Source organism: Pyrgilauda ruficollis, unplaced genomic scaffold (genome assembly GCF_017590135.1).
Source record: "Pyrgilauda ruficollis isolate IOZ18807 unplaced genomic scaffold, ASM1759013v1 scaffold185, whole genome shotgun sequence".
In the NCBI taxonomy this organism is placed as follows: Eukaryota; Metazoa; Chordata; class Aves; order Passeriformes; family Passeridae; genus Pyrgilauda; species Pyrgilauda ruficollis.
This window is the reverse complement of record NW_024517540.1, coordinates 228,141-293,916: the sequence shown is the minus strand read 5'-3', so window position 1 is coordinate 293,916 and position 65,776 is coordinate 228,141. Positions and strand designations below refer to the sequence as shown.

The 65,776-nt window shown below is 53.2% G+C and overlaps 6 protein-coding genes across 11 annotated transcripts; 4 read left to right on the top strand and 2 right to left on the bottom strand.

The window, feature by feature from the left end:
- Nucleotides 1-2,308: 2,308 nt before the first annotated feature.
- LOC121352168 (translation initiation factor IF-2-like) lies at nt 2,309-3,204 on the bottom strand. Its single transcript, XM_041464881.1, has 2 exons — nt 3,011-3,204; nt 2,309-2,762 (listed from the first exon to the last, which is right to left on the bottom strand). The coding sequence occupies exons 1-2, from the start codon at nt 3,202-3,204 to the stop codon at nt 2,309-2,311; spliced, it is 648 nt and encodes a 215-aa protein (XP_041320815.1).
- Nucleotides 2,364-12,257, top strand: SLC25A44 (solute carrier family 25 member 44). Of its 3 annotated transcripts, none has more exons than XM_041464819.1 (5): nt 2,364-2,509; nt 6,486-6,596; nt 6,899-7,626; nt 9,530-9,657; nt 10,093-12,257. In XM_041464819.1, exons 3-5 carry the CDS (start codon nt 7,005-7,007, stop codon nt 10,282-10,284), a joined length of 942 nt encoding a protein of 313 aa, XP_041320753.1. In that variant the 5' UTR covers nt 2,364-2,509; nt 6,486-6,596; nt 6,899-7,004; the 3' UTR covers nt 10,285-12,257. The 3 variants fall into 3 exon arrangements, with proteins under 3 accessions (XP_041320753.1, XP_041320754.1, XP_041320755.1); XM_041464820.1 differs by lacking the exon at nt 2,364-2,509 and adding an exon at nt 2,550-2,657; XM_041464821.1 differs by lacking the exon at nt 2,364-2,509 and adding an exon at nt 5,647-5,829.
- A 137-nt stretch (nt 12,258-12,394) lies between these two features.
- Nucleotides 12,395-17,908, top strand: PMF1 (polyamine modulated factor 1). Its single transcript, XM_041464822.1, has 5 exons — nt 12,395-13,134; nt 13,266-13,371; nt 14,072-14,172; nt 15,363-15,558; nt 16,196-17,908. The coding sequence occupies exons 1-5, from the start codon at nt 12,947-12,949 to the stop codon at nt 16,247-16,249; spliced, it is 645 nt and encodes a 214-aa protein (XP_041320756.1). The 5' UTR covers nt 12,395-12,946; the 3' UTR covers nt 16,250-17,908.
- LOC121352139 (bone gamma-carboxyglutamate protein) lies at nt 16,188-19,158 on the top strand. 3 transcript variants are annotated; one of them, XM_041464825.1, is made up of 4 exons: nt 16,188-16,314; nt 18,393-18,437; nt 18,802-18,868; nt 18,952-19,158. In XM_041464825.1, the coding sequence occupies exons 1-4, from the start codon at nt 16,305-16,307 to the stop codon at nt 19,082-19,084; spliced, it is 255 nt and encodes an 84-aa protein (XP_041320759.1). In that variant the 5' UTR covers nt 16,188-16,304; the 3' UTR covers nt 19,085-19,158. The 3 variants fall into 3 exon arrangements, with proteins under 3 accessions (XP_041320759.1, XP_041320758.1, XP_041320757.1); XM_041464824.1 differs by lacking the exon at nt 16,188-16,314 and adding an exon at nt 17,983-18,112 and having other exon boundaries at nt 18,955-19,158; XM_041464823.1 differs by lacking the exon at nt 16,188-16,314 and adding an exon at nt 17,983-18,112.
- Nucleotides 19,159-24,143: 4,985 nt separating this feature from the next.
- SMG5 (SMG5 nonsense mediated mRNA decay factor) lies at nt 24,144-54,712 on the bottom strand. Of its 2 annotated transcripts, XM_041464865.1 has the most exons (22): nt 54,545-54,712; nt 48,575-48,673; nt 47,856-47,979; nt 47,090-47,246; nt 44,148-44,237; nt 42,784-42,873; nt 41,739-41,817; nt 41,057-41,182; nt 40,566-40,634; nt 38,492-38,700; nt 38,236-38,373; nt 36,503-37,204; nt 33,425-33,594; nt 33,108-33,183; nt 32,130-32,305; nt 31,615-31,773; nt 31,333-31,392; nt 30,377-30,536; nt 29,906-29,996; nt 29,258-29,332; nt 28,829-28,967; nt 24,144-28,443 (listed from the first exon to the last, which is right to left on the bottom strand). In XM_041464865.1, the coding sequence occupies exons 1-22, from the start codon at nt 54,619-54,621 to the stop codon at nt 28,360-28,362; spliced, it is 3,150 nt and encodes a 1,049-aa protein (XP_041320799.1). In that variant the 5' UTR covers nt 54,622-54,712; the 3' UTR covers nt 24,144-28,359. The 2 variants fall into 2 exon arrangements, with proteins under 2 accessions (XP_041320799.1, XP_041320800.1); XM_041464866.1 differs by lacking the exons at nt 40,566-40,634; nt 41,057-41,182.
- Nucleotides 54,713-56,591: 1,879 nt separating this feature from the next.
- On the top strand, nt 56,592-58,176 carry TMEM79 (transmembrane protein 79). Its single transcript, XM_041464978.1, has 3 exons — nt 56,592-57,321; nt 57,530-57,743; nt 57,972-58,176. The coding sequence occupies exons 1-3, from the start codon at nt 56,592-56,594 to the stop codon at nt 58,174-58,176; spliced, it is 1,149 nt and encodes a 382-aa protein (XP_041320912.1).
- Nucleotides 58,177-65,776: the final 7,600 nt, after the last annotated feature.

Below are 65,776 nucleotides of genomic sequence, written 5' to 3'. Positions count from 1 at the left end.
CGTGGATGCTGACAGCAGGAAGAAAACCCATGTTCCATAAAAACCTCAACATGGGGCAGGCTGTGCTCGATGGGCTCCATCAGCCAGCCCCGTGGGCACCCGCCCTGCACTGCCACCCTCCTGCACTGCCACCCTCCCTGCACTGCCACCTGCTCACACTGCCACCCGCCCTGCACTGCCACCCGCCCTGCACTGCCACCCGCCCTGCACTGCCACCCGCCCTGCACTGCCACCCGCCCTGCACTGCCACCCGCCCTGCACTGCCACCCGCCCTGCACTGCCACCCGCCCTGCACTGCCACCCGCCCTGCACTGCCACCCGCCCTGCACTGCCACCCGCCCTGCACTGCCACCCGCCCTGCACTGCCACCCGCCCTGCACTGCCACCCGCCCTGCACTGCCACCCGCCCTGCACTGCCACCCGCCCTGCACTGCCACCCGCCCTGCACTGCCACCCGCCCTGCACTGCCACCCGCCCTGCACTGCCACCCGCCCTGCACTGCCACCCGCCCTGCACTGCCACCCGCCCTGCACTGCCACCCGCCCTGCACTGCCACCCGCCCTGCACTGCCACCCGCCCTGCACTGCCACCCGCCCTGCACTGCCACCCGCCCTGCACTGCCACCCGCCCTGCACTGCCACCCGCCCTGCACTGCCACCCGCCCTGCACTGCCACCCGCCCTGCACTGCCACCCGCCCTGCACTGCCACCCGCCCTGCACTGCCACCCGCCCTGCACTGCCACCCGCCCTGCACTGCCACCCGCCCTGCACTGCCACCCGCCCTGCACTGCCACCCGCCCTGCACTGCCACCCGCTCACACTGCCACCCCCCCTGCACTGCCACCCTCCTGCACTGCCCCCCTGCCTGCACTGCCACCTGCTCACACTGTCACCCGCTCACACTGCCACCCTGCCTGCACTGCCACCTGCTCACACTGCCACCCACCCTGCACTGCCACCCTCCTGCAGTGCCACCCGCCCTGCACTGCCACTGCCTGCAGTGCCACCCCCCCTGCACTGCCACCCTCCTGCAGTGCCACCCGCCCTGCACTGCCACTGCCTGCAGTGCCACCCCCCCTGCACTGCCACCCTCCTGCAGTGCCACCCGCCCTGCACTGCCACTGCCTGCAGTGCCACCCCCCCTGCACTGCCACCCTCCTGCAGTGCCACCCGCCCTGCACTGCCACTGCCTGCAGTGCCACCCCCCCTGCACTGCCACCCTCCTGCAGTGCCACCCTCCCTGCACTGCCACTCCCTGCAGTGCCACCCACCCTGCAGTGCCACCCTCCCCGCGCTGCCAGCCGCCCCTCATGCTGCATGATCCCATCCTCGTTTCCCCCCCGGCACTGCCCCCTTCTCCCTGGCCGTGCCCCCAGCCCGTCCCCAGAGTCTTTGATCTGCCTTTTTAAAGCCAAACCAGCCGTACCTTGTCCTGCTCTTTGGTATTTTTATTAAAAAAAGAAAACTCAAGGTCCTGCATTGCTGGGTCCGTGCAGCAGCCCCGGGGGCCTGGGGGCAACGAGCGAGGCCTGGGCCGGGGGAACGCGTGTGCACACGTGTGGGCGTGCAGGGACACACATGTTGGGTGTGCAGGGACATCCCTGGGTGTGCAGGGACACACATGTTGGGTGTGCAGGGACACCCCTGGGTGTGCAGGGACACGTGTGGGTGCAGGGATACACGTGGGTGTGCAGGGACATGTGGGCGTGCAGGGACACACATGTTGGGTGTGCAGGGACATGTGGGTGTGCAGGGACATGTGGGTGTGCAGGGACACACATGTTGGGTGTGCAGGGACATGTGGGTGTGCAGGGACACGTGTGGGTGTGCAGGGATACACGTGGGTGTGCAGGGACACACATGAGTGTGCAGGGACACGTGTGAGTGTGCAGGGACACCCCTGGTGTGCAGGGACACGTGTGGATGTGCAGGGACACTCCTGGGTGTGCAGGGACACACATGTTGGGTGTGCAGGGACACCCCTGGGTGTGCAGGGACACACATGTTGGGTGTGCAGGGACATCCCTGGGTGTGCAGGGACACACATGGGTGTGCAGGGACATGTGAGTGTGCAGGACACCCCTGGGTGTGCAGGGACACGCTCCTGTGCAGCCTGCATGTGCAGCGAGGGGCAGGGAGAGCAGAGAGTGAGGGACAGCTCTCTCACACCGGCCCATCACTCCCTCCTGTGGGTGCCTCCGTGCTGTTTCCCCCTCCTGGCCGCGCCCCGGCCCTTCCAGCAGGCGGGACCAGCCCACGGGGCTGAGGAGTACTGGCCCTTTAAGAGCCGAAATCCGGCGCGGTCCCTTTAAGGCGCGCTCCCCCCGCCGCCCTCTTTACTCCGGGCCGGAAGTGTGTGAGCACTTCCGGTGTGACCTCTGCCCGGTCCCAAGATGGCGGCGGCGCTCGGGTGCTGACGCCGCCGGTGACTTCCGGCCGGGGAGCGGCCATGGGGCGGCGGGGCCGGCCCGGCCGGGGGCTCGCCGGGGCTCCGTCCCGCCGGCCTGAGGTGAGCGGCTGCCGGGGCCGGGCCTGCGGCGGGCCGGGGAGAGGCCTGGCCTGGGCCAGCAGCGGTGCGGCAGGGCCTGACGGTGGTGGCCCGGCCCGGCCCGGCCCGGCCCGGCGCGGGCGGCGGCGGCTGAGCGGGGTCCGGGCAGGTGTGGAGGCTGCGCGGCTGGACGGGAGGGCGGCGGTGGGAGAGAGGGGGCGGCGGGTGCACGTAGAGCGGGGTGGGGCAGGGGGTTGGTGTGAGGCCCCTTGGCCTTGAAGGACCCGGGAGAAAGGGCCGGAGGGTCCCGGGGCCCACGGGGAAGGGCCCGGAGCCCCCTCGGCGAGACCCCCGGGGCAGGCGGGACGGGGCTTGAACGGCCGCGGGAAAAGGAGTTGGAGGGTCTAGGGACCCTCCCCAGGGCAGAGACCGGAGCCCTCCCCGGGGTGGACGGGAAGCGGCCGGAGACCGCGGGGCTGCAGCGGTAACGCTGGCTTGGGGACAGTGGGGACACCCCGCCACCGGAGCCGCGGGGCTGGGGACGCGTCTGGCCCGGCAGTGACCTTGAGCGCATCCCGGAGCGAGCTGTGCCGCTGTTCTCTGCCCCGGAGCGCGGCCGAGCTGCTGTGGCAGCGATCGGAGGTGGGGGTTTCAGCCGGGGGGGAGCGGGGGGCTCCTGCCCGCGGGGGTGGTGCTGGGGAGGGCAGCGCTGTCATCGGAGCGCCGCTGCCACATCGCTTACAGGGCCACAGCTGGCCCGGGGGCTGCGGGCTGTCACTGGGGCTGGGGTTAGAGCAGGACTGCCTCCCTCTAGGGCTTGGATCGCCTCCCACCGCGGGGTGAGTGTGAGGAGCGGATTTAGCTCGGCGAGCTGGACGGGGTGCCTCAGCTCAGTGTGGTGAGCTGGATGTGATGAGCTGCATGTGGTGAGCTGGATGTGGTGAGCTGGACTTGGTGCCTCAGCTCAGTGTGGTGAGCTGGATGAGGTGAGCTGGATGTGGTGAGCTGGACATGGTGCCTCAGCTCAGCTCAGTGAGCTGGACGTGGTGCCTCAGCTCAGCTGGGTGAGTGGATTGGGTGAGCTGGACGTGGTGCCCCAGCTCAGCTGGGTGAGCTGGACGTGGTGCCCCAGCTCAGCTGGGTGAGCTGGACGTGGTGCTGACAGCACCAAGGTCAAGGTTCCATCCCCGAACAGGCCGTTCACTCCAGAGCTGGCCCCTGCTGGGCTCTGTCCAGCTCGGCCTGCTCTGTGTTTCTGTGCTCTTGGAGGTGCCAGGCAGCCTCGGGCTGGCTGCAGATGGTTCCCAGGCCGCTGCTGAGGCATTAGCATGCTGGGCAGGGCACATCCCTGCCCGGGGCACACAAAGGCCCTGCCTGTGTTTGCCAGAGAATCATCTTTAGCTCCAGCTGCAGCAACGAGCGCTTTGGGGACCAGACTGACAGGGTGGCATTAAAGGACATGAACTGAGGGGGTTCATACTGAGTTCTGTGTGTAGGAGACTGAGGCTGTGCCCAGATGAGAGAGCAGGAGCAGGGATGCCCTGCTTGGTACCCCCTGCTTGGATTTCCAGGCAGAAGTTGAAGAAATGCTGGTTTGTGCATTTGTGCACGGTGGGAAGGAGCCACTGAGGGGTGGCTTTGGCACGGAAGCTGCTCCAGAGTTTAAGGATGTGTGAGCTGTGGTGTGCTTGTATCTTGTTTTGGAGGGCAGGTCAGTTCTGAGGAGATGCAGCCACTACTTTTATATCAGTATCCCTAAAATTCCTTGAAAGATCATCAGAGAGTTGCTTAATGAGTGTGATGGGATCCCTGAGCAAGGCCGTGGTCTAAATTTCTGGAAGATTTAATGCTCTGAGTAAAACTCTTTATGTTGGCAGAATAAGAATTGCAGCCATGCTGGTCATCCCTGGAGCTGCCAGGATCCCTTCCTTCCTCCACACAGGAGGGACTTTGAGTGCCTCAGAGCCATGGGGTTAAAGTGACTTTGTCTAATTCAGATCCCCAATGAGAGGAGTTATTGGTGAGAGTCCAGAAAAGTACAGCTGTTTCCTTAAGAAGTTGTGGCTTAAATTCTAAACCCAAAGCACTAGAGCACATAAAACTACATAAAGATCAAGAATTTTTTAAAATTATTATTATTGTTGTTTTGTTTTCCATATTGCAGTAATGAGAATGTTTTTTGCAGGCAGCCCTTCCCTTTCCTTTGTGGGGAGCTCCATTTCATCCCTGGGTGGCAGAGGAATTTGGAGTATGGACTAAACCCTCAGGCTTCACCAGGGAATCATATTGGCTAGACTATTTTAATTTTTTTAATGAAATATTAAGCTAGTGGGACTCTTAACAGTAACCAAGTCATGTTTTCGTAGGTGCTATGCACAGATAATTCCTGTGCAGGAAGCTTTCCGTGTCAAATCATGTCAGTATTAGCAAACCCAGTAAGGCTGTAACTAAAGCAATCCAGGCTGTGGTGTTTGTTGTGCCTTAATGGTCAGGGTGAAGTGTAGCTGTCTTTACCATGGTAAAAAGCTGGGTTTTTTTGGTGTTTTTAACTCCCCTGTCCACCTGCAGGAGCTGTGATAGCCTGTAATGCTGTTTGCTCCTGTTCAGCAAATATTTTGTTGGCCAATGGGCAATGAAATGGTCACTTAATGGGACACCCACCCCTCATCTGCCTTAATTTCATAACTGCAATTTCTTCTCTGTGCCAGAGGTAAACAACTTCCAGTTCTTTTTTTACTAACAGAATGTCTCTGACCTGTGTGAATTCTGAAGTGTTGAGACATTTCCCTAAGAATCCCAGGCTGGTTTGGGTTGGAAGGACCTTAAAGGCCATCTCATCCAACCCCTGCCATGGGCAGGGACACCTTCCTCTGTCCCAGGTTGCTTCAAGCCCTGTTCAGCCTGGCCTTGGACACTGCCAGGGATCCAGGGGCAGCCACAGCTGCTCTGTGCCAGGGCCTCCCCACCCTCCCAGGGAACAATTCCTTCCCAATATCCCATCTAGTCCTGCTCTTGGTCACTGGGAAGCCATTCCCCTGTCCTGTCACTCCATCCCTGGTCCCAAGTCCCTCTCCCTTGGAGCTCCTCCATGTTGTGCCTTGGTAATGTGAAGTGCCCCCAGATCAGTGTGTGGTGGTGACTGCCCATCCCTTTGAGTTCTCAACTGGTGAATCTGTTTTCAGATCAAGGTTTTGGCTCCCTTGTTCCTGTTCCTGTTTCTTGTTCTAGCTCTGCTCTCCAGCAGTTCAGCTCGTGCCTGGGCACACACTGCCACTGGAATACAAGTTATGATCCAGCTGCAGCTGAGCCTTTCCCAAAGTTCAGCCACCCAGACACCCCAGGTTTTTGGTTTTTTTTGTTTTTTGTTTTTTTTTAAATTTGATGTGAAAGTAAGTCCTTCCCAGCAGTGAACTGCTCCATGTTTTGGGTGATTCTCTGAGCTGTGCTTCTCATGCTGCCTGGCCCTGTGTGTAGGTTCCCTTAGCCCAAGCTTGGTTAATCGTGCAGCAAGTTAATTTACTAATTACAGCAGCTGACAGTACCAGGAGCCTGGTTGTGGAGAAGCAATTGGTGCCTGCTGGGACATGGTGATGAGCTGCAGCAATTGGGGCTGGGGGAGGCTGAACCAGCCCCTCCCTCCTCATCCTCCCCATTCCTGGTGCCCTGAGCACAGCCAGCAGTGGAAGGGGGGTTGTCAGACCTGGAGCAACAATGGAGTGTTGGAAGGGAGGGTGAACTTTGCTCATGTAGCTGACAAGCAGCTCGGCAGAGAGATCCTGGGCTGTAATTTAACACTTTCTTTCCAGGACCTTGGTCATCACTGTGGAGACTCTTACATGGCTGTCTTGCCTTGTTTTCCCATTGTTGTTCTTCTTTTCACCTTCTCATCACCCTCCAGCTTTAGGAAGATAAGAATGAAAGTGCCCAAAGAAATGGGTTTAATTCATGCAGGGAGTCTAGGAACACAAAAGGACTTGTCACTTTCTTCTTTGTACAGATCCTGGAACTGAAAAGTGATGTCCTGACACCTGGGAGCATGACAGACCTGGAATGACTGGGGAGAAGCTGCTTTCATTGGCCATCCCTGATCTTGCGTGCCCATTAAAAGGTGTGTGTGCTGCTGGAGTGGTGCTCATCTGCTTCTGAAAGCACAGGAGCTTTGCATTTCCACAGAGCAGTCTGGGCTGTGGTGAGAGCTGCTGCTGGAGCTCAGAAAACAGCCACAGTGACATCAGAAGGTGTCACCATCAGGCACATGGTAGGGCCCTGCCTCTGGAGGTTACAATCCCTCTGCCTGATGCTGTGCAAGGGCTTGCTGTGTGCTCGAGGAGAGCCAGCCAGGGTTGAGGTGATGTGGGCGGTTGTAGCGAGTGGGGCTTTGTCCTCTGCTCAAGGGGTCTCTCATTTCAGGTGCCAGCACTTGCAGTCTGCTTGGTCAAGCCTGGAAGGCTGGGCCTGGATCTGCTCTGGACCTTTGAAGGAGATCTGGACCTCTCCTTCCTGACCCCAAGGAGCCATGGAAGACAAACGCAACATCCCCATCATTGAGTGGGAGCACCTGGACAAAAGGAAATTCTACGTGTTTGGGATTTGCATGACCATGATGATCCGGGTGAGCGTTTACCCCTTCACGCTCATCCGCACGCGCCTGCAGGTTCAGAAGGGCAAGAGCCTGTACAACGGGACCTTCGACGCCTTTGTGAAAATCCTGCGGACAGAAGGGACCGCTGGGCTCTACCGTGGCTTCCTGGTGAACACCTTCACCCTGATCTCAGGACAGTGCTACGTCACGACCTACGAGCTCACTCGCAAGTACGTGTCGCGCTACAACAACAACAACGCTGTCAAGTCCCTGGTGGCCGGCGGCTCGGCCTCGCTGGTGGCCCAGAGCATCACGGTGCCCATCGATGTCATCTCCCAGCACCTCATGATGCAGAGGAAGGGAGAAAGCATGGGCAGGTTCAAGGTGCAGAACCAAGATGGCAAGCGTGTGCTGGTCTTTGGCCAAACCAAGGACATCATTGTACAGATTTTCAAGGCCGACGGTTTTAGAGGCTTCTACCGGGGTTATGTGGCCTCGCTGCTCACTTATATTCCCAACAGTGCGGTCTGGTGGCCCTTCTACCACTTCTATGCTGGTAAGTGAAAGGAGGCTTCAAATGTGTCCTATCCCAGGAGAGCCAGGAGCCCCTCGGATGGAGGATGGACTCTTGACACTGTGGATTCAGAGTGATTTGCTTTCTCTCTGGGGGTGGGAGCAGAATCTGTCCTGAGCTGAGGAGCTGCATCTGGTTGTGTGGGAATTCTGTACATGTTGGGTGGAAGCTTTAACAGGGCAGCAGTGTTTCAATGCAGAACAAGGGGTTCAAGTGCTCCAGGACTTCAGACTGGATGGCTCCAGGCAAGTGGGGCTTTATGCATCTGCTTTAACTTTCTTTTCCACTAATCCCAAATAGTGCCTTCTCCACAGGAGTGAGGAAGGCAGAGTTTTGGAGCCACCATGTAAGTATAGTTCATCTTTCAGTTCATTTGAACTCAGGAATCTCATAGATGGCAAAGGGACTTTTAGAGCCACAAATCTCATGGCAAAACCAAACAACAGACAGAGACAAGGGCCAAATCTTCCCTGGATTTCTGTCAGGTGTTGCTTCAGTTTTGGCAACTTTAAAATTGGCACTGAGTCTTGTGATGGAAAACTGCACTCAGTAGAAAGTTCTTTCTCCCTAGCTCAGTTCTTGTACTCCTTGGGATGTTTCCAAAGGCTAAAGGTATTGGCCAGCTAAGGTTTATTTCTACCTCTGATGATCCTTTAGATTTCTGCCATGCAACTTTCCACATGGTTTTTAGGAGTCTGGTTACCTAATTTCTGCCAAAAGGCGGTGGTAATGAGCAGTTTGGGTTTTTATGTACTGGGCCTAAAGTACATCTTGGAGGTCACCTGTTCTTCAAAATCCAGATGTCTCAAAGGGTCCTGTGTGCTTTCCTCTGGTAGCTAGAGGAAGCATTGGTTCTGCATCCAGGCTGCATTTAAATGGCAGTGGCAGCTTGGCATGTTGGTCTGTACTTTGTGGGAGTGCTCCCATCAGTCTCCATGTCAGCAGTTTATAGCACCAAAACCCAGTGTACTAACTGTAAGATTTTCATGCCAAAAGGGCTCAGAGGAGGGCATGTGAGAAAAGGCAGTTGATATGGAGAGACCAGAGCTCTCGGCTTCCAGGTGTTTGCTCTTTCCCTGTCTTCTCAGTGGAAATTGAGATGCTGGGAAACATAAGCCCCAGCTGTCAATGAATCTGCTCTGTCTGCATTTCCCAGTCCTCTGTCCCTGGAGCAGCAGCCAGGGTCACTGAACCCTCCCTGGGTTCAAAGGACATTGCTGGCCCTGATTCCAGTCAGTGTTCAAGGTCTCAAACAGAGCTGCTTCCGTCCCTCCTGCCAGCCAGGCTTCCTCATAGTCCAAAAAATGGGGCCTTTGAGCACTCTTCTGTCCAACTTCAGCCAATGAAAGTGTGGGAGATTCAAATCCTATTGGCCAGGCAGCAGGAGCAGAGGGAGGAGATCTGGGATGAGCACTACATGGTGCTTGTCTCCTGAGGGATCCACAGTGGGATGCCAGGGAATCTCCTGGACAGTGTGCCCAGTGGTGGCAGCTTTCTGTACAAATCTCTGCAAACACCTCCCAGTGGAGCCTTGTCTTAAGGCTTCCTCCACCTTCTAAAGAGGGTGGATATTTTCATTCCCTGTTTTGGGGATGTGGAAGCTGATTCTGTCCAGTTTGCCCCACAGGTCTGGGAGCCAGAGTGGCAGCTGAGGGAGGCTGTGGGACAAAGCATGGAGAGTGTCCTGGAGCCAGCACTGTGATGAGTCCTGCTCCCTGTGCTGTGCCAGCTTTCTGGTTGGTGTAGGAAGCACCACTTGGAGATTCTGTGGGAGGAGCTGGCAGGCTTCTGCCCACTGCAAATCAGCTGGAGTTAGGGGGTGCAGCTAAGGAAATTATCAGCAGCCACTGAAGGTCTGAAACTTTCCTTTCTCTCCTGTTCCCAGAACAGCTTTCGAGTTTGACTCCTAAAGACTGTCCCCACCTCCTCCTGCAGGCGATATCAGGGCCCCTTGCAGCTGCCACAGCTTCCACTCTCACCAACCCCATGGATGTGGTGAGGGCTCGGGTCCAGGTAAGAGCTCAGCGTGCTTGGCACAGAGCAGGGTGGGGTTCGGGCTGGGCTCTCTCATCTCTGTGGTTTCAGGTGAGCTGCTTCCCTGCTCTCCCTGGGCCTTTCATCCTCCGTAGCAGCTGCTTAATTGGCCCTCAGCATTAGCAAGAGGAGCCCAGGCTCCCTGTTCTGCTGGCAGTGCCAGCCTGGCCTGCTCAGACAGGCTTTTCCTTCAGAAAGGGAGAGGTGCTGCTTCCTGCTGCCTCCTCCTAAGGAAAGCTGGAAGGAAGCTGCCTCCTTTGTGCTTTTTTTGCTCCCCTCCTCAGGGAGTTCTGGAGACTCAAGGCTGTTGGACTGGCTGATCTGTTGTCTCCAGAGTGTTCAGTCGCAGCAGAGCCCCAGAGCAGCTCAGCATGGAGTCTGGCAGCTCAGTCAATGTTTGTTCTGGCGTTGCAGGTGGAAGGCAAGAGCTCCATCATTCTCACCTTCAAACAGCTCATTGCAGAGGAAGGTCCCTGGGGGCTGACTAAAGGCCTCTCTGCCCGCATCATCTCGGCCACTCCTTCCACCATCGTCATCGTGGTGGGCTATGAAACGCTGAAGAAGCTGAGCCTGCGCCCAGAGCTGGTGGACTCAAGGCACTGGTAGAGGCAGCTGGGGGAGGAGAACCTTCCTGTGAACTCTCTGAGTTTGGACTGCTGCAGGGGAGAGCCTGGGATGCAACGCAGCTGCTGTGCCTTTGTCTCTGGCTGGTTTCACAGCACAAGGCAGATGCAAAAGCAACTGCACTTCACCTCTTTAGATCTGAGTGTCATGCAATGGTCTGCTGCTGGTTTCGCTTCAACTGTGACCTTTGGCAGTGCTCTTTGCCTGGAACAGTCCATTCCAGGTGTGTGAATGCATCCTGGCAAGTTAGTAATTCCTTTTTTTTTTTAAATTAAAGACTTACTGGCTTAAGCAAAAAGCCAGTTTATTCTCTTTAAATTATTTTCATCTTTGCCAAACTTCCAAGGAGTCTCACGGCCTGCAGCAGGGCCCTCTGCTGGGATGTCTCTAGTGGCAATTGTGCTGTGGGAAACTGGAAGCAGAAAATAGACAAGTGACTTTCTCCAATTACCTGCTTTTATTTCTAGAAGATGTGAGACAAGAGTAACCTGGAACCACTTCAGACCTGATTCCTGCGTTTTGAATAGATCTACATACTTGTTTTGTACATTCTTGGAAAATGTTCCCTGTCTCTCATCCTCCAAACAGCAAGCTGGCTGATAGCAAGTCAGGAGCTGAGCTGGCTGTTTGGAATTAGCTGATTTGACACCAGGCAGTTTTGACACCTAACCTGTGTTTTTAATCTGTTGTAATTTAATTTTTTTATTTTAGGGAAGCTTATTCTGATTTCTGGGGAGCTGAATGGTTGTCCTGTGGCCTCGTTCAGTGTGTCAATCCTGCATGTTCAGAGTGGCTGTGGCCACTTCCCACCTTAGTTAGTTTAAGCCCAAAAATGCAGTTTGGAAGTGTTTGATCGTGGTGCTGCCAGCAGCTGGATGAGAACTGAACGGGCTTTGAGCTACAATTAGATGGGACGTGGGGAAGGAGAAACCTTGTGCTGGCTTTTGATCCAGTTCAAACCTGACAGGCATGTTTATATTGAATAAGAAGTGATGGTTCACTTCACGAGTTTAAATTCTGCTCTTCCAGTTTGGGAAGGGCAGGGATAATGTTTTGCACAATTGCTGGATCAGAAGCCTGAGCTACGGTCTGTGTATTTTACCAGGTGAAAACTTCAGGGGATGAAACCAGAGGCTGCTTTTTGGGGAGGGGAGGGAGGGGGTTGTTTGACTGCACTCTGCTGCTCTTGGTGGTTGAGATTTGCCTTTCATGCTGCCAGCCCACACGTGGTGCTCGTCCTGGTTAGCCACATCCGGGGGGTTTGGGGTGCACCTGCACACAACAGAGTGCACCACCTCCATTCCCCTTCTGCCATAACCAGGAATTTGAAGTGTTGATCCTGCTGACCTGTGGCTGTTGCTGGGCTCCACTTGGCTGTGTCTTCCTGAGGGGATTCACCAGGTGTGGCTCTGCCCTTCGTGCCAGTGTTGTCCCTGCCCAGCAGGCACTGGGCATGCCACCACGCCTGCTGGAAATGGAGGGTGCTAAAGCTGCTGCTGAGGTGGGAGAGGTTTCTCTGCTAAGGGCAGGGCTTGATTCTAAGGTGCAGTTGGGGCTGCAGGTGAGTCATCAGAGCCTCTTCATCCCAGTTTTGTTTCTTGCAGTGCTCAGAAAGGCACTGGGTGCTGGAGCCACTGGTGGAGCTGTTGGAGCAGCACCTTCTGCACCTGCTCCTGTCACCTGTTTGTTGTTTAAAAGTTGACACCAGTCGGCTCTTGCTCTAATAATAGATTCTGCTCTGAAAAGCAGAACAGCACCCCAAATCACAAGGCAGCAGGATGTCAACACTAATTTAGCAGGAACAATAACCATCAACCTCTGCCAGGTGCAGCAGGGCCAGTCCCAGTGTGCGGACAGAGGGGCGGCAGCACCGGTGTGGGGAGACACTGTCAAACTTAATGTTCCTCTCGTAACCAGCAACGTTCTTGACAACTAATAAACTTGAGAGACCTTCAGTTTGGTGCCTGCGTTTAAAAGCACACGACTCTCCACGCCAGGGGAAGCTGCTACTTTTTGTCGTGTCACAAAAAGGGTTTCACCCTTAGCCTTTGGACTAGGACTAGGGCTAGCAGAGGGACGTGAGCTGCCTGAGAACTGCGTGGCCGCTCGGTGTCTGAGCGAGCCGGGGAGAACCGGCTGGAGCACGTGGAATGCCTGTAAGCGGCTGTGACCCAGAGCCGCCCCCAGGGCGCGGGCTGGCTCCTGCTTGGCTGTTAATGGGAAATGTCGCTTTTTTAATTCTCTAACCGAGCTGAACTTTGCTTCTTCTTTTCTCCTTGGATTCTTCAGGCTTGCTCGTTTTATTTCATTCAAAGTCGCTGGAGGGCAGGGCGGGCATTTCCACTGGGGAGAGAAGGACGGTTTGTCACGCTGCTTCGCTTCGGGGCCGGGCGCAGCCCCGCTCCGGGAGGCGGCAGCTTCTTAGCGCGGTGTTTTTGTCGCGGTTTGGTTCGGACCGGGAGCGGCCGGGTGTGGCGACCCCGCCGAGCGGCACAAGCCGCGCTCCGTCCCCGCGCTCCGTTCCCCTGCGGCCGTCCCGCGCTCCGTTCCCGCGCTCCGTTCCCCGGCCGCCTTCCCGCGCTCCCTTCCCGCGCTCCGTTCCCGCGCTGGCGGCCGGCGGGGGCGGGGCCCGACGCCTCAGCCAATGGGCAGCGGCGGCGGCGGCTCGCGCCGGGCCATGGCGGCGGCGGGCGGCGATGGCGGCGCGGGCGGGGCTGAGGGCGGCGGCGCCGATGGCGGAGAAGACCCGACCCCGGCGGAGACACCGGGGCGCTCCCAGCTGTTCAGCATCGTGGTGGACACGTTCCTGGAGAAGCTGGTGGCCGCCGGGAGGTGAGGCGGGAGCGGGGTCGCGCGGGGCGGGGAGGGACCCCTGAGCCCCGGGAGCAGCCCCGCAGCCGGCTCTGGGCCTGGCCCTGACCCGGTCCTACCGTGAGCCGCTCCTGATCCTGCCCTCCTTGCAGCTACCAGAGGTTTGCCAGCTGCTATCGCTGCTTCTACAAGCTGCAGCCGCAGCTGACCAGGAGCATCTACGATCAGTTCATCTCCCAGCTGCAGGCGTCCATAAAGGTGAGCGGGGAGTGACCCGGGGGGCTGCAGAGGGGTTGGGAGTGCCCAAAAGGGGGTGCAAAGCCCGGTGGAAAAGTGCTTTACAGGTTGATATTAAGGGCAGCAAATACATTTTCTAAATGTAAAGCAGAAAGCTGAGGCTGCTCTCCAGAGTTCTGTCTTCCCCAGAAGAAGCTGTAGGATCATTCAGGTTGGAAAACACCTCTGGGACTGTGCAGTCCAAGCATTTCCCCAGCACGGCCAAGGCCACCACTAAACCATGTCCCTAAGTGCCACATCCACACATCTCTTAAATGTCCTCAGGAATGGTGATTCCCAGGGTGTTCATCATCCAGGATTCCAGGCTCTTCATCCAGGACAAAGCTGGAAGGACTTTGGATAAGGGATGGAGTGACAGGACAGGGGAAATGGCTTCCCCCTGCCAGAGGGCAGGGACAGATGGGATATTGGGAAGGAATTCTTCCTGTGAGGGTGCTGAGGCCATGGCACGGGTGCCCAGAGAAGCTGTGGCTGCCCCTGGATCCCTGAAAGAATTTAAGGCCAGGTTGGACAGGGCTTGGAGCAACCTGGGATAGTGGAGGGTGGAATGAGATGTGCTTTAAGGTCCCTTTGAACCCAGACAATCCCCTGGTTCCCTGACCAGCGAAGGCTCACAAGCAGACTGGTGCCTGTTTGTTCACCTCGTGTCCTTCCTTCACAGGAGGAGATCCAGGAGGTGAAAAACGAAGGGAATCTGGAGGAACTCTTCAGTTCCCTGGATAAGATGGTGGAGGAGGCAAAGGACCGGGAGGAGCCAGCGTGGTATGGATGGCCAGGGGTGGGGGTCGTGTTCCTGCAAGGGCAGCAGGCAGTTCCTGGGCTGTCTTCTGTGTCCTCTTGGCCTCGTGCTGCAAGGGAGGGTCTGAAAGGGTACTGAAATGTATCTTTACAGCAGTGTCACTGGGCCTAAAACACACAAAAATCAGTTGAATCTGTGCTTCTCTGGGCCCAGGATCCATTTCCATTCACTTCCTTAGTGCAGGGAGGTCATTGCCACTGAGCTGGGGGGACAATGCAGAGGGCTGACAGGCAGTTTTGGGCACAGCACCTGTCCAACAGCAGAGTCCCCTGCCTGCTCTTTGTGTCCCTGGCTCGGGGCCTCAGCAGACACTGGGAGACAGACTGGGGATTGGGACTGGAAACACAAGATTTTGTGTTCCTGTGCTGAGGGGGTGATGACATCCTGCCTGTTCCAAGCACCCACTCAGGGCCAGCCTTGGGGAAGAGCTCCCAGGGGCTCCACTCTGGGGTCCCTGCTCTGGCTGTGCTCAGTTCCCTGTGCCAGAGGAAGCTGTGGGAGCCACAGAGCTGATCCCAGCTGGCAGCAGTTCAGCAGCTGTGTGGGAGCAGTGCTGGGCAGTGTCACTGGCCAGGGGTCTGTACAAACCACAGATGGGACAGCACTGCTGGGGAACACATCTTGAGCTGTTTATTTTCCAGCATCACTCTCATTACAAGGTTAGGACAATGGGAAGATGCCAGTAGCTCACATCCTTGGCAGCACCCAAAGAACTCAATGTTACAACTTATTTTAAAAGTTTTTTGACCAATCACACAAAGCAAAAGCATATTGACAGTGGTTCTGTCCAACCACTATAAGCAAACATCCCTTCGGTTAAAAAAAGTTTGCTTATTTTGAATACAATATCTGCTTGTAAGCATTAAAACACAATGCACAGAGCTCCATTATTGAGCTCAGAACTTCCTATCATCTCTAGATATACTTTCTTTAGCTTAGGGAGTTATTCTCTCCAAGCCTCAATACACAGACCGTTGTTCTGTTTGTCCTTACTTTCCACTTCTCACATAACTTCCCTGCTGACCAATCTTGCGGTGCTGCTTGGCTCCAGTCTCAGTTCTGCTGTGTCTGAGCTGCCTTTTGCAGCTGTCCCAAGCCCCTGGATGTGAAAGCAGCAGGGCAGGGTGTGCAGTGCTGCGTCGCTGCGTTGCAGGCGGCCCAGCGGGATCCCGGAGCAGGACGTGCGCGGCGCCCTGGTGCCCTCCCTGCTGCAGCACCGTGCCCACCTGCGCCGGGCGCTGCGCCAGCGGCAGGAGCGCAGCAGCAGCCTGGCCGAGTCCGTGCTTGCGGGGAGGAGCAGGATTGCAGAGCTGCAGCAGCTGATCCAGGCTCGCCAGCAGGCCTGGCAGGTAAAACACACCCGACCCACCCAGACCAACCCAAATCAGACTAAACCAGACCAACCCAAACCAAACCAGACCAACCCAGACCAGACCAACCCAAACCAGACCAGACCAACCCAAATCAGACTAAACCAGACCAGACCAACCCAACCCAAACCAGACCAACCCAACCCAAATCAGACCAACCCAAACCAAACCAGACCAGACCAACCCAAACCAGACCAAACCAACCCACACCAGACCAAACCAAACCAGACCAACCCAAACCAAACCAGACCAGACCAACCCAAACCAGACCAAACCAAACCAGACCCAAACCAGCCCAGCCCAACCCAACCCAACCTCCTCGCAGCACCCACTGCAGCGGGGCTCAGTGGGGCCTGCAATGACTTTCAAACCCTCCACTTCTCCAGGACCTCCCCAGCAGCCAAGTTCTGCTGAAACTTTAGGTGTGGACATTGTCTCTGGAGGTCTCAGGTGCTTTTCCCTGTGCAGTGGGTGGGATGTGGAGTGGTCCCAGGGGAGGTGAGGGGGTTGTGCTCTGCACCTGCAGGGGACAGCAGTGTGTGCCACACATTCCACCCTGAGTGTGGCAGGGTGGCAGAAGCCTCATGCTGAGTTCTGTGGGTTGTGTTCCTTCCAGGCAATCAGTAAGGAGCAACGAGAACTCATCATGACATTCCAGGAGCCCCAGTGAGGCCACAGGATGTCCCACAGGCTCTGCTGGGACAGTTCATCGTCCCAAAGCACTGATGGGACAAGGTGTGTGCAGAACCCAAACTGAGAATCAGCCCATCAGGCCACTGGAGACTGCAGAGGGACTGAAACAGCTTCTGAACTGGCACAGTTTGATCAGATTTGGTGGAGAAACAAACAAAAAAAAATTTGGGATCTTTGCAAATGGATGGCAATTCCCTGTTTCCCACTCAGCTAGAGGGGAGTGCCACAAAGTCTGTCTGTGTTCTCATCTGCTCCACTCAGTGCTGTGACAGGCCTGATTCCAGTTTCCAAAGCCACGTTTGGGGGGATTGTAGCTGTTTTAGTTGTGCATTAGCCAAAATTCAGTGCCTTAAACCCCAGGCCAGGCTGTGCCCAGGCCTGAGGAGCCCACGAGCAGCAGCACGAGTGGGTCACAGCCAGGGCTCCTGCCTGTGCTTGCAGGTTCATTCAGTCTCTGTGTTCAGACCACTGCCTGTTGCAGATGTGGCAGCAGCTGCTGCCCTGATTTCCTTGTTACCATTCATTCTGTTCTCAAAGTTATTTTCTAGCCCTGGTCCCCTCCCAGCAGCCCGAGGTATCGAGGGATCTGTGCAGAGGCTGGAACAGCCCTGCCTCCACTCTGTGGGTTTGTAGCACAGCATTTTAATGTTTTCCTGTGGAACCTTCTAGAGCCAGACTGGTTTTCCCCACCCAGAGTTGTTCCTGCCTCTTCTGTTTGCGGGCTGGGGAAGCCAAAGCTCCCAGGATCTCCCTGGCAGAGCCCCACCAGTGACGTGTGCCCCCAGCACGGACAGGCTGTCCTGGGGCTGGGCAGGGAGTGAGGAGAGTCCCCTGCACCTGCAGAGCACTGAGAGCTTCTGGGTCCAGCAGCCACCGAGGCTCGGTGGGCTCTCCCTGTGCCCAGCTGGGGAGGGGCAGCGGCTGCTCCACCTCGCCCCAACCTCTGTGAGCAATTAGAGCTGCAGAGTTTCCCCTCTGCCTCCCCTGGCTCTGCTGGAATCTCAATAAACCGGGGCTGTTGTTCCCAGCTTGGCTCCCGCTGTGCTCTTGGCCCACGTACTCTGTACTTTATGGGTTTGTCTGACAAAGGCTCTGCTTCAGCAGTTCTGTCTGCCCTCTGCCCCAAAGCCTCCAGTTCCGCTTCCCAAGACAGGGCTGGGATTTACAGGATCAGAAAGTGGTCAGGATGTGAAAGAGGAATGTTCTTCAGGGCTCTGGGTGCCCTGGCCACGCAGCATCTGCCCCTGGCATGTGGCAGGGAGGAGCTGTGCAGAGACCAAGGCACCTGCTCACCCTCCCCCGGGGACATAGGGTGGCAGTGCCCGAAAGAAGCACGTGCTGCTCCCCCAAAAGTGAGCCATGGAGGAAAACCCCAAGGTTTTGGCAGGAAAGTCTCCCTGTGTCGCAGAAGATGATTCTGGAGTGCAGCAGTGGGAGCTGGGACGGGGCACTGGGTGATGGGAGCACAGTGAGGAGCCCCCAGTGCCCCATCAGCCGTTCCAGTGGGGACTGGGCACTGCCAGCCTGGCAGGGCTGGGCCCACCAGCAAATCCCCCCTGGCCTGGGGCCACTTTTCCCTCCCTTTGTGGGCTCTGGCTGGGCACAGGGGGACCAAGTTCATCCCAAACCACAATTGCCACCTCTGCCAGCAGCTCCGGCCATGGCGGATGTGCTGGAAATAACCCTGGTGAGGCCAGGCCCCCCCTTGCCAAGGCCACAGGACCCTATAAAGGCACCCAGGGAGCCAGGGCTGCACTCAGCCCAGCACAGGGAGGCACCATGAAGTCCCTGGTCCTGCTGACCCTCTTGGCCCTGCTCACCCTTGGCCTCTGCCGCAGAGGTACGGGGGAATCCAGGGCTGGCAGGGACACTGGGGGTGATCCTGTGCCCTGGGAAGGGCCCTGGAGGGAGCAAAGGGACTGGGAAAACTGCTGAGCTTTGGGGTGGGGGGCACGGGGCTGCAACGGGGAGATAGGGACTGGTACATCCTTCAGCAGACTGGGGGGGGTCTCAGTGAGGGATGTGAGCTCCAGAAGGAGTGGGGTGGGAGCAGAGCCCACCTGGGAGGGAAAAGCAGGACCCCCCACGTGAGCCCACCCACCCCTCCGTGTCACCTGCAGCTGCCGATGGCTCTGCCAGCACCCAGGACTCGCCCAGCTCCGAAGGTGAGTGACCGCGGCTGCCCTGGGGGTGGGGGACAGGACCCCCTGACCCCAGCCCCACTGCCCTGGGGACGGGGGACAGGACCTCCTGACCCCAGCCCCACTGCCCTGGGGACGGGGGACAGGACCCCGGGACAGGGGACACGGCTCCTCTGACCCACTGCCCCAGGGACAGGGGACATGGCCCCCCTGAGCCCAGCCCCACTGCCCCGGGGATGGGGGACAGGACCCCCCCTGACCCCCGGCCCCACTGCCCCGGGGATGGGGGACAGGACCCCCCCTGACCCCCGGCCCCACTGCCCCGGGGATGGGGGACAGGACCCCGGGGACAGGGGACACGGCCCCCTGAGCCTGCCTGTCCCTGCAGCCTTTGTCTCCAGACGTGCCAGTGCCGAGCTGGTGCAGAGGCAGAAGCGCAATTACGGCTATGGCAGGTGAGGATCCAGCCCCAGACCGGGGGGGCTCCTGACTCAGCCCCAGCCCCCCAACACCCCCTGGGTGCCCCGTTTGTCCCCAGCAGCGCCTCGGGAGCCCCGCGGGACCCGCTGGAGGCCAAGCGAGAGGTGTGCGAGCTCAACCCCGACTGCGACGAGCTGGCCGACCAGATCGGCTTGCAGGAGGCTTATCGGCGCTACTACGGGCTGGTGTAGCCCCAGCTGAGCTCCCACCAACCCGCATCAGCCCCCTACACCTTCACCCTCCCACCCTTCCTGTTAGCCCTGCAAAGAAATAAATGCACATGGCAGAGCCAGTTCCTGCCCAAGCCTGGGGCGTGGGTGGCTGGGAGGCTTCAGGGGTTGTGCTCCAAGTCCTCCATCCCACCGAGCTGAGGATTCCTGGTTTCCCTCCTGTGCCCCCCAGGCTCCAGGGAGGAGAGGTGCTCCCACCCCCAGATTCTGCTCCCAGCAGCGAGGAGCCCAGAGCTGCCCCGTCGTTATTCCAGTTTAATTTAAAGTTTCATGGTGTTACTGGGGAGCAGCAGGGCTGCTCCATGCACCACGGGCCCCCGTGGCCTACCCGGGAATTTCATCACAAACTATTTTAATTACTCATTAACCGTGACTCATGCACACTTACACTGCTGGGTCCCGTGTGGGCACCCCGAATTCCTGGAATCGCTGCTGGTTTGCACTGGGAGAGCTGAGGCACGGACTGGGTGCAGAGGGAGCAGGGAGAGGGATGCTGCAGGACACCCGTCAGCAGAGCCCACCCCAATAAGGCTGCCAGGACCCGTCCTGCCAGGCCCTGCAGCCCAGACCCCACTCAGTGTCACGGGCCCAGCCCAGTGGGAATCCCTGGGGAGCAGCCAGAGCCACCAGGGGCTGGGCAAGGCCACAGCCACGGCACTGATGATGGCAGCGCTGCCCACAAGGGCCAGCCCGGCAGTGCCAACGGTGCTCGGGCTCTTGTGGGGCTCAGGTGGCCCCACAGCCAAGCCTGGCACACGCAGACATCACAGAGGATGCTCTCCACCTGCAAGGGGTGCCCAGCACAGAACAGACGTGGGAAAGCCGGTGGCTGTGTCCTGCCAGGCTGAGGCCATCACCCACGGCTGCTGCTCCTGCTGCGAGGGCTGCTCTGGGGACAGGGGACAGAGCGGTGGCAGCAGGGGGGACACTGGGGGCTGCTCATGGATGCAGCCAGAGCAGCACAGGGCACTGGGGCAGGGGGATGTGAAGAGGAAGCTGGTGAGCAGTGCAAGAGGGGGTGGTGGCAGCAGCCGAGCTCAGCTTCACTCCAGGCACAGTCACAGCAGCAGCAGAGGAGGGTGGGGAGGAGGGGGAGAACCAGGGGGAGCCCTCTGGGAGACCCCTGGGACCGGGGTGGTGGGGGCACCTGACCCTTGCCCTGAGCCACTCTAGATGGGTAGAAGATCAGGATGTTGTTGTAGAGGAAGGGGCACACCAAAATCGGCAGCACCTTGCTCAGCTGGGGATGCTCCAGCTTGGGGAAGTTGTGAAGGGGGCACAGAGCCCTGTCAGCTTCCACAGCAAGGATCCCACAAGAACCTTGGCTTTTGGCCTGGGCAGGGGGAATCACCAAGAGGAACAAAAAGCTGAGGAGGAGGAAACCTCCACCCTCTCATTTCTTTATCCCAAACATTCTGGGAATAGCAAGAGGGGCCAGTGCAGATGAAGGAGTTCAAAACAGCCACAGGGACAAAACAGCAGTGCCAGACATGGCTGCCCCAGGAGCCTGGCATTGCAAACACACAGCCTGTGACAGACACACGGTGTCAGGGGGCCTGCACTCCCTGTGCCAGCCCACCCCTGTGCCAGCCCATCCCCATGCCAGCCCATCCCCGTGCCAGCCCATCCCTGTGCCAGCCCATCCCCATGCCAGCCCATCCCTGTGCCAGCCCACCCCTGTGCCAGCCCATCTCTGTGCCCACCCATCCCCAGACAAGCAGCAGGCAGATGAGCAGTGGTGGGCCCAGCAGATCCCCAGGGAGGATGACAGCACCAGGCCGTGCCACATGAATCCCTGCTGGCACAGCATGTTTTGAAGTGAGCTCTGTCCCTGTCCCTATCCCCATCCTTGTCTCCATCCTCATCTCCATCCCCTCCCCATCCCTATCCCTGTCCATGTCCCTAACCCCACCTCTGTCCCTAATCCCGTCCCTATTCCCATTGCCAGCCTTTCTTGGTGCCCATCTCCATCCTCTTCTCCTCCCCATGCCTGTCCCCATCCCCACCTGGTCAGCAGGAGGTGAGTCCAGGACTGTCTCATTCACCGTCTGAAAGGAGCTGAGGACACAGTCAAGGGCTGAGCTCCTGGGGTCCCAGTACCCCAACATGATCCCATCCTCCCAGAAGATCTGTGGGGACAGCAGGGCTGCTCAGGAGACGCCCCAGGGGGAGCAGGGCAGCCCAAGAGCTGCTTTGGGATTGTGGTGGGTGGGGAAACTGAGGCAGGGTGGGCTGGGAGTATCTCCCAGCTGAAACAAGGCTGGGGAGTCCAGGTGATTTCCCACCTTGGATGAAGGAACTGGGAGAAGGAACCTGGGGGCAGAGCCTCCCCCTGGCCCAGCCAGAGGCACCCCCGGGGCCTGGTGGACCCTGGACCTCCTGCAGCTTTACCAGCAGCACGGGGGGCAGCACTCGGGCTGAGAGAGGGGTTGGGTCCTCAGGACCAGACCCACGGGGGATGGGGCTGTGGCTGCAGGAGCCAGGACAGACACACCCAGCAGGGCTTCAGCTCCAGCCGAGGTTGTGTGCAGCAGAGCCTGCTTTCTGTTTGGCCCTCCCAGAGAGCCCCTAACGGGACAGGAGCAGGACTCCAGGCCCAGACTGGGAGGGCACATTAGGGTCAGGGGTGGGGGCTGGCAGCCCAGGGTTCTGCAGGAAAGAATGAGGTTCTGCTTTGTCCCCCACTGTTCACCCTGTCCCCAGAGAGGCTCCCGACCCTATGGGTGTCCCTGGCAGATTCAGGCTTAGGACCACAGCAGAACAAGCCTCCAGAGACACCCTGCAGCCCCCCAGGTTATTCAGGGCCTGATGAAGGACACTGGGCTGGGTAGCTGGGGGAACTGGGGCGACAGGGACAGCAGCTCAGCAGCATGGGGGTGCTGTAAACACCCGCTCAGCCCAAAACTCACACCGTGGTTTAGAGGAAGGAAAACCCAAAATAATCCAAAAGTATCTGGACAAACTTCCTGCTGCTCTGCCCTGGCAGGAGGCAGAGCAGTGTTGGTGAGAAGCACCAGTGGTGTGGTGCCCATGTGGGCCACCTGCAGCTGCCCCCTCCTCGCCCCTGCCTGGGGCTGGGGGTCTCGGTCCTGCCCTTGCCCTGGCTCCATTCTGGGCCCCTCCCTGGCAGCTCCCCTCACTGGCAGGAGGGGCAGACGGGGCCTCTGCAGGGGCTCCAAAGGAATTTTGTGCTGGACAGATCCCTGACCCTGCCACAGCCTTGCTTTGGCTGAGATCCCCCCAAATTCCCTGTGCAGACACAACCCCTGACTGTGCATGGGGGCACAGGGGAGCCTCCAGCTGGAGGGGCACTGCAAGGCAGCTCTGGGCTTTGAATGCCACCAAGCTGGGAGAGCCAGGGGAGGGGACAAGGGCTTTGAATGCCACCAAGCTGGGAGAGCCAGGGGAGGGGACACGGGCTTTAAATGCCACCAAGCTGGGAGAGCCAGGGGCGGGGACAAGGGCAGGTCCATGCACGGGGCCTCAAACACCCACTGGGTCACACTGTGGGGTCCCACCAGAGATCTGGGAGGGAAGAGGTGGAGAAAGCAAATTTGGGGAAACACAACTGACCCAGCAGCAGCAGGGTTGGCAGTGGCTCTGGCTTAGCCCATGGGGGCAAATGGCAGCAGAAGGTCCAGGCTGCAGCTGGAGGGAGCTCAGGGGACAGAGGACTGAGCTGGGAGCAGGATGGATGCTCTCCAAAACCCCGATCTTTGGGGATTTATTGATCCCCAGAGGATTTGTGTTGGGTGCTGGGCACAGCACAAGCAGCTCAAAAACCCCACGAGCCTGTCCCAAAGAGCCTGAGGTGCACACTGGCCCACAGCAGGGCTCTGCTGCTTTGGTGGCCCCAGCCAAGGGGAAGTCACCTGTCCCCAGGGGTGTTGGCAGGAGGCCAAAGGGAGGGTCTGGGGTCTCCACACTGGGATGCAGACCCTGGTGCTGAGCAGTCCCTCCAAGATAACCCACGAGGCACAGCAAACCCAGGCAGGGAGATGCTCAAGGCAGGGAATGACATGTCTGTACCAGAAGTGGGAAGCAGAGGCACAGGAAAGGAGGGGAACAGGCAGTGAGAAACAGGTTCAGAGACAGCAGCTCCTGGGGGTCCTGGAGGATTCAGCTCCACAACGAGCAGGACCAGGAGTTGACCAGAGCTGTGGACAAACCCCCACCCATGGACCCCCCACAGCAACACCATCCTGCATGGACCAGTGATGGAGGCTCAGGGTTTGGTACGGGGCTGGTGGCCTCTCAGCACAGCCCTTCCAAGCTGGAAAAAGCATTCCCAGCCCTGCTCAAGGGGATGGAACCGGCAGTGACAGTCCCCTTCTGCCAGCTCAGCCTTGGGACAGGGCAGGTCTGACCCCCAGCCCCTTTCCCTACAGGAGACTGAAGCTGGATTCACCTTTTGACACCCCTCTCTGACCTTCCTGCCCATGTGGCAGCCTCCAAAGAACCCAAGAGGGACAGAGAATTATGGCAGTGCCCAGCTCAGTGCTCCCCACCAGAGGAAGCAGATCAGGGAGCTTGGACAGCAATGAATTCAGGACAGGAATACTCATTTATTTTCTCTCCCTTGGCACCAGGGCACGGTGGGACCCTCACACAGCCCAATCTCCAGCCTGAAGCCCCCAGCCCACCCTCTTCAGCACCTTGAATGGACACTGGAAAGTCACACAATTTAAAAATTTACACTTTCCCTGTCTCCCACTTTTCCACCTCCTTTCTCCCATTAGAAGTGAGCTGCAAAGGCCCCAGTGAGCTAGGCCAGGTCCTCGTGCAGGGTCAGGGGTGTTCCTGTGGCAGCAGAGTCCCAGCAAGAGGATGAAGTCATCCCAAATCACAGAGGCAGCAAGGGAAATGCTATTCCCATCACAGGCTAAGGAAGGACCCATCTGCACTCCTTTACTGGAAAGTCTGCTCAGCAAAGGATATGAGAGTGGATTTACAGATGGAAAATGCACTCAGGCTGTGCAGGAAAGGTGGGATGGGCTGGGAATGACCACAGGACACCAAGTACAAACATCTGGTATTTTATTAAGCCAGTTGCTGTGCTCAGACCATGGTCAGACATATGCTGGGAGCCCCAGCCCCTCCTCGCCCAGCTGGGCCCCATGTCCCCTCGATCCTCCCTGGCTCTGCAAGCCCGTGTGCCACATGAGGGCTGAGGAGAGGTGATTGTCCCTCGCCTCAAACCTGCAGTCCCCTCACTGTGAGTGGCAAGGCAGCACCATGGCCCCTGTGCCAGCCCGCCTTGTCCCTGCCCTGGCCAGCCTGGCCAGTCCTGCTGCACACCAAGAAGGAAAAGAGCCCTAAATTGAAGACGCGAGACAAAGTCCGAGGCATTGCGGGTGGCCTCAAGCCAAGCAAGGATGGGAGCAGAGGAGCTGCTTGGAACAGCCCATGAAACCATGGAGCAGAAGCCCAACAAGCACCAGTGACTGTGTCCACCATGGTTTGGGGACGGCCCAGCCAGCCTCAGCCACCACAGACCTGTGTCCTCCCAGCATGGGGTCACCCCAAAAACCCCGAACCGCTCAACAGGGTGGTAATGAAGAGAAAAACCAAACCCAAGAAACACACCAGAACACATGAAAACTCTTGTTTTCAGCCCACAAGATGGTTTTTCTGTTTGCTCTCCTTCCCAGCACAGCAGGCACTACTGGACTGGCTCACAGCTGCTCCAGGGCAAGCCTGGAGTTGGTGCAGGAGCAGCACTGCAGGAAAACCCACGGCCAGAGCCTGCAGTCTGCATCCTGCCTGATGCTCTCCTGATGAGGCAGCTCACAGTTCTGGCTTGGACCAGGATGCACAGGATGGGGGGCTCTCAGGGAGCCCCCAGTGCAGCACCACAGCAGCCACAGGCTGCACAGAGCCTTCCACAGACCATCCCCTTGGCTTCCACCCCCAGACCCACTTTGATCAGCAACCACCATGCCAGGGGAGAAACACAGTGGCCCCTGGACAGAGCAGATCTGTTTGAGGAGGAAACTCCAGCTCATCCTTAGTGCTGGCATGGGGACAGAGAAGTGCCTTCCTTTACCCCAGTCCAGGGGATGATGTGTTGAGTCCCCTCCGAAGGCCAGGCTTGCTGGAGGACACCACATGCCATCTCCCCAAGCTGCTCTGCAGCCCCACTGCTCCCACACTCTGGAGCCTCCCAGGTTTTCAGCTCCGGGTATCTCTGACTGGGGATGCAAATCCAAAAACCATTCACCAGGTCCTCAAGCACAGTGCTCTGGGCAGGAGGAGGGTAGCACAGGGACCCTTCAGATGTCCTTTTTAAAGGTCACAATCCCTCCCCATCCAGCCCAGAGTGGAAGGTGCCGTGGGGGCAGTCAGGATTTCCCATTGCATGGTGAGGGCTTCTTTGTCCCCTCCAGGTATGCAAAACCTTGGAATATTAAACCAGCCCCTCAGGGGACCAGAACAGTGACTAAGGGAGAGCTGTGAGCAGCCCCTGCTGTCACCATGTGGCCCCATATGGGCTCACAGCAGCTCAATGCCTCTGGTCACAGAAAATGAGTTTATTTACTTTAGTTCTTAAACTGGACCCTGTGCCCACCAAGGCCTCAGTGACTCAGAGCACAGCTCCTCCTCAGCCTGCCCAGCTGTGCAGCACCTGGCTCCCAGCTGCCACCCTGCACAGCTGTGGGAGCTGCAAGAACTGAAAACACTTGCCATCAACTGAAACACTTGCCACCAGCGAGACAGGAATTCCCTCTGGGCTGCTGCTTTACCTGTACTGCTCTTCTCTCCCCTCAAGATCCAGCCAAGACCCAAGGCATGCTCGACCTGGGGTGAAGCTGAAGACTGCCCCCAGCTCCTCACTGCTCTGACCACAGCCAATGCTTGTCTTCACCAACTCCAGGTGCAGGCACAAGGGTGACACTGAGGCTCTCAGGACAAAAACACCCAGCACAGCCCCAGTGACCTCCAGACTCCTCTGCTGTGCTCAGCAGCCAGGATCAGGGGGGGTTTCTTCAGCAGCAGGAAAAAGCAGAGCACATCAACTCTCCATGCCCCCCACCAGATAAGGAGGGCTTCACCTCAAGAACAGTCCCACAAGGAAATTCCCTTCTCTTTTTCCACCCCATAAAACAGAAATAATGAGCTACACAAACAAATGACTTCAAATAAAACCACTGGAGGGAAGAGTGACTGGGAGCTTCACAATCCATCTCAGATCTCCAAGAATCCCCAAGATGTGCCAGAGTCTCTGACCTGCTGTCCTGCATATGACCTTCTCTTGGCTTAGCCAAGCAAAGTACTGTGAGTTTCAGGAGAAGCTGTAAAAGGGAAGATCCTGCAGGGAAACCCCTGTCCCCCACAGCCAGCCTGTCAGCCTCCAGGGATGGACCAGCTGTACCATGGAGGTTGGCATTTCCCTCTGCTGTGCTGTAAAGGAGCTGGAACTGGAAAAGAAATGAATCCTCTGGTACTTGTGCTGGTATTTTTAGTTTTTACCTGAAAACAAGGAACATCCTGCCCCTGCAGTACAACACACCATGCTTGGAGCCTGCACAGAGTGGAGTATGTGACTCAGCTTCTCATGTTATGCTCTCTGGCTGTAGCAGTTTCTGGCTGGCCCACGTGAGAACACAGACAGATAGAAGACTCCAATGGTTTGTACTTGCATAGCTGCTGCTGGTTCATGTGGATGGAGACATCTGTTCCGTGGGCACACAGAGACAAGAGGGAGCATGAAGAGACTGCCCAGCCCCTCTCCTGCTGCCCTGTGAGCAACCTGCAGCTTCATATCCGAGCACCGGCGAGTGACAGCGTGTCAGACACAGGCTGCGTGAGATGCTGCCAGGATGGAGGGCTGCAGGATCCCTCCCAGCTCTCCTGGGCAACCAGCTCTTCCAGCACCCTTCCAGGTAGCATCAGCCCTCCTGTCTGGGATGCCAAAAGCACGGAGCAGTCTGTGAGCTCTGTGCTCCTGGACAGCCTCTGCCAGCCCAGAGGGACGCGAGAAAGGGGGATGCAAACGCTCCAGCTCTGTCACCATCTCTAGCACAGCATTGCAGCAGTGGTGCATTGAACAACCAGCAGAAGATAATGGCTTTGAGATTCTCCTTCCTCCTCCACACCCTATTGAAAGATTTAGTGGGGAAAAAAAAAGGGAAAAAAAGAAAAGATGAAAAAGAGGCTTTGGGTCCTTTGGAGACATCTGCTCCATCCCACTGTTGCAGTGCTCAAGCCAAGCATTTGAGCCTTAATGGTGTACAAATCCCACCCAGCTCTTCTCTCTCTTTCAGCAGTTCTGCCAGATTCCTCCTTTTCTCCAAGGTCTAATGCATAGTGGGAGAAACTGGGGATGGAGGCAGAGTCCTGTGGCCTCCCTGGAGCAGCGTGGTGGAGCTCGTGTTGCTCATGAAGCGTGCAGCTCCCAGGGAGAGCAGAGTGCAACACGGGGCTGCTCCCTCCTCACAGGCCAACATCCCTTTGCACTGAGCCCGCTCCATGGGGGCCTGGGAAAGGAAATAAATATGCTTGTTCTAAGACAAAAAAAAATTATATTAAGAGCTTTCCCCCACTTTAAATAGAGTGTTTCCTTTTCTTTCTGACGTTGGAAGAGTATCCAAAACCCCAAAGGAACTCCTCTTTTTTCTTTTTTTTTTTTTTAATATTATTCATATATATAAAAACTAAAAATTAAAAGGAAAAAACCCTTGAAAAATAATTAATTCAACAGGAGCGGGTGGGGAGGGAGAAATACTATCCACTTTCCTGTCCCCAGATTGCCAAACAAGAGCAAAACACTCTTTGGATCTTCTTTCCCAAGCCGGAGGGTTCCGTTTCTGCTGCACTGGTTTGGTTTTGCTGAAGTGAAGTCCATGCTTTGAACCACCAGCCTGCTTCTGCTGGCCAAGCAAGCTTTGGGAGGAAGGAGGGGGATGAAGGACTGCCTGTCTCTCGCCCATCTCTGCCGACTGGGAGAAGGGCAGAGCTCTGCCCCGGCCATTCCGAGGAGCCTCTCTCAGAGCAGTTGGCGCCATCAGAGCTGTACAGCCGTCTGCTCAGGATGCAGGTGGAGGGTGTCAGTGTGCGTGCCCACTTTGGATTTTTTTTTTTTTTAATTCGTTTGGGTAGGTATTTTTGTTGCTGTTGCTGCTGCTGCTGCTTCTTCGTGTCTTAAGTGTCGCCCAGATTGTTGTTTCCTTCGTTCAGACGCTGCACGTTGCGAGAGGGGGAGAGAAAGGTTCACCAACCCGATGCCTTTCTGACCATCAGCCCATCTCTTTCCACTGCTTGTAGAACTCCAGAACATTCTTTATCTCTATGCTGGCATTGGCGGCTGCCTGGATGGCAGACTGCAAGCAAACACAGAAAAACAGCTGGTTAATTTTTAACTTGCCCTGTTAAGACAGCTGCCATTGCCAACCTGGGGACTCTCTGGCAGCCTGGCACAGCTGGAAGGCCAAATCCTCCCAGTTCTCGTTGCTCTGGTACCAGAGGCCTCCACAGGCATGGAATTAAATTCTCTCACCTGTCCCAGAATACTCTGTATCACAAAATCAAGAAGCCTTGAAGGAATAAGGAATCTCAGCATACAAAATAACTTTGGGGAAACCAAACTTTGGGAATTAGCCAAAGCAAAAGAAAAAACATTTTAAAAAAAATCTCTTGCCAATCAATCACATTCTATCCTTGCTAGGAAGCAGAATGGCTCAGCCCAGCCAGCCAAGAGCTACTGACCTGCATGGGCACTGAGAAGGAGCTCGGGTCCTCCAGCTGGAAGCCCGTGATGATGGTGACCATTCCCGTGGTGTCATCCTCTCCACTGCCCTGGGACACTGTCAGCTGTTTGCAGCTGTCCAGAATTTTATACAGATTCCTGACAGAAAAGAGAAACAGAGGGGAAGGTCAGCAGGAAGACCACATCTGCTCAGGACAATAAATGGGAAGCAGGGCTGCTTTCCTGTTCCTATTAAGGACTCTTCTGAGACCTTTCTGAGCACAGTGCTTTGTGCAACATGCACAGGTGGCTGTCCTTCTCTCCAAGGAATTTCATCATTACTCACATAGAACAAGCTCTGCAATGGGTCCCAGTGCTAACACCTCTCCTCAAAGCCACCTGCCTGCTGCAGAACTGGGCCCAGACACCTTCAGATGCTGAAACCTTACCAGGCATCTAAATCTTGTCTCTTCAATTTATGCCTCTCAAAGCTCTTCCCAACATCTTTCTGGCAACGAATGTACCTAAGGAGAAAGCAGAGTCTCTGAGCTCATATGGAGACTGTCACACAGGCTGAAGTCAGTGCTCCACAGCAGCTCCTCTGGGTGCTGCAGGGCTTCCACCAACCCAAAGGTCCATGCAAGGAATCCTCTGTGAATCCCTTCAATCACCTCCCTGCCTCAGCACCATTCCCACAAGGTGCTCACAGCACCACGTCTCAAGCCCACCAGCCCTGACATTGGCCCCAGAGATGCAGTTTGTCCTTTCAGCTGTGTTTCTGCAGAGCACCCAGGCACAATTCAGCTCTTCCAGCACTCTCAGTGCAGTGACAAAGGTCACTGCTCCAGTTTATACAGCAACAGAGATGCAACTCCACCACTGCTCAGAAGCAGCTGCACTTCACAGCTGAGCAGCAACTACCAGCACATCTGAAGAACCAGCTGCTGCATCTGCTCCTTCACTGCCTTCCCATTCCTGAAGTCTGGCTTTTCCTTGGCCCACTCCTCATTCTGCTCCAAGGGATCCACAGCTTGCTCCCACCCAAAGCCCACCCATTCCAAAAACAAGGGGAAATCCCACCCCTGTCCTGCTCTCACCTGTTTCCCTTTTTAAATTCTGCCTCCAGATACCGAATGCTGTCCCTAGCACCGGCGTTCTCCTTTTTCAGGAAGTCTAGGCCATCGATAACTAACAGAAACAAAAAACAAAAAAACCAAAACCATCTTGTTTACAGTTCTACTTCTGCAAACTAATCCAGAGGTGTCAAGTACTCCCCATTCCACAGAACACTGTCCAATGCACAGCTGCCACAGGAGAGGCACTGGGGGGAAACAGGACCTGTCTCCTCTCAGCGCTTCTGACACACTCTGTCAAAATCCCAAGCAAGGGCCACACACAGAGGCCCCAAAAGCAACACATCAAAAGGGTGTGGCAACTGTTCCCGATGAAGTGAAGGATAAGAGCAGGAGGAGGGAAAGCCACCACCCAGGTCCCTGGGGCCTGCTCCCAGCACAGAAGGGACAGGGGCAGGCAGCCCCTGCCAGTTACCTGCTGCAGAGTCCCCATACCTGTTCGAGGGATGATGATTATGAACCTCCCACTAGTGGCCAGCTGCTTGACAAGAGCCAGGTGCTGGCAGAGGGCCTGGGTGTCCGGAACCAGGTAAGGAGACATGGCTGACTGTGCCTTGGGCTGCTGGAGACTGCCCTCCAGCTGAGACACCTCCAGCTGAAAACACACATGCAAACACACTCGCTTCACATTTATGCTGAAACAGACCATCAAACAGGACAAGACTTGCCCTGCAAAACTCCATCAGGTCCTTCTAACCTCCAAGAATACAGAACAGAGGGCAGGATGCAGCAAGAGAAGAAGATCTCACTCTGCACTGCCCAATGCAGCCCCACCTGGAGTACTGGGCACAGTCTGGGGCACCTTGATGTAAAAGGGGCATCAAAATATTAGAGAGTGTCCAGAGTATGATGACCAGGATGGTGAAAGGCCTCAAGTGGCTGAGGTCACTCAGTTTGCTCAGCTTGGGGCAGAGAAGGCTGAGGGTGACCACTCCATCACAGCCTACACCTTCCTCGAGGGGGTCAGCAAGCAGGAGGTGCTGACTTCCTCCCTCCAGTGACTAGCAATGGGACATGAGGAAATGATACATTTCATTTTTAGCTTCATTGCTGCATCAGGGCAAGTTCAGGCTGAACATTAGGAAAAGGTTCTTCCCCCAGAGGGGGAACAAGCTCCCCAGAAAAGTGGCTGTCACACCAAGCCTGCCAGAGCTCAAGGAGTGCCTGAACTACACTAGTGGGCATTCAGTTTGATGTAGCCCTGTGAGGAGCAGGGACCTGGACTCCGTTATCCTTATGGAATCCCTTCCAACCTCCACAGTTCAAACGGTGCAGAATGGACTTACTGCCCCTGTGTGGGACAGCAGCAGAGAGTTCCCCCTTCCCTTCCCAGGTTCTGACATCCCAGCCACTACCCTGCTGGTTTTTCAGGCTGGAACTGCATCTCCTACCTGCAGTCGAAGCTGAGCCATGTCTCTCATGAGCCTGTTCCGACGAGCTTCCTCTGCAGCCTGGTTGGAAAACCAAACTTCCATATCAGTTAGCAGGAAACACACCAGCTGACACTAGTATACACTTCCAGAAACACTTCCAGAGTGAAAAGGGGACACTGCAATAGCTTTAAGGAACAGAACTGTCATCTCCTCCCAAAGATCTGTGATTATAGTTACAACCCAACAGTAACCTACAGGCAACAGAGGATACAGAGAATTCATTCACCTCTACCAACTCACCATGTGAAACTGAGCCTGGGCCTGGTGCAACAAGCTGTCTTGCTCTGACTGTGCTATGCTGATGAAGATGCCAAGCTCTGAGTTGAACTGCAGGATGCTGCCTTGCAGGTGGGTAATGAAGTGGCCAAAGCTCCGAATGCAGCAGATCCTCACGACAGACTGCAAGGAAGCAGGAGCAGTCAGCAGCCACCACAGCCACGGCGTGGCCTGAGGCAGAGCCCACCTGCTGCTCACACTTTTGAAAAAGGCAGGAAATGATACTAAATGCCCAGTTCTGATGGATTTTTGTGATCTCCTCTGAAGTCAGAGACTGCAGGAAGGACTACAGCTGGCCAGAAGGTTCAGGGGTGCCAGCAGTCTGGGGCTTCCTCAACCCAAGAAAATCTTAGCAAACATCAGCAGCACCCTGCCACACCTGCTCCATAAACCTCTGCTCAGGCCTCCAGTGCTAGGTAAAGGAACCACGTAACACAACAATCCAGGTCTGGTTTTTTTCAGGATTTACACCAACTCACCTCCTCAATTGCTGAGAAAATGGGCCGATCCTGCTCGAAGTTAAACCTCTTGTGTGCATTTTTCAGAGCGGGGAGATTGCGCAGGGCCACGTCTTCAGGGAGCAGCAGGTTGGCCTTCAGGTCTGGGAGCTCAGCATCACTCAGGATGTCTTTGACTTCATCACACAGGGCCAGCCCTAGAGAGGAGGGACAAGAAGGGGAGCAAAACAACTGATGAGGGGGTTAAGAGGAGAACTGCTTTAAGGCACATGATGATCTGTAATGGTCACGGGCAGAGGTGTTAATAAAACATGATCTGTGATCACCTGCTTAAGGAGGAGCCACAAGACCACCTCAATATAGAGAGCAACTCTCCCAAACAATCTGCCAGGGGACTCTGGGAAATCCCCTCTTTGGAGGGACAGCTTTCCCACCTATGCCAAATGATGAGCAACCCTGTTTAAACTCTGCTTCTCATAAACCATTGGGAACTTCAGGCTCAGCCCTGAAGAGGTACAGAGCACATCATGAGCAGCTGGAGCTCCAAAACTATTTTCCAGGATTACCATGGCAAAATCACAGCCTTACTCCTCCTACTGGCAGTGAATTTCACTCCTGTTGGCCACACATGGATTCTCACATGCTGGTGCCAGTGTTTCAGTATGCTGCCAGCCACATTAATGCATTAATACAGCATTTTGGTGCATGATTTTTGGGGTTTTCCTGTCAGGGCCAGGAGTTGAACCCAATCCTGGAGCGAGGTGAGGGGTTTCTTCCAACTCAGGATGTTCTATGATTACATGATTCTCAAGACCATGGGATAGTATTTAACTGGAACGGTATTTAAACAAAAAAACCCAACACATGCATGTTTTACTTCCTATTTTGCTTATAAAAGCTGCTACTAGGAAATCTCCCTCCCTGGCCTCTCACACACCCTGGGAATCACTGATGACTAGGCTTGGTGAAACATGACAATGCCACTTCTTTCTCCAGTACCTGATTCCTGCAGGTCTGCAGCAGAAGGCAGAAGGTTCAGGAGCACAGACAGCCTGTTCCACAGGCTCTGAGAGCTCTGCAGGAACAGAACACAAAAACAGAATAGAAAATGTCATGACAGATGTACACAACAACTAGGCAGCTTGGGCCTTCCAGCAGCTCACAACCCTCAGAATACTTTATAAAGAGTAAACCTCACCATTAGGCTTAATTCAGCTGGTGAGGGACATAACATCACCCTCTGCCCAGGACTGGGGCCATGGCTGCAACCAGGGAAGCTGACACGACTTTGTAGAGAGCCCTGACACCATCCTCACCTGAGCACACATAATGATGAGGTCTGTGTTTGTCCTCAGCCAGTCCAGGAACACCTTGACAGTAAGCAGCAGCCCTTCATTGGTCACAATCTCCAACTTCTCCTGAAGGGACCGCTCATTTCTGCAGGATTTGTTACTTGAAATGCTTTCTTCGGAGTCAGACACATCATCTGGAAAACAAAGGCAAGCACAAGATGGCAGCTGTCAAACCCCCTGAGATGCCAAGCCCTGCTGGTGTCAGAACAGCACTGGGCTGGTAATAGTTGAGTTGAAATACTAGGTACCCCCACACATCCTCACAAAAGCAAGTCCCTGTCCCCTGTGCTGTTACTGGAGTGTATCACCCCTGTATTTCCTTCTCCTTGGGATAAGAGGGTTAAAATCTCCCTGTTAAGGTCTGACCAATGCCCAACCTCTGCAGCAGCCTCCACGCTGACAGAGTGGGGCAGTGCCAGCACAAGGACCAGAGCAGTTCCTGCAGGGAACAGAGCCCTGAGGCCAACATGCTCCCAGCTTCGAGCCAGGCAAGAGCAGGAAATGGCAGGGCTGTCCTGTGAGTCAGAGAATTTTAAATATTGAACATGTTCTTCACACTCTTCTAACTCTCCAGAGCTGAGGATCTCAAAGCCATTGCCAGTGGAATCACATGTGACACAAGTGACCTGAGGTCAAGATGGGAATCAACCACAGGTTTTGACACAGACCTATCAGCACAGCTATGGGCATTCCACAAACCCTCAGACTCACAAGAAAGGAGGTGATTTATTCAGAACCCACCACTGACAGTGTTACACCATGAAAAAGCAGTTTGGATACAGCACACATGAGGAGAGCTGGAAGCTAAAATGACACAGTGAACTCATTCCATCTCTCATTTTCTACACCTGTAAAGGTATTGTGGCCACACATTCCTGGAGCTGCAACAGTGAGATAACCACTGAGGGGAAGGGTTAAACAGACCAAAGCCCATTTGTTTCTCCCTTTAACCCCCATGTCTTTCATGTGGCCGTGGAGCAGTGCCAGGAGCCAGTCAACACTAACATGATCTAATACTGTGCCTTCAAATGCTGGCCCAGGCAAAGCCTGAACCTTGCCAGTGCTGTAGGCCAGCTGGATTTGGCAGCAGGATGTAGAATGTTTCCTTGCTCCAGGGAAGCTGGGGGGAATGAAAAACAAGACTCAACAGGCCCATGTAGTTTTATGTGAAACACAAACAATTCCCTGTAGTTTATCAGATCTCCCTTTCCAGCTGTTTTTGCCCAGAACATCAGTCAGTTGTGTAAGCTGAGCGGTAATGGAGACATGGCAGCTCCACCTGCTGCACATCTCCAGGGGTTCAGCATGCAACAGTCAGTGAGGCACATCTTGGGGGGGTCACAGAGGGGCCCTCAACACCTCTCACATGCACCTGGGTCACATCTTCCACACAAACTTCTACATGAGCATTGGGCTGATGATCTGTCATCTCACGGACAGCTTCCTGTCCCCCATCTGCCCTTTCACCAGAAGCAATAGTAAGTGTCTGATTAGGTATTTCACAAAGGGAAAAGGGAAGATGCAATTTTTAATATCTGCTGGAATCATCCTCTGGAGCCAAAATGGCTTCACTATAGCAAATTATGCCTGAAAAATTAATTTGCCTTCCACAATGGGTTAAAGCAGTGGAGGATGAGGGAAGAGCAAGTGATCTCATCCACCTGGGTTTGTGCAGAGCGTTTGACACTGTCCTGCACAACATCCTTGTCTCTTAACTGGACAGACATGGATTTGATGGACAGGACACTTAATGGACAAAGACTTGGCTGGATAGTCATGGGTAAAGAGCTGTAGCCAACAACTCAATGTCCAAGTGGAGAGCAGTGACAAGGGGCATCCTCAGGGGCTGGGACCAGCACATTTTAACATCTTTGCTGGTGTCACAGGCAGTGAGATGAAGTGCACCCTCAGCCAGCTTGCTGACAACACTGAGTTGTGTGGGGGGGTCACATGTTGGAGGGGAGGGATAGCACCAGAGGAACAGGCTGGAAATTCCTTCTGGGGTCTGTGCCCACCCCAGAAGGAATAGCAAGGGCAAGGAGAAATGTTGCACCTGTATTGGGGCAACCCCAAGCACAAACACAGGCTGGGGGAGAATGGATGGAGAGCAGCCCTGGGAAAGATGTGGGGGCATGGATTGACAAGAAGCTCAGCAAGCCATGGCAACGTGCACTGGGGCCAGAAGGCCAACACTGCCCTGGGCTCATCCCCAGCAGCGTGGGCAGCGTGTGATAGGGGGGATTCTGCCCCTCTGCTCTGCTGAGACCCTCCCCTGCAGAGCTCCCTCCAGCTCTGGGGTCCCAGCACAGGGAGGACAAGGAGCTGCTGGAGTGAGTCCAGGGGAGGCCACAGAGATGATCCAGGGGCTGCAGCCCCTCTGCTCTGGAGACAGGCTGGGAGAGCTGGGGATGTTCAGATTAGAGAAGTAAAGGCTCCAGGGAGACCTCAGAGCTCCTTCCATTGCCTAAAAGGGCTCCAAGAGAGCTGGTGAGGGACTTTGTAAAAGTCCTGGATGGCACAAGGGGGAATGGCTTTAAACTGAAGGAAAGTAAATTTAGATGTGGTATTAGGAAGAAATTGTTCCCTGTGAGGGTAGTGAAGCTCTGGCACAGGGTGCCAAGAGAAGCTTTGGCTGCCCCATTCCTGAAGGGTTTAAGGCCAGGTTGGATGCAGTTTGGAGCAGCCTAGTGCAAGAAGGATGAAATGACATGGGCTTTAAATTAGGATCCAAACAAACTAGCCTGTGAGCCTGTGATTATCACAGCTGCTCAGCATTTAGCCTGCAGAATAGTAGCTGTTCTGGTAACCCTGGTTGGCCACATGTGTTCCCTTTGCTCAGTGCACATATTCCTGCATGCTGGACAGTAAAAGTAAAGCTCCCTGTCAGGAAATGTCCAACCCACGGCCTGCCCACTACCTGGGCAACCTGATCCTCCAGACCTAGCCAAAGGAGAGCTTGCACCATGGGAAATGGTGAATTTAGCAAGCAGACTGCTATAGTTTGCAGTTTTCTACACATAATTGCAATAACAAGGCCCTTACCTTGCTCTGCCAAGCTGGGCTTCTCCAGATCTCCATTGACACATGGCTTGCTCTCTATGCCATCCTTCAAGGCAGGTGGTTCACTGTTGGGTTTCAGGAGGATGTTGCTGAACGTGGGAGCCAAGCGAAAGCAGCGTTTGGTCTGGAACAGCTGGGTGGACATGGCCTGGAGATTACTGGCTATGCTTGCATCATTAGTGCTCAGGGAAGCTGGCCCATTGACTGCTGGATCCACAGCTTCAGTTTTAGAGATGCCTGGGCCCTTGGAGTCCCCCAGCCCACTGCTATCCACACAGTTTTTTAGGGCCTCTTTGGGCCCACTTTTGCCTTGGCTGCTTCCTTCCTCACTGGGTTCATCCTCCATGTCCTCCAAGTCAGACCGAGATTCTTGGCTGTTCATGTCGGAGTCTGTCTCCACATCAAAAGCAGCTTCTGCTTCCTCATCACTCTTCTCTGAACCACTCTCTGAGCCATCACTGCCCTTGATGGAGCTCTGGCTGGAGTCAGAGTCAAAGCCCTCACTCAGGTCGCTCTCATCCACCTTCTGGGGGTGGCGGCGGCGGCGCAGACAGGACAGACGGGAGTACTTCTTGCTTTTCTTGCAGTCGTTCTTCCGCTGTTCCTCGCTGGGCTGATGATTGGCCAACTCAGCTTCAGCTTCCTTCTCAATTGAGTTCACAGGCTCCCGTGGCTCCTGGTCATCTGCATTTACAGGGAGAACGTAAGTTAAAGTCACAGTGTGTTCCACAGGCAGCCGCTGACCAGTCCAGGGAACCAGGGCTGCAAATGTCAGCCATCACTTCCATCAGTACCTTGCACCATAGAATAAGCAACCCCCAAAGACAGATTCACTTTCTAAAAGCACCTGGGAAGCTGGGATTCCTACTGCTCAAGCTGGGCCACTCTGCTACAAGGCAGCCTCAGTGCTCAAGGCTGTTAAACCAGAATAGAACACAGCTGAATGCTAACTCTCTTCCCCAGCTGTCTGCAGTCAGAGCTGAGTGACTCACTGAGCAGGGCAGGGACATGTGCTCTGTAACTACACTGGCCTGACCCAATCCCTTTCCTGACCAACATGCATGGAGTCTTTCTAGCAGCCCTGGATCACTATGACAGCTTCCAAACCTGCAGAGAAGGGGTCATTCATCGCTGCTTTTACCAGGAATTCCCTCACCCTGCATTCAGTGAGGTATTGCCAATGGACTGTTTGCAGGGGAAAGGTTTAGCAGTTTGAGTCACTGCCCAATAAACCCCCCCAGCAATTCAAGAGCCAGCCTTGCCTCAGCAGAACTGAGGTATGCTGAGAGGGCCTGTCTCCTTCAGCCCCACTCTGCCCCCTTCTGCCTCCCTCAGCCCAGGTGTCTCACCCGAGATCATCCCCTCAGTGGAGGAGGAAAGCAGCCAGTAAACAACAGCAAACAGAGACAGAATAAAATCTCAGACTGGGATAAACAGATGATGAACGAGCTGCCAAGAGATACAGAAAGCAATTCCTTATCAAGAAAGCAACATGTCCATCCTGTGGTGATTCAGACACTCAGAAAGAGCATCCAAGTGGAGACAACTCAGCACATCAATCACCTTTGGGGATTCCAGATCCAAAGTAAAAGATCAATACACCTCAATACACACTACAAAACCCACGCCCAGGGACAAAAGGGGAGAAAGGGGAAAGACAGCCCTGTAGGCAAGCAACCTGGGAGACCCAGGTGCTGCCATCTGTGTTCCCTTACCTGTGCCATCACTCTGAAAGGCTGGGACAGGATTTTCCCCTTCTTCTAGCTCAGCCTGGAGGCGAATATTGACGTGATTTATCAGGTGAGAGAAGAGAGCCAGCGTGAAGGCAATGGCTGCACTGTACTGCTTGGAACCTGCAAGCAGACAGCACAGTGAGATGGAGGAGGTGAGCACTGCACCAGTTCAGACAGCATCCCCAGCCTAACTGCTGCTGGATGCTCACCAGAAAATTTCCAAACAAGCACTGGTTACCTGCCCTCTTGAGGCTGTGAACGCTCATAAGGCAGATGATCACCATGCGAAAGATCAGGAGATCAGGAAGGAAGGAGTAACCACTCTCATACTCTTCTTCATCTTCACTAGTTGAGCTCAGGTTAGGAGGAGAGGGCAGGTAGAATAAGCATAGGTTGAAATCCTCCAACACAGACTGGCAGAGAGACGTCAGCTCAGAATCCAAAGAGCTTAAAAAGAGTGAAATATAAATAAGAATTATTAACTCAAGACTCATGTTCCTGGCATGTCTGCCCAGAAACTGAACCAAAACTGTCCTTTAGCACTAGGCAGGATGAAGCACCAGGGAAGTAAGTGACATTAATCAGATTATGTTTTCATCTTTAAAGCTGCTTAACTAAAGACAAACAATACCTAGAGATGGGTCACCAAAAACCAGATTAGTTTTCCCCTGGGAGCTCAGCAGTGGCCATTAAGATACACAAGGCACTTAAATGCTAAAGGAAGCAAAAGTTCTAGATGCACTGCTCAGTGAAAAGTGTTACACTGCCACACACATAGGAGTCAGTTTTTCTCCTCTCATATCTCTCCTGCAGCCCAGAATATTCCTCCACAGCTATTCAGTCCTTCAAAGGAAGCATCCATGAGACAATCCAATGGGCTATGGGAGCCTCCTAGTTACAAAACAGACCTGCTTGTGAAATTTCCAGCAAAGCCTTTTCAGGGGAAACTGTGCTTGGGAAGTTGAAGTAATTCCCAAATTTTTTATGTTCTAAATACATGTTGAGTGGATATTAGAGGAGCCTTGTAGTTCCACCTCAGTATAAGGCAGTGTTGGAAAGTCAATCCATACTGGGCTGCATGAACAGGAGCAGAGCCAGCAGGTTGAGGATGTGCTCCCCCTTTCCAGCACTCACAAGGTGGCATCTGGAGCACTGTATCTGGTCTTTGGGTCCACAGGACAAAAAGCCACCAAACCAAAACACACTGACAAAGTGGATTTAGTCCAGCAGAGGAACAGAGAATATGATGTATGAGAAGAAGCAAAGAGAATGGAGTTTGTTCACCCTGAAAGACAGAAGGCATGGGGGGGTGTCTTCTGTTTCCAGATGCCAAACAGGTGATTACAGAGGACTGAATAAGACTCTCCTTAGTGGTGCAGAGCAAAAAGAAGAGAAATTATGGGTATACACTACAGAAAAGAAAAATGAGATTAGATGCAAGGAGAAAAAAATTCTATGTTGAAGGTGGTCAAACACTGGAAAGGGGATCAGAAAGGTGTGGGATTTCTGTCATTGGATCCAGTCAAAACTCAGTGTGATGAGACTCTGAGCAAGCTCGTCCGACTTCACATCTGCATCTACTTTCACAGTGAACACTATTTTGGGGAAGTACCAGACCCCCAAAAGGTCCCTTACAACCTAAACCATTCCACAATGAATTTAACAGCAGCTTGTATCTAAGCCCTTTAAAACACCTGTTCTGTTTCAAGCAGTAAGAGGTTTATTTAACATCCCCTGAAAACCTCCCAGCAGAGACAGAGAAAATCCAATTAAAAAATCTAAAAGCCCAAAATCACACAGCTACACAAAGCTTCCCATTTATTCCAACACAATCAGGTTCTGGTGTTTCTTTGAACAAGGTGCTTGGTTACAGACTTCCAAGTGCAGTGAACAGCCCACACAAGTGTGGACAGCAACTCTTTGCTACCCCATCAGCCTGAATACAGCACTTGGCAGGAAAAAGCATCTGATGACTGCATGGGGTAAGCAAACACCAAAGGCACAGCACAGAGACAGCTGCAAGGCACAGAGCTCAGCACATACTCAGGCTGGCTTGATTTAGACAAGTCACCAAGGACTTGTCTAAAGTCCCTTTGGTATTTTAACCCTTTGGTATTTTTAACCCTTTGGTATTTCAGCCTCCCCTGGAAACACAATCTTCATGCTCCATGCATGAATAGTCCAAAGTCTCAGGCCTTTTGGCAGAAAGCCTCAGTACAGGCACTGTTATCCTACAGGAAACCATCCTTTCCAATTCTGAGTGCCTGCTACTGTCAGTTGTCAATAGAAGATAGAATCTAGCATAACCTTACCTGCTCTTTGGCTGCAAAAGACTCTGCAGGTACATGAAGCTCACCAGCAACCTCTTAATGTCTTTTCCTCTAAAAAGATGGAGGAGAAAACACTGTAAAGCAGGTGCCCTATCACAGACATGGGCTGGGCTGACAGAGCTCTATTAACAGCTAAGTCAGGTCTTAACTGAAAAGTCCATTCTGAGGAAACTGGAGAGAAAGAAGACAGTTTATACACTGCCAACTTTCACCAATATGCCCCAACTCCAGGGAAGAGTGAGAAAATCTTTCAATGCAAACTCTACCTCTGGCCAGCATTTAGCTTTTCTCCTGAAATTATGACCCAAGACAACGAGACTGGGATCTAGAGTGGGGCTCTCAAAATTTGGGAGCAGTCACCATGCTGAAATTGCCCATCTACCAGCTCCACTTCCCACAAAGACATTACTCTCAACCCAGAGGATACACTGCAAACTCTCAGCCTGCACCTTTCCTTTTCCTTCCCTTCTTACCGTTTCTTGCTTGGGGACAACTTCCTTGTCTCACATTTCTTCAGCTGATGATACATCTTGGCTGCTTTGTCATACAGCCGCTTCAGGTTCCCATAGGCACCTTCGAAGGACACTTCAGACTGGATGCTAAAGCACCAACACAGGACACAGCCAAAGTTACTTCTCCACAAGGCTGCTCATACTTCAGGGCTTTAACTCACTAGCAAGTTATTCAGGTGAGCACAGGTACCCAGTGCTGCTGTCTGAACATGCTGGGCAACTAAATTCCCACCAATGGCTGCCAACTGCACTTCAGTTGCCTCAGTTTCTTCACCTGCCCTGCTTACACATATTCTCAAATCAGTGCCTTCAAGCCAGGAATTCCATCCAGTTCACACCACAGGGTGCTTCCCTCAGCACCTCCAACCCACTTCCAGCCTGGCTCTCTTTGCTTGGGCAAAGCCCTCCAGGTGCAGCCCTGCACAGGTGATTAGTAACCAGCACAATGGTTTGGGTTGACCAAGGCTCGCTCTCATTACTACCAGTCCTACTCAAGGGCAAACCAAACTCATCTCTTTCCCTTCCACTGAAATTCATTTGCCAAAACCAGTGCCAAGCTCAAAGCAAGGAGGAGAGGATTTGGCACCCACAGCAGCAGTGCATGGCCTCCCTGCTCAGGACATGCAGATCTGCAGGAACTCACCAGCGTAAGTAGCAGTAGGTCGCTTCCACGTTGTAGTACTTGCTCCCTGCCAATGTCCCCAGTTGGTTGAAGGGCATTCCTGTCAGGAAAGAGAGGGGCAATGGAATTTACTTGAATTCTCCAATGGCCCTGGCTAGAAAATAGATCCTTTCCCTTTCACTACATTTCCACACAGGAGGGAAGCCAGGAGACACAAAGAGTAGTAGAGCTGTAGTACAAAGGTCTGGACTACTCAATCCTTCCACCATCCAGGGTCTGTTTTCCATTTTACAGAGCTTTTAGATCCTCTCCACCTTGTGCCAGTCATCTGTGTAAGAGAGAAGAGCAAACAAGGCCTCCTCCTTTGTATTAACAGTGGTGTGGCCTTGACTCCATATTTCCTGACACAGACATCACCTTATCAGCATCTGAGAGCTCTATTGCAGCTCCTGTGGTGCAGAAACTTTTGCCACTTTTATCTGGGACCAGCCTTTCAAACAGTTCAGTGAGAACTCTGCAAAGACAGCATGTAGAAGACAACTGGCTGGAATCACACACTTTAAGGTATGACACACACTCTACTCTAGCACTGATGTGTTCCCAGAAGGAGGCACCTCTGAAGGAGGAAGCAGCACATGAGATTTTTTTTTTCCATGGGTAAAAGGGGAAGGTGACTGACAATGCTCTGCTCCTGGCAATGGAGAGCTGGATCTCTGCTTAGCCCAGAGGTACAGCATCACCAGAGTCAGAGAAGTCTGAGCTTCTCAGAGGTTCTCACATGAGTATGGTGAGGTCACTGGCAAAGAACACCCTGGCTTTAACTCCTCTGTTTGGCTTGCCAGCAAAAGAAAAATCACCTGAAAACCTCCCAGCAGAGACAGAGAAAATCAAATTAAAAAATCTAAAATCCCAGCAAAATAAGTTCTAGAAGGAAGCAACTTTAACCAGAGGATAAAACCAATCCTCTCTCAGCTGCAGGTATAAACCTAACCAGTGTAGCACTACACTGTTCTTATGTTGCAGCAACATGATTTTAACAACTATAAATTCATGGGAAGTCACTCACCAACTTGTGGTGCAACAGAAAGGGCTTGATAGTAAAATCGCTCGGCCAGCAGCTCCGTGTCCACACCTGCCAGCTCATTCTGATAGCGAGCTGAAAGGAAACCACACAGCATGCATCACAAACCCAAAGGCAGCATCTGCTGCAGAGCAGCACAGCTTCCCTATTAACAATACCACAAAACTTGAAATACTGGCCAAGTGAACAAATCCACCAAAGAACTGCTCTTGGCAAACACTGAAACACACAGGGTTTGCCAGGCCTGTCTGAACCACTTTTCTTTCACCTGCTCACACCACAACTCCTGCCCTTTCCAGCCAAGGGCAGAGCCTGCCACTCTTGCAGCATCACATGAACAAAAGGAAAATGTTCTTCTGCTCCATGTGTTAAGTGCTGAGTCATGTATCCTTGAAGTAACTCAGAGTTGTGTTCCATTTCCCTGTACTTCAGACTATATTCTAGAACAGCAGAATGTGAAATCAAGTCAGCTGACTTAATAAAATACCTGACTATGGCTAGACTGAACTTTATTCATTTATTTTCTCCCTCTTTTTTTCTTTTTTTTTGACAAATGTAGGTATTTTGGAAATCTTAGGTGACAGCACCGTTAAAAGGTAGGTACATTTCTCTCCCACCACTGAGGTTAAGTCATTCCTACTACCCCCTCAAGACATTTATTTGCAATGCCATTCTTAGGCTGATTCATATGCAACACTAATGCCAAACAGCCTTCACCAGCTTGGAGGCAGCAGCATCAGACACATGTACCTGCACCACACTTCCAAGAGCTGCTCTCCACACAGCTGCTTTCTCCCTGCCTTTACTCCCACATGTTCACTATCAAGCTGACACACTTACCACACACTTCAGGAGGTCGTGACTGCGGGACAGTCATGCCTGCTATAAAAAGGATGCCATACAGCCAAGCACAATGACACTGGGGCTTTGCAGAGGCAAAACTCTGGACTGATGCACAATATTGCCTAAATCTGATTTTCAGTCCCACTGGTGCTGATGGAAGTGGCTTTGTAAGTCCCAGCCAAGCAGTCTGAACTGAACTCTCTTTGATCCCTCATACTGACAAAACAATGTAAATAAAAGCAAAGGCTTCCACTCTGACAGCCATGGCTACAGCAGCTTAGCAGCAGTGAATTCCTCATCTACCTGACCAAATACAAAGATCCTGCAACATGCAGCAGTTCAGCCATGAGGATTTCAGCTTATCCCAGTCTGTGACAAAGGTGCCAGGAAACAGAATCTGCAAATAACCTTGGCTGGTGCCCAACAGCAACAGCCTCACATGGTGGATACAGGCAGCATCTTTTTGCCATTTTTAAGGCTGCCCTGAGAGGCAATGCTGTCCTTACCTAGATCTCCCAGATAAACCAGACATCGGTGACAGGCCATCTGTGCCCACTCCATCTCCTTCTCTGACGCAGACACGGGTTTCTTGCAGCCTACAAGCAAACACAGAATCACTCAGAGCACTGGGTGGAGGCTGCTGATTAGACACCAAAGCCACCCATGCCTCTGCCCAAGACACCCAAAGCAAATCCCCCATGGTCAGACCTCACTGCCAGCTGTGCCATCTTGCAGAGCAGCACTGGATCACTCTTGTCAAAATGTGGAAAATAAATGCAGAAAAGTACTTCCAGACTCTGCTGTTCATCCACTCCCCCCTGGATTCCCTTGTGATGGGGCACACCACCAACAGTCACTGAAATAAATGACTGTCACCATGTCTATAAGCTCTGCCACAGAGACCTGGCTCCATCTGCCCTCACGTGAGAGGACAAAGGCCAATTCCTGTCTATATAATTGTGTGATCACATTAACACAGCACTGAACACAAGTTATACTTGTTCAGAATTCATTAGCATGGCTAATGAGGCCTTCATGGGAGCAGGCACACACCCCTGGAAGCCAGAACAAACTCTGAGCACTGGCACTGGGCACCAACACACAATGGGGACAGACCCTCTCCAGCAATGAAAACAGAAACAAACTCATTGTCTCAGGACCAAGATGTAGACTTAGTACTGACCAGCCAAAAAGGGAAGAAGTTAAACAAGGAAAAACTAGGACAGAAATCTGTGCTGTAGGCAGGGCAGGCAGAGTCAGTTAGGGAGAACTGCCTCTGGACAACAATGCCTTTGCAGTGGGTTCAGAAGGGCAACTGAGCTGTTGACAGGGCTGGAAGGCACAGCCTGGGAAGAGAGGCCACAGACTTCAGGCTTGTCCAAGTTGGAGAAAAGGAGGCTGGGGGATACCTCATTGCTCTCTGCAGCTTCCTGAGGAGGGGAATGTGATGGTCTCCTAAAGGCATCCAGTGATAGGACACATGGAAATGGTTCAAAGATGCATCAAAGGAGGTTTAGATTGGACACGAGGAAGTCTCTCCTTACTGGAGGGTGGCCACACCCTGGAATGGGTTTCCTAGAGAGCTGGTCAATGCCCCAGACCTGTCAGTGTTTAAGAGGCATTTGGACAATGTCCTTGACAACATGTTTTGACTCCTGGTCAGCCCTGAATTGCTCAGGCAGTTGGACTGGACAATCATAGGTCCCTTCCCACTGAAATAATCTTGTCTATTCTATACTAAACTTATAAAAAAAGAGCAATTCAGGCAGTGGAAAGTGTCAAGAGCAACAGAGGAAGGCTGCAGCCAGCTGATCTGAACTAACTGAAGTCATCAAATGTGACTCAGCTCCTGGGCAGAGCACATCCAGGCCACAGCTCAGCCAGAGACCAGGAGGCAAAGGCTGCTGTGCCTGCACCTCCCCTCCAGAGAGCACCCACTGCTGCTGGGCCACCAGGCTGGCCTCAGTCCTCTTGCTGCCAAGGACTCACACCTTCTGGAAGAGACAGCTCCCTCAAGCAGGAATCCCAAAGAAGATTTTGAAGACCAATCCAGTCTACACTCTGCTTCCCTCCTGACTGAAGCTAAAAGGGTGGACATGAAATCTGGAGGCTGCAGTGACCAGTGAGGAGCTGTTCCCACTTACCAGCAGGTGTTGTACAAGCCACACTGTTCAAACACACAGCCTTCATTCTGTGACCACATACACTGCTGAACTCACCCTCCCTTTTTTGGCTCTGAATCCTCTTGCTCCCAATTCACATAACCATAAAGCTGTGCCCACCCCCATGTGTGGTTTATATGAGATCCTTTCAGATCTTTTCTGGATAGGCAAAAGTTACATCTCTACTCTCCAGTTACCTGATCACCTGCAGCATCCTTTTAAATGAAGGGCCCAAACACACCAGGAAACCTGAACAAGGGGAGCCTTTCATATGCAATCACCCCTCAGGGTATAAACCCACCTGGAATGTGCATATTGAGGATTTATTAATGCTGCAGTACTGAGATACATTTCTAAAAGCAACACTTGCCAAGAACATCTGCCTTCTACACTAACATTTTGAAGCCAATAGTGATACCATCATTTCTCAGAACTAAGAGTAGGATCCCAACAAGTTAAACCTTCTTTTACTGAAGACACACTAACTGCCCTTAGCCAGGTGCTGCTGCCCTATCACCTGCCAACTTTAAGCACATCAGTTAAACCTTTGCTAATACAGCTCACAAAACAAAGGCTCCATTTCTCACCTGGACACCCCCACAACAGAAACATGTACCCTGAGGCCACTGAGTACAACCCTAGGCAAATGAGAACAGACCATTGCAAGACAATCTAGGATGTGAGTGCACAGGCAGTGTTGATCTGTTTCAGGACTGTAAATACTCTTATTCTTCCTCCTCTAACAGATACAACACCTCAGATTTCCTTGCACCTAAGGCCATGCAGAGGTCACAGGGCCAGCTAACATGAACTATGTGCTCTCAGTCCAAGATTCAGAAGCCACACAGTGAAGAGAGCACAGACAGAAGAGGCACCAAAAGAGGAAGAGTCTTTCATCTAGTGAATAGGATGTACTGACAGAAATCTGTTGATTTCAATAACCTATTCCCCTGTTTGACTGCTTTAACTAAGCTTTTAAAACATTCTATTCAGCCAGCAGTGCTCTTCAGTTTTCCATAACAATCTGCCATCACCAGATACTTTTACTAAACTTTCACACTGTTTTCTTTCTATTAGAAACCCTTTTTCCTTCCCTAATTTAGTATTATTAGAAAAAAAGTGCCATGGAAAAGAAAGCACGACAGTCTGTTCTAAACAGAGACCTTGCTAATCAGGGGAAAAAAACAATTTCCCTTGAATGCTGAAACAAAGATGGACTAGTGCAAGGGGAAGTCACCTGTGGGGGATTCAGCCTTGCCCATGAACCAAACACCTTGAGCACAAACCTATCAGAGGGTCTGTCACGTGTGTCCAGTCGATGCAGCACTGCAACTCCAGCTGGTAATGGGACTGGATGTAGAGCAGGAGGTGCTGGTAGAATCCTATGCCAGCCACCAGGTGAGTCCTGTACGCACACTCCAGGGTGCTGCGGCTGTGGATGTGCTGGGAGAGGAAAAGGAGCACGTTAATGCAGCCCGGGGCACAGTTTAGGCTTAGCTGTACTGAGTGTGAAGCAAGACAGTGGTAGCTCAGCTGTAACTGGTTTTGCACAGCTCTGTACCTCCTCCTGCTCAACAGTGCACCCCCTAGTAGTATTTACTAAGGGTCAGCGTCAAGGAGAAATACTTGTGAAAACAAATCAACAACATCAAAGTATCAAGTTAGAGCACCTTAAATGCACCCAGACCCCTGGAAAGCCAGGAGAGCTCATGGCATTAGAGAGAACTGAGGATCTTCCAGTGATCAAATCTTATAAAAACAATCAGCACTGATAAAGCCTCTTAAAACAATCACTCTCCCTGAAGAGATCTGTCTTATGAAGAGGAGAACACAAAAAATAAGCAAATTCTCTTGAAATGCTCTCTGCAATGGGAGGTCTCTCAACTGCCCACTGCCAGACAAAAGCATAGGGCAGGTGCTCTGGAATTTGAGAGTGCCCAGCTCCCCACCCTGGGCTCAGACCACAGCTTCTTCAAGCAAATGAAGCTTTAAACTTTGCCTTATCCACTGCACAGCTAGAGACCTTCTCATGCCAGAGCCATAGATACCTGCCTTTTTATTTGTTTTAATGAGCTGGATAACTTCATAGTAAACCTTTCTCCAGAGCAGTTCTTCTGCTTTTCTTCCATAATCCACTGGATGCAGGAACATCAGCTTCACGCACAGCTCCCGCAGCCTGGGACAGAGAGCAGAGCATTCTCAGTGAGCTCCTGCAGCCTCAAACACAGCTGCCACTACAGAAGCACAGAAGAGGAAAATCTGAATCCATTACAATCCTGAGCCAGGCCATCTGGTGATGGTACAGCCTGGCTCACTCCCACACGAGCACCAGGAAAAGCCACATACTTAAAGCAGTGCCCTCTGGGCTCAGCTGGCCATCAGTGACTTCCTGAAGTGCAATAATGACAAGAATTGGCTTGACAGCTTAAAAAATTAGTACAAATAATCCTCCTTGCTCAGCAACCCCAACCCCTGATAAAAGATTTTACACACATGTAAGAAACTTCTGCCCCACAGTTTTTATTACAAGGAAAGAATTGGCCAGCACAAAGACAATTTATTTGTATCAATGATACCCAGGAAAGCCATGGATTGCATTGCTCAAATACAGGTCTGAAACCCAGCTTCTGCTTCCAAAACCTGGAAGGATCCCAGGTCAACAGGTGCACTACAAACCAAACATTAAAACTACAGATTCAACAGCTCCACGTGTTGCTTCACAGGGGTTTTCCCCAGCCAAACACAAAACACAAGCATGCTGCCCAACTTACTTGTTCCTCAAGCTGATGTTCTCTGGCTTGAACACATCCTGATAAGCTGCCTTATTGCCAAGGATGAGATCCAGCCGGTGCACGGCCTCAACCACTGCCCTGCAAGAGAACACAGAACCAAGAGTTTCAGGAGAGATGGTCACCTGGGATCACTGAAGATCAGGTGTCTGCAAAGAACCACTGTTAGTGGCCTGTTTAGTTCCACTGTCAGCACACTGCCCTGTAGCACTACACCACAGTCACTAATCTCCTTTTTGCACCCTACTTGAAGAACGTTATGGAACACAGAAAAAAGCAGAGTTACACACATTACAGGCATTTTTCTGCAGAACAGTGGTTTAATCACCACTTACCACTGCCTGTCTGATTAAATATGTCAACTACTTCTACAGCAGCAAAATCAGAAATATCTCTGGACACACTGGCAACCTCAGCAATTAAACCTGCTATACCTACACTCAGATGAATTTAAATGTCTTAAACTCTGTGATTAAAAAAAAAAAAAGATTGAATTCTAAAAACTACTGTTTTGATGGGATAAGTTTTAATGGTGTAAGATTCAAACCTCAACCAACTCCTGTTTTCTTACCAATCTGCCTACAAAAGAATGCAACACAAGTCTCTCATTTGCCAGAACTTCCTCATCTTCGTTACAGGGATTCACTGGTTGAACCCCTAAAGTTCCCTCAGTGACAGGTAACAGATACTCAAACCCAGTCTAAAAGAGGAAATTTGTTCCAAGGTTTTCTCCCCTGAAAGCCAGTCAAAAGACAGAGCAAGCAACCTCCAAACCTCTGAGCCATGCAAAAAAGTACTTTGGTGAATCATTGCCCAAGACCCTCCTCCTGGAGGAAGAACCCCACACTGTGTGTAAATCTCAAGCACTCAAAAGTTTGTAGCTGTGAACAAATCACACCACAATTCTGAACTCTGCAGTGAAACAAACTTTCAGCTCCATTAGTGCTGAAGCTCATCAATAGCTCAGGGACAGCTCGATAAAGCACAATAACTGTCAACCCTTCCCACACAAGAGGTCACCTCCAGCCTCTTCCTTTACTCTGCCTGTATCTGAGGTCACCAAACTCACTCCTGAAGTTAAGTTTCCCCAGATCTTCCTTAAGCAGTACACCTCCCAAGCCATCAGCTACCAAACCCCTGTGGTCCTTGTTCTCCCCCTCAGCTTCATGTCTACCCCACCCATTGTCACTCCTCACTTGCTCCAATTCCTGTCCCACCAAGAGCTGTTGGAGCAAGGAGATGAAGACAATCACGAAGTACTGTGAACACAAAAGAAGGCAGGACCAGAGCAAACTCCTGCCAAGCAGAGCAGAGAGGTGCTGCAGCCAGTCTGCACCACCTCCCAAAATCCCCATCACCTGCAGGCTGGAACTCCCCCATCACACTCACAGCACCACACAGTGACTGAGCCTGCTACTCCTGCCCTGATGGTGGACAAATGGAGCACAGGGCACCCCAAACCAAAGCCTGCAAGCCCATGTTCTGGGAGGCTCAAACCACCACCACTTCCTTGAAAACTAAGATGTTACTGCAAAGTAACCAACAGTTTCCTATGCCAGCACCTTCCCAGCAAGGCAAATCTCTCTTTGCAAATTCACTACACCCAAAGGAATCTCCCTGAAAAAAGCCCCAGGACATTTCAGAGTCACAGAGAAAATGTCCCATCTCCTGCTATGCCACAGAAAGCCTCTCACTCAAGGTAAAGAAATCTCACTTGTTTCCAGGAACAATAGAAACTGACAGGAAAAGGGAAGTGTGGGGAATAGAAGCATCTCATGCAATGCCTTGGGAGAGCAGAACACCATAGATTCGAATCAACTTCTTACTGAATAATCATGAAGAAAATCAAGGAGATAGTAAGAATCACACAAAAAATCCTGTTACATTCTTGACATCCAGCCCCTCCTGCTCACTGCCCTCTTTCTCACATGGCCTGAAGGGGGTCTGCAAACTCTGACAGCCTCATATCCTCATAGCAAGGAAAGAATCAAGCAAAATACATTTTTGTTTGCAGGTAACAGGCACTGAGTGTGCAGCATCCATGCAAGCTCATATTGGGGTTGGGACAATCCTAAAAGCCCCCCAGTTTAGCTTCCCAACAACAGAACCCCACAAAGCACAGGCAATGCACATCTCCTTACTGCAGCCTGGGACTGCTGTCCTAGCTGTGGCTCTCAAAGTCCCTTCCAGCACACCAGGAGCTGACTGGCTTCCTCTGCAAAAGGTGGCCAGAGGAAAGAGGAACTGCTGGTTCATTTGATTCCCAGAGAGAACTACAGGAAAACTACAATCATTGATTCCTGACATAGGCAGTAAAGCAGCTGTAAAATAACATTCTGTGAGCAACAAATCTCAGCTGTGTGCGTCTGAAACAAGTGCACGTGTCCATGACATCCAATGTGGGAAATGATCCCAGTGGCCTGCCAAATGAGAAGTACAGAAAAGTTTCCCTCTGGGGACAGAAGGATATCACCTTCCCCTCAAGGTGGTCCAGAGGGCATCTGCCACACAACCTAATTTTCTACAACAGCCCATGGATGGGCACATGCACACACTTGGTATTTCTGCTGTTCTTTCAGTGTTTGTAAAGAAACAGAGCTCATGATCAGAGAGCAGCAAGGCTGTGTGGTTCATCACCCCTAAGGGAGCCCCAGCTGAAACACTCCTTGTCCACTTCCACACAGGCCCTATGGTGCTGCTGAAAGAGAAGGAGGCAGGAGTAAAGCAGTATCTGTGACAGCTGGCAATTCCCTGCCAGGATCCCACATCTGTGGTGCTGAGGAAAGAGAGCTTGATGAGGACAAAAGGGACAGGAGCCAGCCTCTCTCCAGAAACACTGGGAAACACCAACACAGGTGCTGTGGACCATACACTGCTGGAAATGCACTTTAGCATCTGTGCCCTCACAGGCCAAGACCACGGGTTGAACTTTCCTTTGCAGTTAAGAGCATAAATCCTGTCCCAGGACCTATTTTTCTACCTGCTGTGTTTAAACACTGTTTTCAGACAGCAAATCAGAGCCAGAAAGGAGCCACATCAGATGCCAGTCTATTAAAAGAAACAAATACAGCACATGGTGCCAAGCAGGGTGGAAACAGGCCAATGCCAAGTCCTCTTGGCCCATGCAGACACTGATCTGTCCCTTTTCCTACATGTGATTAACAGTCTGGGATGGAGCAGGACAGCAGGGACAATTATTTGTCCCCTCTGTTTCTTTATTTAGGACATCACTAAGAACCATAGTGTCTGAGGAGTAAGACATTATTAAGAGAAAAGACCTGCAAGCCATTTAGCCCTGCTCTGGCATGTGTCAGTCCACAAATCACACTGCCTGGAACAGGCTCCACACAGGAACAGCAGCACTGAGTCCATGAGCTAATGGTTACCCAGAAGCCTGCAAAATAAACCTGGTCACCTTCCTCTACAATAAGCATTGTAAAAGCACACCCATGATAATGCAGCTGCCGCATTCCAAGGTGAAACTATCTAGGAAGACTTGGAAAAGATCAAAGAGTACCCTGTGAGCAGCAATGGGCACCCTCATTTCTTAAAGGACACTCCAAGGACCTTGGAGACCCGAGCTCAGCTCCCACAAGCTGACAACAGGCTGATCCCATGGGATCACAGTTTAGAGCTGGGACTGTGGCATTCACACATCTGTGACTCAAAGGCGCCACTTAGTGTGACAGTCATGAGCTCTCAGGCCACAGTCAGCACACAACGGGCTGCTTGGAGGGCAGGAAACTCCCACTTCAGGCTGAAACAGAGAAGAACTGACAGGAGACTGTTAAGGTGGGAGCCTGCTCAGAGAACTGTCAGCTACAGAGATGGAAATTTGTGGCCACTGCAGGTACTATAAATCCTGTGCTAAAATCACACTGCTTCCTCCCCGCTAAAGAAGAGCTGTCCCTGCAGGAGGAGGGTGGTTCTTTTTCTGCTGTAAAAACGCTCTAGAGCAACCACACATCTTTTTCTTTTACAAATATTCAAACAGAAAACAACCCCTCCCTTGCAAAGATGACAATCCCTCATCTGCCAGCTGCAGCAGAACCTGAGGTTCCACCTGACAGATGAGCTGAGCAGCACCAGGAAAACAAAGCAGAACAGGTCTCGAACACGACAAGGATGTTTTCAACAAAACACGTTCTGTTTGCAGGCAGAAGCACACACATCCTGCACATCCTCTCCAGGCCTGTCCCACGCTCCCTGGGCAGGCATGGCGCTCTGCTGCTCCAGCTCAGCCTCCAGCTGACGTGGTGGAGATCACTGCAGGTGTCTCAGGGTGACAGCAGCACACACAGAGCTGCCCAGCCCAAGGTGCTCCAGGCAGGATCATGCAGACCAAATCTTCATCGCGTTGAGCCCCACTTCTGATCTCACACCACGAAAAGCAACCCACTGAACCTCCGAAGTGCAGCAACGTGCTTGCACTGAGCATATTGTGGAAACAGATAAACAACCACCAACCAAACCTGCAGTTCCTGGTGGGGATTCCTGGGCACAGATCCTGCCAGTGCCCCGGCAGGAGGCAAAACCCTGCCCTGCTCTAGGAGGGCAGTGAGGCCCCACGAGGTGCAAGGACATAGCCAATGTCATCAAGACAAAAAGAAATGGAAAATTCATCTCTTGTCTCCATCACTTTGGTCATCTTTGAGACCCAGAGCTGCTGCTAGAACTCCTGTGGATCTGTTGTACTGACAGGGAACCTGAGCCAGAAGGGAACAATTTCTGGGCTGTCCTCACAAAACAAGTCAGGAGCAGAGGGGGCCTGAGCTCACCAAGGCCAGTGGGAGTGCCCCAGTCCTGTTCTCTGATGCCATTTCCAACGGTGTGGAAATGTGGGACCAGAGTCCCAGGGAGTGCTTAACTGGAAAGATCTGCAGCTGTCCTGCCATCCACACAGCAGGAAAGTGCCCTGGCTCACACTCCTGCTCATCACACTCTCTTCTCCAGCACTTCTCACGTAATCCCTGCCTACTGCCAAAGCCAGGGACACCCTCTCCAACCCCCCTCTCCCTGGATGACCCCACACCTCATCCTTATCCCATTGTATCCCAACAACTCCTTTCCACTCAGCCCCCATCATTCTCCCTGAATCCCACAGAACTCCTTTTTCCACCTCCCATGTCCTTACTCATCATCCTGGGTGTCCCCTTACCCCTGACCCCCTTCCTGCTCTCCCACCTATCTCCTTCCCCAATCTCTCCATTCTCCCATCTTGCCTGGTTCTCCAACAGTCCCTTGGTCTGATTCATCTGCCCTGGAGCCACCAGACTCCTTTTCCCCAGTGGAACCCCTCCATGTATTGCTTATCCCCTCTGGATCTCATACAACTCCCTTCACCACATTCCCTTTCCCTGGTCTTCCCTAAACCTCCTCCTTCTCCTCTCCCTTTGCACTGCATCCTTTCCCTGCATTTCCCCACAACTTCACTTCAATCTTCCCTAAATTCCATCATCTCCTTTCCCCATCTTCTCTGAACATCCCTCCAATCCCCTCTGCCCTCGTTCCTCGAGTCTCCCCTGAATTCAAGAGCCCCCCACCCCGTCCATCCCTGCTGTTACCTCAATTCCACCATCTCCTTCCCCAGTCCTCCGAATCCTTCCCTGACAACTCCCCCATCTCTTTTCCTTCCATCTTCCCTGCATCCCGACAACTCCTTCACCTGGTCCTCCCCAGCCTCGCCCAACCTCTCCCGCCCCAATCCCCTTCCCTCCCGTCACCCCCGGACCCTGCCCAGCCCCATTCTCCCTCTGTTCTCCTCGGGCACCCCCTGTTACCCTCCCTCCCCAGATCCTTGCCCATCCCTCTGAGTAGCCCCCGACCCCCTCCGCGCTGGCCCTCCCCGGCCTCATCTGGAGCCGCCCCGGCCCCTTCTCCACACCGGCTCCTTCCAGCGTCCCCCTGCTCGGCCACTCCATCCCCTCTGGCCCCTCCGGCCCCTCTCCTCACCGGTACAGCCGCTTGGTGTGCAGCACCTTGGCCTCCGGCTCGCCGCTCTCGCCGGCGGCCCCGCCACCCTGGCTCATGGCGCCCGCGGCGGGCCCGGCCCGGCCCCGCGGCCCCTCAGCACCGCCCGCGCCGGCGTCGCCGCCGCCCCCGGGCCCGCTCGGCCGCCATGGCTGCCCCCTGTCCCTCGCTGCTCTCGCGAGATTTCCCGCGGCTGCGCGGCGCCGGACGGGCAGGGCGGCGGCGGGGGCGACCTCGCCTCGCGAGAACCGAGCCGCGCGAGAGGCCCGCACTTAGTGCTGGCAACATGGCGGCGGCCGCCTCAGCCCGCCGGGCCGAGGGGCAGGGCGGGCCCGGCGGGCCGGGGTCCCCCTGCCCGGGTCGAGGGCTGGAGCAGAGCCCCCCCCCCGTGGCTGTGGGGCGGGGAGCGGGGGGAACGGCGCAGGAGTCCCTCCCTGCTCTGGGATCCCGCTGTGCCGGGGGTCCCGAGGGACCGGCGGGTCCTGTGGGGCCGCGGCTCCCCCGATGGTGTCTGCAAGCTGAGCCTTCTCACCTTTTGTAAACATAACTATGCCGTCACGTAGCTTTTGTAATAAAAGTTGCTCAATAAAATAAAAATACTTGGTATTTCAAGCATTGTGTTAGGTTACGCTACATAAATATTCTTTAGGTGGGTGGGGATGTGCATTAGACGAGTTAATGTAAATTTTACCGTATAAAAGATGTAACTTCGTGTTACCCTTGGTGCGCTTGATTTGTGGAAAACTCCACCTCGCACTCTGGGAGAATAAACAAGGACTGACTTCTCTGTCTCCTTTTTAAGCTGTGTGTGTGTGTTTAGAGAGCTCTTTAACGTGGCACCCCAGAACGGCCCGCGCAGGGGTCCGGGGGTCCGGGCCTGCCACGGGCCGCAGCGCCGGGCTCACCCCGTCCCCTCCGCCGAGCCCCCGGGGCCGCGGCCGGGCTGGGACGGGCGCAGCGCCCGCCCCTCCGCCCGCCCCACCTGAGCCGGTTCGGCAGGTTTGAGGCGGAGAGGCGGCCGGGAGAGCGCTGGAATCCCGCAGGGTCCCGCAGAGCTGCCCCATGGCCCCCCGCCTGTGCCCGAGTGAGTGCTGCAGCCAGGGGAGGTGCTGCCACGGGGGAAGCGGGGCTGGGGGCTGCGACAGGGGCTGGGGTCCGGGATCGGGCGCTGGAGGTGCGGGAGGCCCAGGGAGCTGTTCCAGCCCTGCTTCCGTGTGTGGAGCTCGGAGGAAGCCCCGAGCGGCTCCATGCCTCAGTTTCCCCACACCTGTGGCCAGGTCAAGGTTCATGAGGGTGCAGGGATGAACGTGCTGAGGGCAGTGAAGGAGCGATGTTCATTGCAGGAGACAGGTGGGACACCCGAGACGGGCCAAGAGACAGGGTTCCCCTAAAGGGTAACAACACAGGAGCTCTGCCTGTGCCTCCTGCACCCACGGAAGGGTACCCAGCAGCCCCTTTTGCCCACTCCACATCAGTCTCAGCTACCAGAGACAGCAAACCTGGCCCATGCTGGCTGTAGCCACAGTTCTGGGAACCAGCTAGGTCGCCTCTCCCCAAGGCTTGGCTGGTCCTGGCCCAGGAGAGAGCCACTTAGGCACCAGTTGTATCATCCAGGCTGTGCCCCGCCAGAACCCCCAGGATGTTTGTTCAGCAGGGGAAGCAATTCCCGGGCTGCCCCGTTTTGCAGGCAGACCTGCACCTCCAGGGTTCACCTCTCCCAAGACAGTACCTGACCCCGCTGCCAGGGGCCAGAGCATGGGGACACCAGGCACTGCTTTCTCCTCCTAGTGCAAGGACAGGTGGGTGGTGGGGGCTCCAGGGGTGCCAGTTTGCTCCCACTTTGTAACTGGGGATGTGCACGTGACCGCAAACTTCTCATTTCTGATGTAAATTTATCTGTTTCCTTTCTCCTGGTCCAGGGTGAAAGCAGAAAGGACAGGAACTTTGTCCCCTCTGAACACCTCAAGTGCAGGCAGCAGTGTTACCAGCCTCCAGCTGCATCCCTGGCAGTGTGGAACTGGACGCTCTCATGGCTGCTGCAGACCCTGTCCTGCCTCCCGAGGAGGTGGCTCTGCTGGAGTTGGGGAAGGTGGCCCTGGACAAGGTGCCACCAGCCCCAGATGAACACCTGGGGGACCCTGATGCCACCTTGCCATGGGACCAGAGTCAGCCCAATGCCCGGGGCCAGCCGGAGCTCGTGGAGACAAAGAGGCGCTCGAGTCCTGAGGGGGGCCATGAAGACCCCGGGGAAGCTGTTCCCACCTGCCCTACAGTCGAGGCTGAAGATGAGGAAGTGCCCCGGCTGCCCGTGATGGCAGCCCACGTCTTTGTGCCCATCGACCCGCAGTGCATCGAGCAGAGCCCCTTCAAACAGAAGCAGCACCCGACCCCATGGCCCCGGGAGGAGGGCAGGGGGGATGTTCCCCCCAGTGTCCCCCCCAGTGACAGACCCAGCAGCCTCCACCACAAGCAGGTCTTCCTCCCCCTCGGCCCCTCGCGCTACCGGAACCCACTGGGCTTTGAGGGGCGCATGGCCAAGCCCCCAGCCGAGGGGTCACAGTGCCCGTGTGCCAGGGACTGTGGCACTGATAATCTCAAGGCCGTGGCATCGGTGGCAGGGGCCCTGCTCCTCTGCCCTTGCCTCATCTATGGAGCCTACATCTTCTTGCCCTTCGATGCCCCGCTGCTGCCCACCATCAGCGCCCGCCTGGTCTACACACTGCGCTGCGCCACCTTTGCCACCTTCCCCATCGTGCTGGGTGAGCCATGGGCTTGGGTATGAGCGCTTTGCTCCTGCTCTGGGCTGCATGAGCCCTGGGGCTGCAGGAGCAGAGCCGGGCTGAGCTCTTTGTGGTTCTGTTGTTCCCACCAGGAGCAGCAGATGGAGTTTTTCTCCCCTGCTGGTGCTCGCCAAGCCCCACCGTGGCTCCTCCGGGCACCCACTGAGCCCCTCTCTCTGTCCCTCAGGAATGATTGTCAGCGGCATTTCCCGCCTCTGCTCCTCTGCCCTGGAGCCCTTTGGAGAGCTCCACCGGGAGGTGGAGATCCACCGCACTTACGTCTCCCAGTCCGTCCACCTCTTCATCCTCTACTTCTTCAACATGGCCGTGCTGGCCACCTACCTCCCACCGGAGCTCCTCAAGCTCATCCCACTGCTCACAGGGCTCTTCGCCATCTCCCGGTAAGTGGCTACTTCACCCCAGGCTGCTGTTGGGCTCTGTCAGTGCCAGCTAACACCATCCCTTGGAGCAAACTCCCACTCTGGCAGCACCTCACCCAGCTCACCAGAGCCAGGAAGGGTTCCTCTTCCTACAGCAGCCATGCCTGGGAAATCCTCACTGGTCAGAACCACTGAGTGCCAGCCCCATAGCATCACCTTGGCTGAGCCCGCACCCTCTGCCTTCTCCAGGTTGATTTTCTGGATGTCCTACGCCATCGGCCGCTCCTTCCGTGTCTTCGGCTTCAGCATGACCTTCCTGCCGCTGCTGGCCATGCTGCTCTGGAACCTGTATGGCATGTTCATCCTGGAGCCCGAGAACCTCCTCTCTGTGGCAGCGCCAACGCCCGAGGGCCACTCCAAGGAGAGCCGAGCTAAACTCCGGCACTGGGGCTGAGGGAGGCCGGGAGATGGGGCGCCTGGACCCTGCGAGTTTGAGCCCTCCTTCGTGCCCTGCCTCAAGAGTCCTGACAGCACAGGGGTGCTGGCAGATCCAGCTGGGCCCCTGCTCCCTGCCTGGACACAGGGAGGTTTTGCTGGGCCCCCAGAACCAGGCTGCAAACCCTGTGCACCACGAGACTTCTGCTGGAAGGTGAACAAGGCCCAGAGCAGGGCACAGTGAGCCCTCTTCCCTGGGAATGGGTGGGATTTGCTTCCCCTCCTGCTGGAGCCAGCTTTGCCCAATAAAGCTCTTACCAAGCAGCTCTGTGGTTGGTTTGCAAACGGTGAGTTAAATTCCCCACAGAATGACTCAGAGCTTCGCCTACAGGATGCAATCACCCAGCCTCAAAATTATGTTTCCAAGAGGGAAAAAATGTTTCCCCCAAACTGTCCCTTTCCCAGCCCTGCATCCCACTCCTGGGTCCCTGCATAGCCAATCTCTGTTCGTCCCTCCTCTTCCTCCTGGTGGAGGTTCAGCACCAGTTCACAAAGCAGTTGGTTGCACAGGAGGGAGGAAGCCCTCCCCAGGGAGAAGACAGGCTGGGTGACATGGCACCAGGTTTGCCACTGGCCAGGGCTAGGGATGGCCAGTCCTCCCCAGGATGGGTGCTGAGCCCCTCCTTCTGCAGACATGAATGGACCCCCTGGGAGTCACATATTTGATGGCCTCAGTTCTCAGTCATAACCTAAAGCAGTTAAAAATCCACCCAATCCAGGAAAAGCCACTCCAGCTCCAGATCTGCCGCATGTCTGGCTTGTCCCACCTCCCATCCTGCAATGCTGGATCACAGGAACAGCCCACCCCAACCAGAGAATGGGAATCAAGGAGCTGAGGGACTGCAATGAAGCTGTGTCAGGGGAGGTGTCTTGATTTGAAAGCCAGGTATCCACCAAGGAAGGCAGGAACTCCCCTGCAATGGAAAATGTGACCCCCTTCCCTCCAAATTATTTTAACTCTGAAATCAAAGGGCTTTCAGGCAAAGATATGGGAAAAGAGATATACATACAGTTCTTTACTAGTATGTGTATGTATAACTAGGAAACAACAATGTGAAAACCACGTTCACTCTCCTGTGAAAATTTTAAAAGTTTAATAAAGGGCAATAGGAGACAAGGACCATAGGGCAGAGGTTGTTAGGGTGCATCTCAGCATGCAGCCAAGACCACACTGTTATCTTCAGGGATACCCCTTAAATACCTTTTCCCTTCCATCAGCCTGTTGCATATTCGTAGACTCTTATGCAGAGTGAACTTTTTCCCCAAATTAGTTTACATGTTCCAAAAATTGTTTCATTTATCTCCTTGGATCCACCTTTTAGAGTATGCACATTCCTTGGTTGTGGTTTTAATCCTTTTTTATCATCACCTTCAGTTTGGGCCTCAGCCCACATTGTCTTCAGATGGTGGGTGATGATAGTTGGCATATATGTAGCAGATATGTTCATCCTGTTTTCACTGGATGTTATCCCATACAAGCAGGCATTTTAACACAAGCATATCAGCCATTTCATTAGTATGTCTAAGCTTAATTAACAACAGAAATAAAAACTATATCTTTATAGCAAAGTTATTTTAACACCACACATATAAAATCCATTTTAACATTTGCAAAAAGCCGCTATTAGAATATGTATCCATAACAAACAACAGTGGCAGCAAAACCAGACAAAACCAAAAAACCCCATAAAGTCTCTTTGTTAAAAAACAGGACCACACTCCTCGTACTAAAAGTGGTTTCAGCATTTATTATAAAAAAGAAAGACCTAAAGCAAGGTGGCCTGTGGGCCGAGCAGGAGCATTCCTGTTGAGGATGCTGCAGCGCTGGCACTGGGGTTTCTTGAGCAGCGAAATCCCTGATGTTCCAGGTGGAGCGGCACAGATTCAGTGGGTCAGATGCCCTTTTTATCCTGTTTTTTGTCCCTTTGGATTGCTTTTTGTTGGGATCTTTCATTTCCATGAAGATTTAAGATGCTTCATTGGCCATTACAGTTCTGTCCAGGCTGGCTCATTTCGCTTGGGGGGTGGTGCACTGGTGCACTTTACTCAGGAGTAATACAGTACATTGAGTACCATATTTCTTATAACTACCCTTTTAACCCCTTTTACAATATCATAACCAAATAACAGTACACGCTTAACAATTACCAACTATTTTCCAACACTTTCTAACCTGTTTTTGACATTTCCTCTGTCGAACATGCCTGATACCTAAGACCCCCTTCTAATGTAAATCCCCCCGCCTCTTTGTCTTTTCCTTGTATCAATCAGTGGAATTCCTATAGCATTAATAGTTTTTCCCATTATTTCTTTAATCTCTCGTATCCAATTTTATTTATCAGCAGACCCACAGTTTGTGAGGACAAATGCCTCGTTCCTTTCAGGCCGCAGGGAAACAGGCAAACTGCTCCTTACAAACCCAAAATCCCGGCCAAACCTCCTGGGTAGCCCCTTCCCTTTTTTTTTTTTTTTTTTTTTTTCCTGGACCATTTCAATGGAATGTTGCGACCCAGCGACACCTTTTGTTTGTTAATTGCCCCATTTGTCTCTCAGGCAACGCCGCTGCCCCCCATTGCCTTTCCATTTCTGGCCCATCCAGTTCTGCGTTAATTGCAGGGACTGAGGGCAGAGCTCCAGCCCCTTTTGCCCTTTCACGGTATCAGTGCCCAGAAAAGCTTCCACCTGTGCACATTTTTCTCTCTCAAATCACTCTGCCACACTGAATCGTTAAAACCGAAAATCGCGGACAAAGACTCTCTAACTAGTCAAAGTTAGAAAATGAGATGTTTATTATGCACGGACGGGGTCGTTCCTGAAACGCGTGACCGCACCGCACAAGGATTTTTGCCTTCCATTTATTTCCCAAAATTGTACATGTGCACAACCCCAGCACCGCCCATCCCCGCTCTGTATTAAAATGAGGTTATTAGTCCTTCACGCGTGCGCAGTTCTTCTCTTTAATTGGGTCGGTGGTCTCGAATTGGGTCAGCGGTCCCAGGGATGAAGTCAGGAGGGTTTTTGCCAGGTCTCTGTGACCCTCTGGCACGATCCAAGGCCCGCTGCTTTGTGATGGATTAACAGAGTCCAGGTGCTGAGCATTGCTCTGCTGGTTTCAGTATGTTCCTAAAATGCGTGCTCCACTTCTTTCTACAAATGAGCTCATAATATAACAATTAGCTTTAGCTTAATCATCTAATAATCATTAACTTATCGTTGGTGTATTTAACTTCAATATGAATTGGTTCTAAGCCTCAGCTAAAATTTTTAAAATCGTGATTCACTACAACAAGGCTTTGTCTTCCCCTGTCACAGTTACTGATCCCCTCCAGCTCCCAGGGTGGCAGCAGCTGGCAGACAGGAAAGAAAATACAGGGAAGATGTAGATTGGATGCATTAACCTCTGACAGCCAGCACGAGGAAGGTGCTTTGCAGAGAAAGTCGTGTCTCTTTATAGAAAGCTCTGAGTTTCTCAGGCCCAGGACAGGTGGCTGTGTCACTGATTGGAGACTGGGAACAGGCTGCCCTGGCTGCAACAAATCCTGTGGAAAGGTGGGGTGGGAGACAAGTCCAGGCTATGCTTGGGTGGCCTCAATGGTCAACAGGTAATGAACCTCTGGGTTGTTTCCATGGTCAGCATCTTGGAGAAGCTTTGTCTGGGAAAGGAGCAGGGAAAAGATGAAAGTAAGGGAGGGAGTAGGAGAAAGTGTTAGGGGGGTCTGGGTCTTATTTGGGGTTTTTTAGTTATTTTATATTTTTTAAAGGCAGGCACATGCATGCTGCGTGCAGGATCACTAAAAGAAGTATTGATGATGATGTTGATGTCATATTAGACTCTTGACACTAATGTAATTTTATATATTGGGTTTGGTTATGTGGAGGAGCAGCTGATTCTACCCTTTTCCACTCTTTCTCTTTCCCTCACCTGTCCTAGTATCACCTGGTGGTCTCTCCCCTGGGTTACCCCTCCCCTAGCCACTCCTCACTGGTATCACATTGGCTGGACCTCTCCCTCTGTCCCCATGGGGGGGTATAAAAGCTCCCTGCTGCCAGGGAACTCTCTCTTTTCTCTCATGGGTTTGTCCACCTGATGTGTGTCTTGGAATCAAGGACAATGTTTCCCACGAGGAGGAGAGCGCTTCTCTAATCTTTTACCTTCATCTATGAAGTATCGTGTGGGCAAGGGTCTATAGCTGGCCGGAGTGGACCCCAACAGCCCAGGAAACACGTTTCTTCAGGGGAGCTGGGGCAGGGTCCCTGAGCCAGCCTGGCTCTCCCGTGGGGCCCATCAGGAGCAGCTGGAGCTGGAGAAGCTGGAGCAGGAGCAGAAGGCCGGCCTGCAGCATGCCCTGGCCAGTGAGCTCCAGTGGCAGATCCAGGAGCTCTAGCAGCAGTGGGAGAAGTTGGCTCAGCAGGCTCCTCATCAAGGAGGGCCATGGTTGGCAGCACGGGCAGGAGGTCTGGCAGCACAGCCAGTGCCTCACCCAGCTCAGGCAGCAGGACCTGCAGGAGTTCAAGTCAGTGGCTGCCAGCGCTGCTTCTCTGGGCTCCATGGCATCCCATCCTGGGCTGCCTCTCAGGTGCCCTTGCATCCTCAGCAAGCCTGCTGAGGGGCCCTGGACACAGAGCCATTGGGATCCTGATGGGTTCTTTCCTCTGTCAAGCCACAGGAATTCCCAAGAAGTACTGTGCCCAAGTGAAACACAGAGTGGAGGGCCTGGAGCTGAGCCAGCACAGCCCCAAAAGGAACCAGCTCCAATTTCCCAGTGATTTGAGTGTTCAGTTTCATTTACTGATGTTTCCAATAACAGATGTTTCTGGAGCAGACAGTATTTTCCATTCTTCCCTCACCTCAGGGCTGTGAGGAAGGAGCCAGCAGGACAGGGAAGAGTTGGAGAAGCACTGAGGCTCTTTGTCCCACCTGCCCTACTCTGGGGACAGAGGTTGTCCCTTGCCCTGTCCCCTGTTTATCCCCAGTGGGATGGATTTCTTGGATTTTCTGTGTGCCCCCAGCCCAGGGTAGGGTCCTGACCAGCCGGGCTGTTCCACACCCCCAGCCCCACCTTGTTACTGCACTGTCACCTCTGGACCTTTCTGGGGAAAAGCAAAAGGACCAGTGCTTCTCTTTCCCCTGGCTAGCTGGTGACAAGAGAGGGGGACAGCAGGTTTCCCCCTGGAGCTCCGTTGAATCCCAGGTGTCAGGTGTTTCGGCACATTTTAAAACACAGGGAAGCACACGGGTCCCAGGGTAACTTTATTTGATGGTAAACTTGCCCTTTTCCTCTCCCAGGACCCAGATCAAGGGGCAAACAAAAACTTATATGTGTGGGCAGGTCTCGGGGGAAGGTACAATCTTCAACAAATCAGGAGAATTGGGAGTAAAAAACCAGGCAGGGATCACAATGTATGAACCAATAAAATTCCAAGGAAAAAAAAACAGTTTCAGTAAACTGCTAAAGTTTGGAGAAATAGGAACTAGAAACTAGCTGATGAAATAACGGGGAAAAGGTGGAGACAAAAGGAAAACAGTATAAAGAACACCTCCAAATTATAAATCAAACCATAAACCTACTAATAAAACAAAAAGCACAACACAACAGACCAGAGCATGATGCAAACATGTCAAATCCACAGTACTGGTACTAGTGGCTTCAGAGGGCCTTGTGAGAGATGCTACTCACTTCCAAAAATTTAGAAATTTATTAAACTTTATCAAAAATACAACAGAAGACTGATAGAGAAAACATTACCGAGCTGGGAGCAAAGGATCTTTCCTATTATGTGCTCACCCACACAATGAAGATTTTGCCTTTTAACCCTTTTGCCCCTCCCAGAGTTCTGTCCATTGACTCCTTCTTCCCTGTCCAGTGGTGGAGTTTACTTCCACAATCCTGATTGGAGGTCAGATGTCACCATGGTGACAAGCCAACCCTCCCAAATGTCCCAAACCCATGCTGTCCCTTGATAACAATGCAAGGGGTAAAACATAACTGTAAATCTATAACACTTTTCTTAACATTTATACATTATATTTGCCTTTTAATTGTGAGAGTCAGTCATTGCATTACTTGTCTATCACAGCCTGAAGCCATGGCGTCCCACAGGAGCAGCTCAGATTAATTTTTATCCATGCACCACAGTGTCACCCCTCGTAGACACATTCATTTCTGCTTCTCCCTCTCTCCTCCCCCTCTGCTACACGTGAGCAGCACAGAAATACTTGGATACACACTTCCATCCACAGGGATTGCACACAGAGCTGGCACATAACAAACACAGCATTTTTCACACCCAGCTTGCCCAGTGACACTCTAAAAGAGGAATTCACAGGTAAGGCTTGTACTGCACACCAACCTACAGCATCCCATGCCATTAACCAAGGCCCCTGTGATTTTTTTCAATAGGCTCACTCCCCATGGGAGAAACAACGCTCACTTTTAAAATTTCAAAGGTTTATTAAACCTTAACAAAACACAACAAAAGACTGAATAAGGAAAAAATTACAGCGTTGGGAGCTTTTTATATGCCTGGAGCCTCCAAAAATCTGTCTGTCAGCTCCTTCTTTGTGATCCATTGGTGCAGATCGCTTTCTTACATCTTGATTGGAGGTCAGTGTTGCCATAGTAACAGGCCTGCCCTCCTCCCAAATGCCCTGGCTACCAAGGCAGTCCAGTGACAATATTATATTATTAAAGAAACATTATAAAGAAATGCTGCCAGTACTATGCAACCAGCAATGCATGTCCTTGCCTAAAGCATCTGCTTCACAAAATTGGCTGTGAAGGTATCAGGAGTTTTTGTTTTTTTTGTCGTTGTTTGGTTTGGCTTTTTTAAGCACAATGTCCCCTGTAATTAACCAATGAGGTGGGGTTGTTTTAACAAATTGCTGACTTGAAACAGCTGCTATTTTTCAAAGGAGAGAGTTTATTTAGAAGAAATTTCAATGTAAAGCGATGCTGAAGAAATTTGTCAATTAATTAATATTTTAAATAAAATTATTAGGATGAGAAAATACAAAATAATTTTCATATTGGCAGCTAAGTTAGAGTAATAGTAGGTAAAAGTGGAAACTTCAATGCAAAATTGTTCTAAATTATTGTCTTGATTTGAAAGACAGGTGTTTGCCAAGGAAGGCGAGAACGTCCTTTGGAATGCAGAATATGACCCCTGTCAGGAAAATGAATCCACGAACATCAGAGGTTTATGTCCAAAAAGGAGACAGAGGAGTCCTTTTACTTTATTTAAATAAAGGGAGAGGCCATGGGGCATTTCTCTGGGGTCTCTCAAATTTCTGGAGGATGCAGCCTCCTTTTTATCCTAATTTCCCTCTCTCTTTCCCCATTTCTGAGGTACTTGAGAGATACAGACTTCCTGGAACGTCTGATACCAAAGATTCCCCTCTAATGTATAACCCTCCCTTTTAATTCTTACGGAATTTAGGGTTTTTCCCCATTGTTTCTTTCATCTTTCAATATCCAATTTCATTTATCAGCCAACCTACAGCTTATTTGCGAACATCAGAGGTTTATGTCCAAAAAGGAGACAGAGGAGTCCTTTTACTT

What these genes read in the sequence shown, in the direction of transcription:
- LOC121352168 (XM_041464881.1), bottom strand. Translation starts at nt 3,204, where the DNA reads ATGACAGCGCTGCCCTCCCCAGCACCACCCCCGCGGGCAGGAGCCCCC. An exon ending in TCCCCAGCCCCGCGGCTCCG is followed by an intron (nt 2,763 to 3,010) that starts GTGGCGGGGTGT and finishes GGGTCCTTCAAG; the next exon opens with GCCAAGGGGCCTCACACCAA.
- SLC25A44 (XM_041464819.1), top strand. Translation starts at nt 7,005, where the DNA reads ATGGAAGACAAACGCAACATCCCCATCATTGAGTGGGAGCACCTGGAC. An exon ending in CTTCTACCACTTCTATGCTG is followed by an intron (nt 7,627 to 9,529) that starts GTAAGTGAAAGG and finishes TCCTGTTCCCAG; the next exon opens with AACAGCTTTCGAGTTTGACT. An exon ending in TGGTGAGGGCTCGGGTCCAG is followed by an intron (nt 9,658 to 10,092) that starts GTAAGAGCTCAG and finishes CTGGCGTTGCAG; the next exon opens with GTGGAAGGCAAGAGCTCCAT.
- PMF1 (XM_041464822.1), top strand. Translation starts at nt 12,947, where the DNA reads ATGGGCAGCGGCGGCGGCGGCTCGCGCCGGGCCATGGCGGCGGCGGGC. An exon ending in AAGCTGGTGGCCGCCGGGAG is followed by an intron (nt 13,135 to 13,265) that starts GTGAGGCGGGAG and finishes CCCTCCTTGCAG; the next exon opens with CTACCAGAGGTTTGCCAGCT. An exon ending in AGCTGCAGGCGTCCATAAAG is followed by an intron (nt 13,372 to 14,071) that starts GTGAGCGGGGAG and finishes CTTCCTTCACAG; the next exon opens with GAGGAGATCCAGGAGGTGAA.
- LOC121352139 (XM_041464823.1), top strand. Translation starts at nt 18,052, where the DNA reads ATGAAGTCCCTGGTCCTGCTGACCCTCTTGGCCCTGCTCACCCTTGGC. An exon ending in CCTTGGCCTCTGCCGCAGAG is followed by an intron (nt 18,113 to 18,392) that starts GTACGGGGGAAT and finishes TGTCACCTGCAG; the next exon opens with CTGCCGATGGCTCTGCCAGC. An exon ending in GGACTCGCCCAGCTCCGAAG is followed by an intron (nt 18,438 to 18,801) that starts GTGAGTGACCGC and finishes CTGTCCCTGCAG; the next exon opens with CCTTTGTCTCCAGACGTGCC.
- SMG5 (XM_041464865.1), bottom strand. Translation starts at nt 54,621, where the DNA reads ATGAGCCAGGGTGGCGGGGCCGCCGGCGAGAGCGGCGAGCCGGAGGCC. An exon ending in ACCTACTGCTACTTACGCTG is followed by an intron (nt 41,183 to 41,738) that starts GTGAGTTCCTGC and finishes TTGGTGCTTTAG; the next exon opens with CATCCAGTCTGAAGTGTCCT. An exon ending in CTTTCAGAGTGATGGCACAG is followed by an intron (nt 37,205 to 38,235) that starts GTAAGGGAACAC and finishes CTGTAAATGCAG; the next exon opens with ATGACCAGGAGCCACGGGAG.
- TMEM79 (XM_041464978.1), top strand. Translation starts at nt 56,592, where the DNA reads ATGGCTGCTGCAGACCCTGTCCTGCCTCCCGAGGAGGTGGCTCTGCTG. An exon ending in CACCTTCCCCATCGTGCTGG is followed by an intron (nt 57,322 to 57,529) that starts GTGAGCCATGGG and finishes TCTGTCCCTCAG; the next exon opens with GAATGATTGTCAGCGGCATT. An exon ending in GGGCTCTTCGCCATCTCCCG is followed by an intron (nt 57,744 to 57,971) that starts GTAAGTGGCTAC and finishes TGCCTTCTCCAG; the next exon opens with GTTGATTTTCTGGATGTCCT.